General features: G+C 57.1%; 6 protein-coding genes across 8 annotated transcripts in view; all 6 read left to right on the top strand.

Moving 5' to 3' along the window:
• The window catches only part of BCAM (basal cell adhesion molecule (Lutheran blood group)), a 9,646-nt gene extending 8,835 nt beyond the window's left edge, over positions 1–811 (top strand). The window contains exons 14-15 of the mRNA XM_039250045.1: positions 162–279; positions 375–811. Of these exons, the coding sequence (XP_039105976.1) occupies positions 162–279; positions 375–380 (124 nt within the window). The 3' untranslated portion in view covers positions 381–811. The remainder of the gene's footprint in view (positions 1–161; positions 280–374) is intronic.
• Positions 812–7,526: 6,715 nt separating this feature from the next.
• Positions 7,527–37,200, top strand: NECTIN2 (nectin cell adhesion molecule 2). 2 transcript variants are annotated; one of them, XM_039245698.1, is made up of 9 exons: positions 7,527–7,906; positions 19,646–20,041; positions 23,187–23,483; positions 24,838–24,955; positions 25,317–25,465; positions 32,498–32,651; positions 35,432–35,495; positions 35,642–35,728; positions 36,259–37,200. In XM_039245698.1, the coding sequence occupies exons 1-9, from the start codon at positions 7,813–7,815 to the stop codon at positions 36,538–36,540; spliced, it is 1,641 nt and encodes a 546-aa protein (XP_039101629.1). In that variant the 5' UTR covers positions 7,527–7,812; the 3' UTR covers positions 36,541–37,200. The 2 variants fall into 2 exon arrangements, with proteins under 2 accessions (XP_039101629.1, XP_039101633.1); XM_039245702.1 differs by lacking the exons at positions 32,498–32,651; positions 35,432–35,495; positions 35,642–35,728; positions 36,259–37,200 and adding an exon at positions 29,725–30,438 and having other exon boundaries at positions 7,529–7,906.
• Positions 37,201–38,698: 1,498 nt separating this feature from the next.
• Positions 38,699–48,729, top strand: TOMM40 (translocase of outer mitochondrial membrane 40). Of its 2 annotated transcripts, none has more exons than XM_039245714.1 (10): positions 38,699–38,768; positions 38,864–39,137; positions 39,889–39,956; positions 40,427–40,519; positions 41,300–41,401; positions 41,482–41,587; positions 46,628–46,750; positions 46,875–46,951; positions 47,058–47,160; positions 48,195–48,729. In XM_039245714.1, exons 2-10 carry the CDS (start codon positions 38,870–38,872, stop codon positions 48,332–48,334), a joined length of 1,080 nt encoding a protein of 359 aa, XP_039101645.1. In that variant the 5' UTR covers positions 38,699–38,768; positions 38,864–38,869; the 3' UTR covers positions 48,335–48,729. The 2 variants fall into 2 exon arrangements, with proteins under 2 accessions (XP_039101645.1, XP_039101651.1); XM_039245720.1 differs by having other exon boundaries at positions 38,705–38,745.
• A 1,947-nt stretch (positions 48,730–50,676) lies between these two features.
• Positions 50,677–53,395, top strand: APOE (apolipoprotein E). The gene is made up of 4 exons (XM_039250657.1): positions 50,677–50,772; positions 51,530–51,580; positions 52,065–52,251; positions 52,579–53,395. Exons 2-4 carry the CDS (start codon positions 51,538–51,540, stop codon positions 53,267–53,269), a joined length of 921 nt encoding a protein of 306 aa, XP_039106588.1. The 5' UTR covers positions 50,677–50,772; positions 51,530–51,537; the 3' UTR covers positions 53,270–53,395.
• Positions 53,396–56,760: 3,365 nt separating this feature from the next.
• Positions 56,761–59,794, top strand: APOC1 (apolipoprotein C1). The gene is made up of 4 exons (XM_039245356.1): positions 56,761–56,839; positions 56,949–57,026; positions 57,551–57,671; positions 59,594–59,794. The coding sequence occupies exons 2-4, from the start codon at positions 56,969–56,971 to the stop codon at positions 59,661–59,663; spliced, it is 249 nt and encodes an 82-aa protein (XP_039101287.1). The 5' UTR covers positions 56,761–56,839; positions 56,949–56,968; the 3' UTR covers positions 59,664–59,794.
• Positions 59,795–64,633: 4,839 nt separating this feature from the next.
• Positions 64,634–66,921, top strand: part of APOC4 (apolipoprotein C4) — a 5,027-nt gene continuing 2,739 nt past the window's right edge. The window contains exon 1 of the mRNA XM_039249437.1: positions 64,634–64,753. Coding sequence (XP_039105368.1) covers positions 64,747–64,753 — 7 coding nt within the window. The 5' untranslated portion in view covers positions 64,634–64,746. The remainder of the gene's footprint in view (positions 64,754–66,921) is intronic.

Genomic DNA, 66,921 nt, shown 5'->3' with positions numbered 1-66,921 from the left:
ACGGCATCCCACCCATCCCTAACGCCAAAGTCTTTACCATCCCCCAGCATCCCCTCCCCACCCCACCCCTGGTCCATCCCGTCCCGAACGGCCGTCTTCAGTCCCTCCCCCAGGCATAACAGCCCCCAACATGGCCTCCAACATTCTGCCTCCTCTCCCAGGCCACCTGGGGAGCCCGAGCTGAGCCACTCGGGGTCTGAGCGGCCTGAGCAGACGGGTCTTCTCACAGGAGGTGCCTCCGGAGGACCCCGGCATGGCAGTGGGGGCTTCAGAGACGAGGTGGGTGAGGGCCTGGGCACCCTGATGCGGGGGGTATGAGGTGGAACGGCCTCCGTGGGCACAGGCGCGGGCTGACCTCGCTACCTTGTCCCCAGTGCTGAGCCCAAGGGCCTCTAAGAGGCTGCACCGGACCCGACATCAGAGAATCAGCATCAGAGAACCAGGCCTGCTTGCGTCTCCGCCTGCCCCCACCTTCCCACTTCGGCCTCAGCCCGCCCTTCCCTTCCTTCCTCTGCAGGGGTGGGAGGGAGGGTGGGGAGGAGGAGACCTTCCTCCAGGGAATGTGACTCTTAGGCCCCAGAATAGCTCCTGGACCCAAGCCCAGGGCCCGGCCCGGGACAGGACAAGGCTCCGAGGCTCCACGGCTCTGAGGGTCGGCTGGCGAGGGCGATTTTTACCTCCTGCCCCCATTGCTGGTCCCCCGCCCCACCTACTGCATAGTCTGACACTGGATCCGGGCCCCACCCCCACCCAACCTCATCATCTGTGGACACTGGAGTCTGGAATAAATGCTGTCTGTCACATCACACCATGCCGGGGCCAGAGCCTCCTGTGGGGATTGAGAAGGGAAGGGGGCGCAGGTGACACTCCCCGCCCCCCTCGGAAGAGGGTAGGGTGCTATTCCTGTAAGTAAAATTCTCAGATTCGCTCGCTCGCTCGCTCGCGGAGCCCAAGAGGGAATTGAAGCTGCTGGACGGGGGGAGAGCTTTCTCAGAGCTGTGGGGTGGATGGAATTAGGGAGAGAGCCGTGCCTTCTGGGAAAGGCATGGTGTCTCCAACGGAGGGTTCCCTAGGGAAGGAGGGGTGGCTTGGAGAGGGACCCACAGAAGGGTTTCCGGGGCAGAGGAGAGAGAGAGCAGAAACAGTGAGGCCAGTTAGAGACTTTCTGAGGCCAAGAGCTATTTCAGAGAGGGATGCAAAGACGGGAGAGTGGGGGAGGGAGTGGGCTGCAGAGCTCAGAGATAAGAGAGACGGAGATCTGGGGAGAGAGAGGCAGAGATGGACAAATAGGGACAAGGAGAGAAACAGAGCTGGGACTCAAAGACAAGCGCAGTCAGAAAGGGGAGGAAAGTAAGGCCAAAAGGAGCCGCCTAGAAGCAGTGGGAGGGCGGTGGGAGGCGGGTTTGTGTGACCTTGGCCTAGGGGCCACCTCCCCGGAGCCAGAGCCCAGCCCATCAAATGGAGATCAATTACAGCTGGGCAGTGTCACCTGGGCAATCACCTGCTTCTCCGTCCTCGGTTTGCTCTTCCACAAAATGGATGAGCTGCTAAGGGAGCCTCCTGGTAGGCGACGGATGCCAAGATCCCTCCGGAACAGAGGACCTCACCAGCCTAATTAAGATCCTCCAACCCCGCTGTTTACTGAAGCAGCTTAAAACAAATGAGAGAAGCTGGAGGAATGAGAGGGGGCCGGTTAACACCCTTAGATCAGGGCACAAGTGATCGAAGGACCTCACCACGTGAGTTCTGGGATACACCCACCTCCGGAGTCGTGTCTCCCCACCGTGTGGCTCTGATGCCCACGGTGGGGGGGTGGGGGGGGAGCCACAGATTCTGCACCTAAAAGGGTGTCAGGGCCACGTGGGGGCAAACACCCCCAACCACGACTGGAGCTATTTGAAAACCTGCTTGGCAGCCGTGGCTTTATTTTTTTTTTTTTTTAATGTTTATTTCTTTTTGAGAGAGAGAGAGAGACAGAGTGTGAGGGACAGAGAGAGAGGGAGACACAGAATCTGAAGCAGGCTCCAGGCTCTGAGCTGTCAGCACAGAGCAACACATGCGGCTCAAACTCACAAACAGCGAGATCATGACCTGAGCCGAAGTCGGAAGCTTAACCAACTGAGCCACCCCAGCGTCCCAGCCATGGCTTTTACCTCCATGGCTTTTACCCCAGGACGCAGAGACCAGCTGGAGTCACTGGCAGGAAGGACCTATGGACACCTGGATACTTAGGGCTTACTCAACCCTTCCATCCTTCCCACCTCTATTCAAATCATTCTTGTTCAGATTTTTTTTTCTTTAAGTAGGCTCCACGTCCAAGGTGGGGCTTGAACTCACCACCCTGAGATCAAGAGCTGCAAGTTCTACCAACTGAGCCAGCCAGACGCCCCCTATGTTCAAATTATTCTTAATTTGTGTACCAGGCCCAGTGAATTACTTTTTTTTTTAAGTTTATTTATTAATTTCGAGAGAGTGCACACAAGTGAGGGGGAGAGAGAGAGAGAGAGAGAGAGAGAGAGAGAATCCCAAGCAGGCTCCACACTGTCAGTGCAGAGCCTGATGCAGGGCTTGAACTCACCAACCATGAGATCATGACCTGAGCCAAAATCAAGAGTTGGACACTCAACTGACTGAGCCCCCCCGGCACCCCCGTGAGTTGCTTCTTGAAATCCGTTCTTTGTTTCATCATCTGTTTCCTTATTTGTGTGGCTTTCTTGTTTTCTTCTATATGGCAGAAGTGAATTTTTTTTTAATATTTACTCTTTTTTGAGAGACAAAGCACAAGCAGAGGAGTACCAGAGACAGAGGGAAACACAGAATCCAAAGCAGGCTCCAGGCTCTCGGCTGTCAGCACAGAGCTGGACGCGGGGCTCAAACCCACGAACTGTGAGATCATGACCTGAGCTGAAGTTGGCTACTTAACCCACTGAGCCACCCAGGCACCCCAAGAAGGGAATATGCTTTAAAAACACATACAGCAGGGCTGAAGCAGAATCTGAAGCAGATTCTGGATCTCCCTCTCTCTCTCTGACCCTCCCCTTCTCACTCTGTCTCTCTCTGTCTCAAAGATAAGAAAATAAAATAAAAAACAAAACACATACAGCAGAAACATACGGTGGACCACAGACTTGTTGGGAGAATCTGATAACCATGGAAAGTGTTTATACAAAGCCTGTCAGAGTACTTCTTCAGTACATGTTTATTATTAGTATCATCACACAAGGAAAATGAAGGGACAGAGAGAAAAGCAAAATAGGGTCTCTTGGTCCAGGGAAGGGACCGGGTGGAGAGAAATACCACTGTTAGAATAGACATTGGTCAGGGGGGATCTGGGGAGCTGGAGAAGGGGTGAGCAGATGGCTAGGGGAAGGGAAGAGAGGGGACCCCAAGGAGAAAGGGCCTCTCTATGCTCAGCACCTGGTCCTTGAGTTAATGAGAGGAGGGTCCGGCCCCTCCTCCCAGGAGGGCATACATTTGCATAAGATCCCTCATCTGCATGGCATCCTAGGAAATTTGCATATAGATGGCAGCCTGTGCCCTCAGCCTGACCCCTCCCAACTTGGCCAAGGGTCTGCCGGGAGAGGCAAGAGGAAGCTCCTGCAGGATCTAGGGCTCCAGGAAGTAAAAGCAAGTTTGCAATAAACTTCCCTTTTTGACAACCTTCTGTGGCTCCCTATTGCTCTCAAGTGCATGAGCCGCCCTTCGCTTGGCATTTAGGACCTAAGATGTTGCCCCTCACACATAGCCCACGGTTCCCTCTCTCACACATGCCCCCGCCTTGCGTCTTCATGACGTAAGTATTCCTGGAATGCCCTTCCCCATTTCCCCCATTGTCATAAAGCTTGCTTGTCCTTCAAGGCCTGGCATCTTGAAGTATTCTGCAAAGTCTTCACTCTCCGTTTCCTGACCTGGCAACTTTACAGGAATCTGTGCCTCTTTGGGACTCCTCTAGGTTTTATTTAGTAAGGATATGTTTGGTTGCAATTGACCAAAAAAAAACAAAAACAAAAAAGGAAGTAAAAAATGTGCATAAATGAAAAGGGAAATTATTCATTCGTATAACCAGGATGATCAAAGGCTGACTGTCTTCAGGCATAGCTGGATCCAGGGACTCAAATAGTCTCATCAGAAAGCCGTCCTGGGGCGCTTCGGTGGCTCAGTCCGTTAAGCATCTGACTTTTTTTTTTTTTTAGTTTATTTATTTATTTTGAGAAAGAGAGAGACAGAGAGTGGGGAGGAGCAGAGAGAAAGAGAGAATCCCAAGCTGGTTCTGAACTCTCAGCAAGGAGCCCAACTTGGGGCTTGATCTAATGAACTGAACCGTAAGATCATGACCTGAGCTGAAATCAAGAGTCAGTCACTTAGGGGCCCCTGGGTGGCTCAGTCGGTTGGGCATCCGACTTCAACTCAGGTCATGATCTCACAGTTCCTGAGTTCAAGCCCCACGTCGGGCTCTGTGCTGACAGCTCGGAGCCTGGAGCCTGCTTCGGATTCTGTGTCTCCCTCTCTCTGCCCCTCCCCCGCTAATGCTCTGTCTCTCTCCATCTTTCAAAAATGAACAAACATTTAAAAATTAAAAAAAATAAAAATAAAAAGTCACTTAACTGAGCCACCCAGGTGCTTTAAGCATCTGACTCTTGATCTCAGCTCAAGTCTTGATCTCAGGACCCTGAACTTAAACCTTGTGTTGGAGGGTGAAGCCTACTTAAAAAAATAAATAATAATGGGGCGCCTGGGTGGCTCAGTCGGTTAAGCGTCCGGCTTCGGCTCAGATCATGATCTCACGGTTCGTGGGTTCAAGCCCCACATCGGGCTCTGTTCTGACAGCTAGCTCTGAAACCTGGAGCCTGTTTCAGATTCTGTGTCTCCCTCTCTCTCTGACCCTCCCCTGCTCATGCTGTCTCTCTCTCTCAGAAATAACTAAAACATTAAAAGTAAATAAATAAAGGAATCTTCTTAAAAAATTAATAAGTAATAAAAAATAAGATAAAATAATAAAATAAAAATCTGATAAAAAATAGTGTGCTCCTTTACTATTCATTCAAGAGGAAGTCTCGGGGCTAATTTCCATTGGGTGGGAATGAGCCCCACCCCCACCCCTGAACCAATCCCAGTGGCCGAGGGATCAAATGCACTGATTGGCCAGGACAGGATCAGGCTCACTGATTGGCCAGGACAGGATCAGGCTCACTCGGACCGGAAGGACTGAGTGCAGGGGACGCCCTATAGGAAACCTTGGTGGTAGGGCAGTAGACTCTTGGAAGAAGAAAAAAAGGTTACAGGTTGCCAGGCAGGTAAATACTTGGCACCAACTCCAAAGCTCCCCAGGAAGCCTTTGGCCTTGTGCCTGTACCTCCCGGCAGCTGCGGCTCTTCAGGGAAGTGCCATGGGACCTCTCGACACTGAAAGCTGGCTTCTCAGGCATGAGCCCCACCCAGGCATTTGTCAACAAGCATGGCAGTGCTCAGCGTTAAGGCTGCCCACTTCTGAATGTTAGGGGAGTTAAAGTCCAGCTTACCTCCCTGGGGCTTCCCTCCTGGGCGCATTTGGCCAGGAGGGCTGAGCTCACTCACTGAAAGGCCCAGAAAAGAGCAGGTGCTACAGGGCCTTCCCGGAAGAAATCTCCCTGAGGACTGCGTATTTTGTTGAGGGGAGAAAGGGAAGTGGCGAGAGAGGCAAGGATATCACAAAGCAAATTAGTGGCAAAGGCCTCACTAAAAGCCAGAGATCCTGGCCCTCTAGTCTGGCCCCAGACTGGGGAGAGGACAAAGAGATCATATTTATTATTATCCACCTATTTGTCCAGCTGGGCTAATACCAGGCCCGTGCCAAGCCTGAGATACATGCCTTGTGGAGGGCACGTAGGGTAGAGAGGGTAAGAACGCAGACTGGCTGGGTTAAAATCCCTGCTTGTTCCTTTCTTGCTGGGTGGGCCCTGGATTTGCCATTTTGTAACTCTGTTCCAAGTGGCTTTCATCTCTCTGTGCCTCAGTTTCCTTATCCCCTAGGGTCAGATGTGGGTTATTTGAGATAAAGTGCACTGAGTGTGTACCCGGCACACGGTAAGGGCTAAATACAGTTATTAACAGTATTACCAAGCCTCGAAGGCAGGTCAGTAAGAGTCTCTCCTACTCTGAGACCTCGCCCTTTGGGGAGGAGAGCTCAGGCGTGTGGCGTCCGAAAGGAGGGTGAGTCTAGGGGCTCGTCTTTCTGGGGACAAGAAGGTTTCAAGCATCTGCCCCCAGCTGATCGGCACCCTCACCCGAGAGGAAACGGAAAGGAGGGGTTTCAGGCGCTCCCGCCCTCACCCCCCTCACCCCGACACACTGGGCGGCCTCACCAGCTCCCCCGGTCAGCCCCAGGAATGTGAAGAGGTAGGTGGGGGTGGGGAGGAGCGGGCGCCGCCGGAGAGAGACAAAGGGGCCGAGTCAGAGCGAGAGACACACAAAGACGCGAGGAGGCTGGGAAGATAGAAGTGGGACAAGGACAAGGGGAGGGACGGGCGGAATCCGGAGGCCCGACCCTCGCCCAGCCCCGCAGGGCCGGCGAGGCGCGGGGGGGCGGTCTGTGCTGCCCCCTGGCGGGAGGCCGCGGTCACGGGGAAGTACGGACCGAACAACGCAGGAGGAGAGGACAGGGGGAGGCCGGGAGCGAGAGCCACAGAGAACAGAGGCAGGAACAGAGAAGAGATCGAGAAGACACATAGAGATCGAGACACAGCGACAGAGTCAAAGGGATGGAAAGAGACGGTGATAGAAAGACAAAGAGAGCAGAAGTACGAGAGACACAAAGCGACACCGACACGTGCGGCCTCCAGAGACAGAGGAGATCCAAAGATAGTGAGGGACACAAAGCCCAGAGACACTGAGAGAGGCACAGAGGAATCTGGAAAGGAATGGCGCGGCGACGCCCAGAGTCCGAGGCAGAGATTAGAAAGACGTAGGATAAACCGAGACGCACCCAGTAGCGAGACAGACACTGGACGAGGGGCAAGAACTAGGAAAGTCTCGTCGCGGACCTGGGGGGGGGGGTGGGAGGGGCGGGTTTCGGTTTGGGGGCGGGGCTCCAGGGGGGCGGGCCTCTGAGAACCCACGTGCCTCACGCAGGTGTGACGACGCTTCAGCTAATACTGAAGAGGCGGGATAGAACTTCCTGCCGGGCTGAGACCAGGCGGGACTGAGCTCCTGGGAAGAGGCTGGACACCCACTGCCAGCCGACCTGGTGGGCGGGGCCTCATGGGGGCGTGGCTTCACGGGGGCGGAGACCGCCGTAAGCTCCGGAGAGGGCGTGACAGAATCTTAACGAGCCAGCCGGAGACGGGGGCGGGCGCGAGCGGCCTCCTGGAGGGCAAAAGGGGCGGGGCTTGAACGCCAAGGGAGGCGGAGATTAAATTCTGGGGGAGGGGCAACATCGAATCCCGGGGAGAGGCAGGTGTAAAATCCTGGGAGGGGGCGGGGGCAGAATACTGGGCGGGGCGGGAGTAAAATCCCGGGGAGGACCCGCGTGGAATCTCAGAGAGGGCGGGACAGCGTGAGCCTGTGGGGCCGGAGCCCAAGGTCGGCTCCGCGGGGGGGGGAGGGAAGGGGTGGATCCTGTGACGTCAGCGAGTCCGAGCTGCCAGAGAGAAGCCTGGGGCCGGGGGCGCGGAGCGGGGAGAGCCCGGCCCCGAGAGCAGAGCCGCGGGAGCAGAGCGGGCGGGAATCGGCCGGGAGCCGGAGCCCCTCAGGCACTTGCTCGACCGCCCAGCCGAGCGGCGCTCACGGAGTGGCCCGCAGGCCCCCGCCCGGGCCCAGTCCCACCCCGGGCCCCTCCATGGCCCGGGCCGCAGCCCTCTCGCCGTCGAGATCGTCGCCGACGCTGCCTCTCCTGCCGCTGCTGCTGCTGCTGCTGCTGCTCTGGGAAACCGGTGAGAAATCGCATACGCCCGCCCGCCGCGCGGACCCAACCCCTTCCCCACCTTCTGAGTGGGGAAAGACTGAGCACCTTCCCCGTTCTACTCCCAGTTCACCGAGCCCCGGCCCCACTGACTCCGACCCTATCTCTCTGCCCACCCCCCCCCACACACACACCTTTCTTAATCCCAACTCTCCATCCTACACTGGACTTCGCGGTTATCCCCTCCCCCTTCCTCGGACTCTTAACACCAAAAGGGTTAAATCTGAGTCTCCGCGCCCCCCACCCCACCCCTCACCGAGCTGTCAACCCGGATCTGAGGTTCGGTCTCCGCTTCCCCGCTCAGGCATGTGGGGAATTTCTCCCCCCACCCCGCTCCCCAGCGGGAGGGCCTCGGTGAGGAGACAAGACCACCCCCCCATTTCCCTTCTCCCAGGGTTGGGCGTTTGAGGCCTTGGGAGAGCTGAGCGCAGGGGGCCAGACGTCCAGGTTCTCCAGAGGGCGGGGGGCTGGGACTTCGGGTTCCTTGGAGGGCCAAGGAGGAGAGTTCCGGAGACCTGGGAAGGGCCTGAGGACTCCGACCTCGAGCCTCAGGGAGCCGAAGGCTCCGACTCTTGGGACCCAGAAAACAAGGGGCTGGAGCCTGGCTCCTGGGCCCCAGACAAATTAGAGCTCAGGGTCTGTCTCATGAGTCCCAAGTAGAATGAAGGCTAGGGGCTATGTGTACTGGGGTCCTGGTCGAACTGGGGGCAGGAAGGGCTCAAACTTGGGTTCCAGACTGTGAGCAGGGGCTCTGTCTCCTGGGTCCCAGGTAAAACGGGGTGTGTGTGGGGAGGCCGAAGAGGCCCTATCTTGTAGGCTTCGGGTTTAATTGTAGGCATTGGAATGTCTCTTGAGATACAGATAGAAATGCGGGCGGAGTACCCGGTTCTTGGCTTATAGATGTAATCAAGGTCTGGCGGCTCTATCTGGAAGCTGGAGCTCTGTCGGCCTCGTCCCCGGCAGAAAGAGGCCCAGGCCGGCAGGCTGGGACCCTTCCCTTTCCTTGTGAGCCGTCGGCTGGGACGTCCCTGGGGAAGTTTTACCGGTTTCACTTTAGCTGAACCCGGGCGGGGAGGGGCGGGGAGCTCTCCCCGGCTCCCGGTTCCGGACTCCCGGGTTTCGGGACCTTATCTTTTCTCGGGTCGCGCCCTTGGAGCCGCCCCGGGGGGGTGGGGGGTGGGAGGGGGGTGGACCCGAGGAGCCGCTGCCCTAATCCCCCGCCCCTCCCTCTGCTCTCCCCACCAACTCCCTCCCAGTCCCCTCTACCCCTCTGAGGGAGGGCGCAGCTCTCCGAGGCGGGAGAGGCTGGGATGAAACAGGTGAAGGTTCTGGCCCCGCCCCTCGCAGGTGACCGGGCTGTTTATTCCCAGCTAGAAACTCTGGATACTGGAGTTTCCCAAGGGTTTGCCCAGGAAGTGTAGGCAGGAGCGAGGGGAGGGGGGTGTCTTGGGGGAACCCTGAACCCTGGATACCCCTCTGACCTCATCTTTCCCAGCGTGTCTCTGACTTGGATCGCAAGCCTTTACTCCGAGTTGGGTACTGCCACTCCCTCGGCGGCAGAGATAGGGAGATGAGGTCAGGACCTGCCACTTCTCCTGAGGAGAAACGCTCCGAACCCACCTGACCTTGAGCCAGGCTTTGACCTGGCGCGTGATCTCATGGAGAATTCTAGATCCGCCCTAAAAGACAGGTCCTGTTCCTTTTTCCATTTTGCACATGGGGACACAGAGGCTTAGAAAGGGCAAGCCCCATTCCCAGGGTCCCCAGCCATTCCCCTGGAAGCCAGACTGGCTGACTTCAGAGCCTTTCTTGGCTCTGCTCCGCCAGGTGCCTCTGAGCCTCCATTTCCTCCTTTGTAAAACGGAGATAGTAACCCCTTCCCTCCAGGGCCATTGGGAGGTGGCAGAGGCCTCACTGAGCCAGTGTGAAAGTTCTTAGCGCCTGGGGGGGGGGGCCTTCCGCGTTCCTGACCTCTCAGCCTTATGCGTTAGCATCCCGCTTTCCTCTCTGCTTTTCTCCCCCCTTTCCTCTCTCCCTCGGTCTCTCCCTCCTTCCCTCACTTTCTCTCCGTCCCCTCCCCTCTTCATTTCTCACCTCTCTCTGCTTCTGTGGCTCTCCCATCTCTCACAGAGCTCTTTCTGTCTCTCCCTTCCATCCATTTCTCTTTACCTGTCTCTGGCTCCTCGGCCTCCTCCGGGGACTGGGGGCTCCTCACCTGGGCGTCCTGCTGGGCTGCCTCCTTTCCAGTTCTCCCTAACCTTCACCCCTCAACCCGGCAGCCAGGCAGCCCCACAGTAGCGGCGGGGGGATGGGAGGAGAGGGGGTGGAGGGCCTGCTGTCTCTTCTCCTTAGGGAAGGGGGACTGGGCAGCGAGGTGGGGGTGGGTCTGCTCACATGCTGGGGGAGGGGAGCAGGGAAGGGATACACAGAGAGGGATGGAGACACGCACAGAAGGCGACGCTAGGGACGGGATCAGGGATCAGAGACAAACGCTAGAATGGAACGGAGAGGTGGAGAGGATGAAATGCGGCCCCCACGGTGGGTGGGACAGAAAGAAGCTGAGGTGGGGCCAGAAAGATGGAGGAAGGGGAGGGAGCTGGACAGACACCAGGATAAAGGCAGGAACCGCCTAAGGAAAGAGACCTAGAGCCTTGGTGACTGACTGGGTGCCCAGAAGCGCCCAGCCAGCAGGGACAGCTGCCAGGACCCCGGCAGGCCAGGGCACAGGCCAGTCTCAGGGCCAGCAGTATGTGGGGGCACAGGGAGTGGTGGCCATAGAAAGGACAGGGAGTTAGGGACACTGGCCGGCTCCCCCGCCCCACCAGGGACGCTGTTACATTTTTAATGTCCCGGCCATGCGGAGAAATGGAGCAGGGGGAGGAGGAGGAGAGAGAGGCAGTGAGGTGGCCCCGGGCCTAGAGAAAGGGTGTCAGAGATGTGGAGAGACAGGCAGAGGTGGGGAGGCAGGGAGGCCCCAGGGTCAGAGACATAGAGAGACTGTGAGACATGGACACCAGAAACCCCGAGAGTTTAGAGACCTCAGGAGTCAGTGCAGGGAGCCGAATTCCAGAGACTGGGAGACCCACACCCAGAAAGACCCGGCTCTCAGATGCCAGGCACGGAGGAGAGAGAATACGAGAACAGCCTAGGACGCGGGCCATCTTGGGCCAGTGAAAATGTTGAGTGAGATGGCCTGCCGTGAGAGGGCCACTAATCTATGAATATTCTAACGCCACCGAGCTGTGCGCTCTGAATGGGCAGGTTGGATGGTATGGGGATTATATCTCAATGAAGCTGTTGGAGGGGCGCCTGGGTGGCTTGGTCGGTTAAGCATCCAACTCTTGATTTCGGCTCAGGTCATGATCTCACAGTTTGTGGGATCGAGCCCCGTGTCAGGCTCTGTGCTGACAGCGAGGAGCCTGCTTGGCATTCTCTCTCTCTCTCTCTCTCTCTCTCTCTCTCTCTCTGAAAATAAATAAATCAACTTTAAAAAAAAAATAAAGCTGTTAGAGAGAGAATATGACAGACACAGAAAGCAGAGACTCCGAGAGACAGAAGCAGAAACCAGACACTCTGTTCGTTGAAGACATAGGGACAGACTCAGGGCCCAGGAACTAGATGCAGACAGAGATCAAGGTGAAGGACCTGCCAGGGCGGGGGGTGAGGGTGGGGCTCAGAGTCTCCAGGATGGAACCATTTTGGGGTAAAGGTACACTGGACAGAGCTCTCACAGAGTGAGAGTTTCTGTGTGAGGGGCTCAACCAGGGAGGGCAGTTCCAGACCCCAGAGCGGGGGAACCTTCTGGGGTGGTCAGGCTGCTGCAGAAAGGCAGGGAAGTCTCCGCCTGGGGAGGGAGTGATAACCACCATCTGGGACATGATTGGGAGAGACAGGGAGGCAGGTGCAGAAAGCCAGGCACAGTCAGAGAGCCCCGTCTCCAGGCTGCGGCTGCTCTCGCCCCCCCCCCCTTCGGCCCAGCCCGGCTCCCGGATGTCCGCTGCGGGGCTGGGCACTGTGATTAATGCAATTAATTAATTAGCAAGGTGGCTGAGGCAGCAGCTGAGGCCAGCGCTCATAGCACGCTGGCCTTCAAGGGCCGGCTGGAGTCCTGCCGCACCCTACAGGGCAGGTCACAGCGTTTAAGTCTGGAGTCTGGAGGGGGTGAGCCAAGCCCTGAGGGTCCAGCAGGCAGGAGCCGGGAGTCAGAGCCCCCAGCCCCCTCCTCCTCCGGGGTGCCCTAAGTCACTATGCCTTGATCTTCCGTCCCCAGGCTGTGTGTCTCTGTCCCTCACAGTTTTCTCCCGGGGCTCATGCAATGCTCCAGGCACCACCCCCCCGGTGCCCCTCCCCACTGAAAACCTACAGGCCCAGGCCATGGGGACAGGAAGCATGTCTGCGGACCCAGGTGACACCTCAGGAAGCTGTCACCAGCCTGCCTTGCTGAGGGAAGCTCAGGGAGGCCCGTGTTCCCATGGCCAGACTCTCCTCCATTGTGGTGCCAGCCACATCCCAGCCAAGGTCAGGGCATAAGCACCTGCCCAACAGCGTGCTGGACCCCAGTGTCCTAAGTTCAGGCCGGCCACCCTCCTGGCTTCCGTTCTCTGGCTTCCATCTAAAATGCCAAGCCTCTGGGCACCAGCGCCCCCCCCCCATCCCCGTCCCTGACTCTCAGAGCCGCCTCACGTCCCTGGCCACTCCCTTCTGAACTTGCCACCAGTCTGGTTGATCCTTCTTCCTCACAGCCCCAACGCCCACATCCCTGCCCCATCCCATCCTGAGGGCTCTTCCAGAAGGCACAAACCTGGGGCACCTGGGTGGCTCAGTTGGTTAAGCATCTGACTTTGGCTCAGGTCATGATCTCACGGTGTGTGGGTTCGAGCCCCGCGTCGGGCTCTGTGCTGACAGCTCAGAGCGTGGAGCCTATCTTCGGACTCTGTGTCTCCCTCTGTCTCTGACCCTCCCCTGCTCATGTTCTCTCTCTCTCAAAAATAAATAAAACATATGAAAAAAAAAAAAAGAAGAAGAAGAAGAAGGAACAAACCTAACCCTGTTCTGCCACCTGGGTACAACTCTCTATGCCTTCCCAACACCCTTGGGCAAAAGCCCAAATTTTTTTTTTTTTAATTATTTTTGAGAGACAGAGACAGAGAATTGTGCAAGCAGGCTCTGTGTGGAGTCCCATGCAGGGCTTGAACCCACAAACTGTGAGATCACAACCAGAGCCAAATCCGAGTCAGATACTTAGCCAACTGAGCCACCCAGTTGCCCCAAAAGCCTAAGTTCTTTTTAAAAAAAATTTTTTTAAATGTTTATTTATTTTTGAGAAAAAGAGAGAGACAGAGCATGAGCAGAGGACAGGCAGAGAGAGAGGGAGACAGAATCCGAAGCTCTAGGCTCTGAGCTGTCAGCACAGAGACCGAGGCAGGGGCTCAAAGTCATGAACCATGAGATCGTGATGTGAGCTGAAGTCAGACGCTTAACCGACTGAGCCACCCAGGCGCCCCCCAAAAGCCCAAACTCTTCATGGAGCTCCGCCCGTGGGATCTGGTACACAGCTGATCTCCAGCTTCACCTCCATTCATTCATCATGTTTACGTAGCTCCTATAACGTGCCAGGCACCATTCCAGGCTCTAAAGAAAATGAAGCAGGGTCAAGGGAGTTTTTGTTATCAACATAGGGTGGTCAGAGCCTGCCTAGCTGAGCAAAGGCCTGAAGGCCATAATGGAGGGAACCATGGGGACAGGTGAGGTAGAAGCATTTCGGGATGAGGGAACCAGTGCAAAGGCCCTGAGGCCGTCTGAGAACAGTGGGGAGGCCAGTGTGGTCAGAGCAGGGTGAGCCAAGGAAAGAGAGTGAGAGATGAGGCCAGAAAGGGGCTGTGTGCAGATTATGCGGGGCCTTGCTGGAGTTTCTTTTCTGAGTGAGGAAAGCCTCCGGAGGGCTCTGAACCGGGAGGAGGGACATTTCTGCCACGCTTGGGAACAGACTGAGAGGGTAACTACAATCCACATGGGCAGGTACAGGTGGGTTAGACCAGATGAGGCACTGCAGAGCTCCGACGCGGTCTCCTGGTGGGTAGAGCTTGTAGGCGGAGCCGACAGGGTCTGCATGTGGGGGTAGAGGACCAGGGGCGACATTTAGGTAGAAATACGGAAAACATGGACCCTTAACCCCACAGGGGCTGAACCATCCCATTCGTTCCTTCAGAAGTAGAAACAGAATGGGGGAACTTCCGGGGCGCCTGGGGGGCCCCGTCAGTGAAGCGTCCAACTCTTGTTCTTGGCTCAGGTCGTGATCTCGAAGTTCGTGAGTTCGAGAACTCGCGCCGGGTTCTGTGCTGATAGCGCAGAGCCTGCTTGGGATTCTCTCTCTCCCTCTTTCTTCTCTCTCTTTCAAAATAAATAAACATTAAAAAAAATGGAGAACTTTAATCCATGGGATTTGAGAACCTCATTCATTCAGAGAATATTGAGTGGGAAATGGGGGGGGTAGGGGGAGGCGCGTGTGGCCCTCTGGGGCAGAGTGTTGGGGATCAAAGACCCACCTGGGGAACCTGCCCCACAGGAAGCTAAGAGTGGGGTTTTTTAAAACCTCTGAATCAGACAGTGCTGAGACACCGCCCTAGACAGAGGAGGGCGACTTCCTGACTCACAGAAGGGTCTAAGGGACCCAAAGATGGGGCGCGGGGCGGGAGGGTGGGGCTCCATGATCCTGAGATCAGCTTCCCTTGAAAAGGAATGCGGTCTCCTCCAGGAAGCCCTCCGGGCCTCCCTCAGATGGGTCAGGCCTCAGCTCTAGGTTCTTACCCTCACGCATCACCTCCTTCAGTCTCCCCGGCATCCTTGACAATGACAGTCTCCCCGCCACTCTCAGAGGACAAACGCCTGACTTGTTCCTGTTGCTTCTGAGGCACCCACACCCCACAAAGAGCCAGATGCTCACTCAGTTGTATTTATTGAGTACTTACTGCATGCCAGTCCTTGGTGTCGGCTCCCAGGATACAGCAGGGAACAAGGCAGGCATCGCATCTTCCGGGGCCAACCTTCTAGCACCCAGGACCCATCTGAGTCACTGTCGCATGGACTTGCATGGGATGGGAGCAGATTCCAGTCCCTCCCTGCCCCCACTGCCCAATCCCTTTAAGTTCTAAGTGCCCCTCAGGGAGCCAGCTTCCAGCCCTATACCCAGTCTCTAGCTGAACCTCTGGGTCTTCTATGACCCCTGCTCAGGACTTTGTGCTGTCTGGTGAGGCATTTCTGTACAGCTCCACTTGCCCCTCGGGTTCCCTCGGCTCAAGTCTAGTCATCCTCCAGCTGAGGAACCCTCAATAGCTCCCACTTGCCTCAAAGGGGAAAACCTAACTGCTTGGCCCCTCCCTACTCTGCTCTCTCCAGAGCTCACGAGGGCTGGATGACTTTTGCGGACAGAGGGCCCATCTGCCACCCCTCACCCCCCTCAGCTAGAAAGAGGCAGACCCTTGTCCCACATTCAGTGCCTTTGGAGACCGGGTGAGTGAAGAGTCCTGGCACGTGAAGGAAGGGGCAGCCTTTCCTCAGCTCCACCCAGTTGGTGACCCCTAGGAACCCCATATCCTGATTTTGGTCTGGATTTTTGAGATTTAATCTCCAGACCCTTCTGTGGGTCAGTAGATGGTTGAGTGCTGGTTCGTGGTTGAAACAAGGCTGTGTGGGCCAAGGCCAAATACAAGGGAAGCCGGATTTGGCCTGTGGCGGGCAGGCGGGCGGCTAATGGCCTCTGTTTGACTCACCCGTTCGCGGGGCCCTGCAAAGGCCTTACGGCACAAAGGCCTTTCATGGAACTGTCACAAGCGACCCTGCTTGAACATCCCCATTTTACAGATGGAGGGATTCAGGCTCAGAAATGAGGTCCCCTTCCCTAGAAAGGGACCGAGCCAGCAGGACGCCCGTGGCACCTGCTCAGGGGTCCCCATGCTCTTGACATTCTCTAGTGTGGCCCGTCTAAACGGGAGGAGGCCCCTTTCCCAAAATGTCGCTCTTAGGTTGTTTTGGTAAATGTGTAGGGATTCCATGAGATGATAAGGGTTTGTTGCTTTTTTTAAGTATTTAAAAAAAACCTTTTTTTCATGTTTATTTATTTTCAAGAGAAAGAGTGGGGCGGGGGCAGAGAGGGAGGGAGACACAGAATCCGAAGCAGGCTCCAGGCTCTGCGCTGTTAGCACGGAGCCCGACACGGGGCTCGAACCCATGAATCCATGAGGTCATGACCTGAGCCAAAGTTGGACGTTTAACGGACTGCACCACACAGGTGCCCCTTAAGTATTTTTTTAAAACTTATTTACTTATTCTGAGAGAGAGAGAGAGAGAGAGAGAGAAAGGCAGAGAGAGAGAATCTCAGAATCACTGACAGTGCAGAGCCTGATGCGGGGCTGAAACTCGCAAACTGCGAGATCATGACCTGAACCAAAGTTGGACACTTAACCAACTGAGCCACCCAGGTGCCCGAGATGATAGATCTGTTACACAGTGGTCTCGACTGGTGGCTTCTTTCCAAAAGTCTCTGGGACCGGCCCCCGCTGGTGCAACCCCCTTCCACGGGGACCCTCTCGTTACGGTCTCCTGTTAATGTCCCCTGGGTTCCTGTATGAGCCCAGTGGCCGCACATGCTCCCCACCCCCATCTCTCTCAAAGGCAGCTGGGCGGGCTTTGCCCCTTGAGACACGGCATGTGCCTTGTCTTAGCCTTACCTCAAGCTGGGCGTCAAGGGCCACGTGTAATTATACTTAACTGACTGTATTTATTTAACAAGCACTGATCTCCTGTTTCCTGTGCTAAGTGTTCCACAAATATTCTTTAATCTTTATAACACCCCCTAGAGGGCGGAGCCCTATGATTATCCTCACTTTGCAACTGAGGAAACCAAGGCAACAGAGATGTTAAATGACTTGCCCAAAGTCACACAGCCAGCACGTGGCAGCGGCAGGATGCGAACCCAGGCCGTCAGTGCCCCGAGGCACCGTGCTGTATTGCCTCGCACCACAGAGCAGCATCCTTTTCTATTCCACTGCTGATTAAAAGCGAGAAAACAAGAGAAAGGAAAATAGGCGTTCACGCAAAAACCCGTTTGCCAATATTCATGGCAGGTCTGTTCAAATCAACAAAACACGGAAACAAGCCGAGTGTCAATCAGCTGATGAGCAGATAAATGACACATGGTGTGGCCACACGATGGCATAGTATTCAGCCGTGAAAAAGGACGAGCTACATGGACAAAACTTGAAAACATGATCCTAAGTGAAGGAAAGCCAGTCACAGCGCCCCCTAGTGTATGGTTCTATTTATATGAAATGTCTCAAAGCAGCAGATCTGCGGAGACCCAGTAGATAGATGAGTGAGTGGTTACCAGATGCTGCGGGAAGGGGGGATGGGGAGTGACTGCCAGTGGGGATGGAGTTTCTTTGGGGAAATTATAAAAATGCCCTAAAAATTTTTTTAAATGTTTTTATTTATTTATTTATTTCTGAGAATGAGAGAGAGAGACAGCATGAGCAGGGGAGGGTCAGAGAGAGAGGGAGACACAGAATCTGAAACAAGCTCCAGGCTCTGAGCTAGCTGTCAGCACAGAGCCTGATGCGGGGCTCGAACCCACAAACTGTGAGATCATGACCTAAGCTGAAGTCTGACGCTTAACTGAGCTACCCAGGCACCCCAAAAATGCCCTAAAATTGATTGTAGTGATAGACACTGTATGTAATAGGTCTTATGAATATGCAATATATACTCACCCACTTTCTTTTTTTTTTTTTTAATGTTTTATTTATTCTTGAGAGAGAGAGAGACAGCGTGAGCAGGGGAGGGGCAGAGAGAGAGGGAGACACAGAATCCGAAGCAGGCTGCAGGCTCCAGGCTCCGAGCTGTCAGCACAGAGCCCGATGTGGGGCTCAAACTTATGAGAAAGATCCTGACCTGAGCTGAAGTCAGATCCTCAGCTGACTGAGCCACCCAGGCTCCCTGTCTCACAACATAAAATGAAAATGTGAGGGGGCGCCTGGGTGGCTCAGTTGGTTAAGCATCTGACTTCAGCTCAGGTCATGATCTCACAGTTCGTGAGTTCATGTCCCACCTCTGTGCCGACAGTTGGGAGCCTGGAGCCTGCTTCCGATTCTGTGTCTCCCTCTCTCTGCCTCTCCCCTGCTCACGCTTTGTCTCTTTTTATGTTGTGACAGACTTTTTTTTTTTAATTGATTTATCGGGTGGGGGTGTGTGTGAGGTGGAGGGGGTGTAGATTCTGGTTTTCTCCAAACTTTTTATACTGAAATTTTCAAACCTACAGGTGGGTAGAAGTTGCAAGAACAGGGGCGCCTGGGTGGCTCAGTCGGCTAAGTGGCCAACTTCAGCTCAGGTCATGATCTCACAGTTCGTGGGTTCAAGCCCTACATGGGGCTCTGTGCTGACAGCTCAGAGCCTGGAGCCTGCTTTGGATTCTGTGTCTCCCTCTCTCTCTGACCCTCCCCTGCTCACAACCTGTGTGTGTGTGTCTCTCTCTCAAAAATAAATAAACGTTTTTTAAAAATTAAAAAAAAAAGAAGTTGCAAGAACAGCTCAGTAGCCCCCTCCCCCTCTCTAGCCAGACCTGACAGTGGGTTATATTTTGCTACATTGTCTTCACTGCTTTCTGTACAGTTGTTTTCTTTTTTTTTTTAAATGTTTTATTTATTTCTAGGGGAGAGAGAGAGAGAGACAGCTTGAGCAGGGGAGGGTCAGAGAGAGAGGGAGTCACAGGCTGAAACAGGCTCCAGGCTCTGAGCTGACAGTCAGCACAGAGCCCGACGCGGGGCTCGAACCCACGAACCGCGAGATCATGACCTAAGCGAAAGTCGGACGCTTAACCGACTAAGCCACCCAGGCGCCCCTACAGTTGTTTTGTTTTCACGGAGCCATTTGAGAGTATACTCCAGACATGACATTTCATCCCTGTGTGTTATGAGACAAAGGAACCCTGATGGCCCCACAGTATAATCACCGTGCGGAAGAACATTAGCCGTGGGGGTGCCTGGGTGGCTCAGTCAGTTAAGCGTCTGACTTCGGCTCAGGTCATGATCTCACCATCCGTGAGTTCGAGCCCCGCGTCAGGCTCTGTGCTGGCAGCTCAGAGCCTGGAGCCTGCCTTGGATCTGTGTCTCCCTCTTTCTCTCTCTCTCTCTCTCTCTCTCCTTCCACTTATGCTCTGTCTCTGTCTCTCAAAAATGAATAAACGTTAAAAAAAAAAAAAGGAACATTAGCAGTAATTCTGGGGCGCTGGGTGGCTTGGTCCATTAAGCATCTGCCTCTTGAGTTCAGCTCGGGTCATGATCTCACCGTGTGTGAGTTGGAGCCCTTGTATTCTGGAAGGTCAGCCCAGAGCCTGCTGGGGATTCTCTCTCTCCCTCCCTCTCTGCCTCTCCCCTGCGCTCACGGGCGCTTTCTCTCAAAATAAACAGGTTTTAAAAGAATATGAACGATAATTCCACACTAGTACATCATCTAGTGCAGACTCCTATGTCCTCAGTTTTTCTTCGAAACGTGTTCTCTGGATGAATCGGGAATCGGGACCTCACAAAGGCTCCTGCGTTGCCTCTGGGGGCCTCATGCCCTAGTGGGGCCCCTCGGCGACAGCCCTGCCCGGCCTGGAGGGGTCTGGCTCCTTCCCCCCCCCCCCACCTCTCTTCCTTTCTCTTTCTTTTCTCTCCAGGAGCCCAGGATGTGCAAGTTCGAGTGCCGCCCAAGGTGCAGGGCCACCTGGGGGACACCGTGCAGCTCCCGTGTCACCTGCTGTCGTCAGGACCGGACGTCCGAGTCTCACAGGTGACGTGGCTGCACGTGGACGCCACCGGCGCCAGCAGAAGCGTGGCCGCCTTCCACCCTGCGTACGGACCCAGCTTCCGCGGCCCAAAGCCTGGCGAAGAGCGCCTGTCCTTCGTCACCGCCGGACAGAGCGCCGGGGCCAAGCAGGGCACTGAGACGGAGCTGCGCGACGCCACGCTGGCCCTCCGGGGGCTGACGGTGGAGGACGAGGGCAACTACACCTGCGAATTTGCCACCTTCCCCAGTGGCACCAGTCGGGGGGTGACCTGGCTCCAGGTCATAGGTGAGCAGGGTCGGTGGGGAGAGCCCTCGTGCAGATCTGTTTCCGCCCCTGCGTCAGCTGTGATCTGATTTCCTCCATGCTGTTCAGTCAGTTGGTAAATATCCACGAGGCGCCTGCCGCGGGCCAGGCTCTGTTCTAGAAGCCGAGGACACACCAGGCCACAAGGCGTTCGCCACATGTATACCGAGCGCCTCCTACGTGCCAGGCACTGTTCTAGGCTCTAGCAACAAAGCAGTAAGACAGAGCTCCCTGGCCTCCTGGGGCTTCTACTTCAATAAGGGGGTCTCAGACAGGAAACCACATTAGTAAGAAAAAGAGGAGCGAGTCAGGCGGTTATAGGTGCTTGCTATGGAGGCTGGAGGGGGGCATGTGACAATTTTGGCTGGAGAGTCCTGGTGCGATCTGAAGAAAAACTAGAAGGACATGAGGGAGCCCCGTAGGTTCGCCAAGGGAAGAGAATTGCAGGCAGAGGGAACGGCAGGTGCAAAGGTCCTGAGGCAGGGCCCACGTGGACTCTTTGGCGAAGAGCAAGGAGGTCAGCGGGGGCGGAGGCTTGTGACTAAAGGGAAAGGAGGAGGGGACAAGGTCAAGTGGATGGTGGGAGCCACACGGGATCACGGATAGCCCCATGAACCACATGAGGACTGTGATTTTTACCCTGAGGGAGCTACAACCAGGGGAAGGTGTGATCTGGCTTCGGTTTTCACAGGCCCCCTGGCTGCGCGCTGGGGGCGAGGGGGGAAACTCAGGAGCCACAGGGGAGCGGGTGACCGAATAAGTCCGGGCAGGAGGTAATGGCAACAAGGTGAAGCAGTTGAGGAAGCAAGAAGGGGTCAGATTTCGGAAGTAGGTGGGAGGCAACTCCAGGGAATGATCAAATTCACCAACACTGGGCTGTCACTGTCGTGACACTTGCTCAGAGTGAGCGACCCGGTGTTCCACCGAGGCAGACGCAGTGGGGGTGGGGAGGAGTGGGTGGGACAAAGCCTCCAGCCCCAGCCCGAGGGTGACCCTGGGGGAGGGGGAGACTTCAGGAAGGCATTTTTTTTTAATGTTTATTTATTATTGAGAGACAGAGGGACAGAGCGTGAGGGGGAAGGGGCAGAGAGAGAGGGAGACACAGAATCTGAAGCAGGCTCCAGGCTCCGAGCTGTCAGCACAGAGCCCGATGCCGGGCTTGAACTCACGAACTGTGAGATTATGACCTGAGCCGGAGTCCAACACTTAACTGACGGAGCCACCCAGGTGCCCGGGCATTTTTTTTTTTTTTTTTTTTTGAAGGACGCTATTTCTTGCTCGGCCTGAGCCACCCGCTTGGGATCCCCCTCCCCCAGCAATGTCCCCAAAGCCACCTCGCTCTGGACACTGTGACACTGTTTTCCCTCTCCTGGCCCCAGAGGGTTTGAGATGCCCACCCGGTACCGCCTCTGGGTAAAGGCTTTCACTTCAGAGGTGCCTGAAACCCCAGTTGTTTTGCATAATTCACAACACAGATCTCCACCGCACCACCCCTCACAGAGATCTCTTTCCCTGCCATCATTTGTTCCGTTCGAGACACAGACGCGAAGAAGCCCCAGTCTCTCACCAGGTAGCTCCCAGGGCAGGTGCACAAAACCGACCTCTGCTTTCGCGGAGGCTCAGGGGTTGTCAGTGACCCCTAAAGGAAGGCCAGATGTCAGGGAAGTTCCCCTGCGGAAGTGAGGCTGGGATCTGCAAGAGGAAGAGTGAGCCCAGGAGAAGGGAGGCCAGGTCATTGCGGGCACGTGGTCACCGTGACCCCGGCGCGGGTGGGAGCAGCGTCCGAGGGCGGCATGGGGCGGGTGCCCAGAGCAGTCAGGGGACAGATGGTGGGGTGACCAGAGAGGATGTGAGGAGGGCCCCTTGGAGGCCCTGGCAGCCCCGGGGAAAGGAGGAAAGGAGGGGGGAGCTGTACCCCATGGATGAGCTCAGGAGAATCTCAGAGATTTCCCCTCCCCATCGCCGTCCAGGAAGACAGGTGAGAAGGGCAGGCCATTTCCCGCTTTGGGAATCTCCGTGACCCTTAGCCCACTTCTGGCCCCACCACTGACGGGTGATTTCAGGAAAGAAGTTGGAGGCCTTTTGAGCTGGACCTTTGGACTACATTATTCTCCTTTGGCTTAAAAAAAAAAATCTCAGCCTCTTCCAGGCATTTGGACACTGTCTGCTTCTAGCAGAACAGGTCAGACAGAATAGTGTCACGGAACAGGGCGCAGTGAGGGCTTTATGCAGAAATGTATTTAATCTGCGTGACAATCCTACGGGTGGGCATTTTTTAATTAATTTTGGTTTTAAGCTTATTTGTTTTTTTTTCTTTAATGTTTATTCTTTGAGAGAGAGAGAGAGAGAGAGAGAGAACAAGCAGAGGAGGAGCAGGGAGAGGGAGACACAGAATCCGAAGCAGGTTCCAGGCTCCGAGCTGTCAGCACAGAGCCCAACACGGGGCTTGAACCCACAAACCGTGAGATCATGACCTGTGTTGAAGTGGGACGCTTAAACGACCCCCAGGCGCCCCCAGAGTTTATTTATTTTGAGAGAGAGAGAGTGAACAGGGGAGGGGCAGAGAGACAGGGAGAGTCCCAAGCAGGCTCTGTGCTGACAGCATGAAGCCCGAGGTGGGGCTCGGACTCGCGAACCGTGAGATTATGACCTGAGCCGAAATGCAGAGTTGAATGCTTAACTAACCAAGCTACACAGGTGCCCCGGGCATTTTTAAGCTTATTTATTTGTTTATTTTGAGAGAAAGGGAGAGTGGGGGAGGGACACAGAGAGAGAGAGAAGTCCAAGCAGGTTCTGCACTGTCAGCCCAGAGCCCAACGTGGGGCTCGATCCCACACACATAAGATCATGACCGGAGCCAAACTCCAGAATTGGACATTCAACCAACTGAGCCACCCAGGCAGGTCCCCTGGAATGGGAATGTTTATTATCCCTACTTTACAAAAGAGGAAACTGAGGCACGGAGCTGGGAAATGACCCCAAAGCTACACGGCTGCCAACCGGCAGAACTGGGATTGGGGATTGGAGCCCAGACAGTTGGGGCTTAAGCGGCTCAGCTCCACCGCCGGGGTGTTTGTTGAATGACTGGCCGTGAAGAGTGACGTAACCCCTCTGTTTCTCTCCCCAGCACAGCCCCGGAACCACGCCGAGACGCAGGAGGTCACCCTCAGCCTGGAACCTGTGCCCGTGGCCCGCTGTGTCTCCGAGGGTGGCCGGCCACCCGCCCGGATCTCCTGGTTCTCGCCCCTGGATGGGGAGGCCAAAGAGAGCCAGACGCCGGGGTCCGTGCCCGGCACAGTCACCGTCACCAGCCGCTTCACCTTAGTGCCCCTGAGCCGAGTAGATGGTATCAAGGTCACCTGCAAAGTGGAGCATGAGAGCTTTGAGGAGCCCAGCTTGCTGCCCGTTACCCTTTCTGTGCGCTGTGAGTGTGTCAGGATGTGACCAAGCCCCTTATATCGTCTATACCGGCTTCTCTAGGGCACTGTCTACACTATCGCTGAGTGCTGTCTGCATTAGCTCTCAGGGCCAGATTCTGCGCTGCCTTCCTGCCCATTATATACCGGCTCCCCTGGGCAATGTCTACACCCAGCCTCTTCATTGTCTACACTGGCTCACTGGCTTCTCTAGGCTTCCTCTTTGCTACCGCCATCAGCGGTGGCCAAGAGTTACAGGGGCCAGTTTTTTTTTTTTTATGTTTATATTTTATTTTTGAGAAAGAGAGACAGAGCGCAATGGGGGAGGGGCAGAGAGAGAGGGAGACAGAATCGGAAGCAGGCTCCAGGCCCCAAGCTGTCTGCACAGAGCCCGACGCAGGGCTTGAACCCACGAACCACGAGATCGTGACCTGAGCTGAAGTCGGAGGCTTTACCGACTGAGCCCCCCCAGGCGCCCCTGCAGGGGCCAATTTTACACATATCTTCCCAGTCCCACATCCAGTCACACCAATAGCTTGACATAGACCGCTGGGGGATATTTACACCAAGGAAATTGGCAAACACTGCAGATCAGGCCCATTCTTTTTTTTTTTTTTACATTCCCCTTTTCAGAAAGCCAGTTCACCAGCTCCCCACCTGCCCCCAAGAGCATCTTTTTTGGCTCTCGTGGGCCCCACTTGACATTCTTCCTTTACTGTTTATATCAACTACTGTGGGTCTATACCAACCAACCCAACGTTGTCTATGCACACACCACCACCACTCCCGTTCACACCATCTAAACCGACTCTCCTGGGCTCTATACCCCCCTCCCCCACCAGCATGACTCACATTGGCCCTCTGGGCCCCATCCATACTGATCCCTTCCAGTATGTTCTGTGCTAGCTCTTCCCAAAACCACCTATGCTGACACCCCAATATTACCCAGAGCAGCTTCCCCGACTCTTCCCGTGGGTGCTGCTGAAGAGTCACTTAAGCGGCTCTTCTAGGCTCTGTCCAAACACAGCCCATCCCCCAAGTCAGCATTTTCTACATGAGCTCCCCCTGCAGTGCCTGTGGTTAAGCCAGTTCCCATACCTGTTCCAGGTGTGGTGGACAGAACACAGCCCTCCGACACTGCCTGCACGGAACCACACCTTCCTCAGAATGAGCCACGTGGCATCCCGGGACACTGGGGGTGCTGGCCTGGGCAGACGTACCCCAAACTGCTCTGCCCCAGTTTCTATGGACCCACTTCTTGCCAACCCGCCTCATTTCTTTCGGATCCCCGTCTGTCTGCTCACCTATCAGCTCTTTTGGGACTCTGCCCGTCTCTGAGCCAAGTCCCCCCATTTCCTCCAGACCCACCCGAGGTCTCCATCTCCGGCTATGATGACAACTGGTATCTCGGCCGCAGCGAGGCCACCCTGACCTGTGACGTCCGCAGCAAACCAGAGCCCACGGGCTACGACTGGAGCACGTGAGTCCTGGGTGGACCTGGACCCGAGTCTGGGGGGGGGGCACTGGGGGCCTGGTTCCCTGGGTCTGAGGGAGGAGGGTCTAGAGGGAGCCTGGACCCCTGGGTCTGAGGGGGGAGGGGCTGGGGGCCTGGACCCCTGGGTCTGAGGGAGGAGGGGCTGGAGTCTGACCCCTGGGGAGGGAAGAGCACCAGGGATCTGAACCCGTGAGTCCCCCAGGAGAGAGCTGGCAGTGTAGGGTCTTAAGCATTAAATTTCATGTCCCTGGAGCTTCACTTTTGAAGGCTACGTCATCAGGCACCAGGCCTGTGCCCCCTATGGGCCCTGATGCCCTCCTCTGGTGACACCCCCCCTACCTTCCAGGACCGCAGGCGTCTTCCCAGCTTCCGCAGTAGCCCAGGGCCCCCAGCTGATCATCCACTCGGTGGACAAACTGGTCAACACCACGTTCATCTGCACCGTCACCAACGCCGTGGGCACAGGTCGTGCTGAGCAGGTGGTCCTCGTTCGAGGTGAGTGGGCCTCGGAGGTGGCTCGCGATGACCCCATCGCCTCCCCAGGTGTCTCCCCCCTCTCCCCCCGCCCGCCCCTGGGTTCCGGGACTGCGCTGCGGGAGGCTGTGCCGCCGGCCTGGGGAGGGATGCAGACCCGCCTTGCTGATGAGAAAGGAGGACAGGGTGGCTCTTCTCTCTCACCCCCAGGTGGGATCTGGATCAGGATGATAGGGTAGGCACTGGCGGAAGAATCCAGAGGGCAAGACCTCTGCTAGGGGCTTTCCCAAAACTAGAGGCCTGGAAAGTGTCTCCAGGAAGAGACCCAGGGACATTGCCCTGATGCCAGTTAGAGAGACACATGTCAGACGGCTAGACAAACAGAAACAGACTCAGACACTGATTTCTTGCAGTGAGTGCTGGTCGAGGAACTCGGGTTTGTTTTTATTCATTTATTATTATTTTTTTAATGTAAACATTTCTTTTTGAGGAAGAGAGAGACAGAGCGTGAGTAGTGGAGGGGCAGGGAGAGGGAGACACAGAATCCGAAACAGGCTCCAGGCCTGTCAGCTCAGAGCCCGATGTTGGACTAGAACTCACAAACTGAGACCATGACCTGAGCCGAAGTCAGACGCTTAACCGACTGAGCCACCCAGGCGCCCCAGGAAATCAGCTTTTGTGTGTGTTGGAACATTTGTGTTTCTAGCGGGCGGATTTTGGAAATGGCAGCCTATGTGTCTGTGGGTCCAATGTCCTCTGAGTCTCCTGATAATGAACTCAAACTCAGATGGGCCCGAGACCGGCGAGGAAAAGAAGGAAGCCAGGCTCGGCCTATGGCACAGCGTGGCGGGTGTGGGGTTGAAGTGGCAGCTCAGATGCGCACACCTTAGCAGGAGGCGGGGAACATGCCTCGAGACCCAGCTGCGTCGGCCCCAGGGCTGAGGACAGAGCCGCAGCTATCTGTGCTTGGAGATGGCATTGTAATCAGAACAGAAACTCGCCCAGAGCACCCACACACTCAGCCTCACCGTCACCTAGCCACCCTCCCCCGTCCCATCCCCCCCCCCGCCCCAGAGAACAGGCTGCACAATGAACAAAGACATATGACATGTGACACCGGACCAGACCCACCGAGACACCATGTGTACCTGGAAAAAAAAGAAAGTTCTAGAAAACACCCTCCAAGCTCAACTGTCTCCACAGCACACCTGTGCAAACACACAACACTGCGCGTGGTGGGGAGGAGGAGAGACCCCCTCAGAAACGTGACTAAAGACTAACACGCTGAGGCGGGAGGGCAGACACACCCACACCTAGAGACAGACAGGCAGACAGGCGCCACCGCCGGAGATGGATCCCCTAAGACATAATCTCACCACACACGCGCACAGGCACACACGCATGCACACACCTAGAGAAACCACCGGAAACAGACCCCTCTCAGGAATTCCCTCGCCCTGGAGATGCGGCATGTCTGTCTGGTCAGGGTCAGGGTCACGGCCAACACACCCATGAGATAGGTGGCCTGCCCTCTGCAAGGCTGATGCACTCAGGTGCACAAACACACACCCCTGGAGGGAGGCCCAATCACGCACACGTGCCCGCAGCGGGGAGGACCCTGGACAGCCACAGTCTCCACACACAGACTATCACTCATGCACAGATGCGGGCGGGGGGGGGGGGGGGGGGGGAAGGGAGAGGACATTCAAAGATGTTCTCAGAGGCGCACGCCCTCAGGAACTCTCCAGAAACCCCGTTTCTCGCAACGGAGCATCATCTGACAAATATTTGTGGAGGGCTCCTCTCTGCCAAGCCTCCTCCTTGATGTTGGGACTGCGGTGGTGAGCAGGGACACCCAGTCAAAGGCACACCCAGGGGAGGGGCAGCTCCATGCACCCAGCAAGGTGCCCAGCCCAACTGGAAATACAGCCCCCGAGACACACCCTCTTGGGTGGTGTCTGGTCTCTCCTCCTCATCAGTAGGCGCCCGAGGGGGGTGGAGCCCACAAAACACAGGTGCGGACCCCCTGAGGGGGTGAAAGGAATCCACAACCACGAAAACACGGACACCCCCTAAAACTCCTGAAACACACACAGAAAACCCAGGGATGCCCACCCCCCTTCCAAACAGAACACGCCCGTCGCTTTCCAAGCTAAGCCCTTCGTCCATGCTCACCCTGTGAAACACGTAGTCAGCCCTGTCTGGAACTGGGGTGTGTTGGGGTGGTGGTGGGGGAGCACATAGCACAGAATCTGCCCCCCTCCCCAGAGAGAGACTCAGCATTACAGAGAGACACCCCTGCTCCCCAGCTCCTCCAGAGGCAGCCACAGACCCACACGTAGTCAAAACCATACGGCAAGGACACACACCGACAGACGGACACGGACAGACGGACACCAACAGAAACGGCACAGGTCCCGAGGACCCTAGATCTCCAGAGAGAGCAGCGAGCGAGCCGCCAGAGCCTCGCCCAGAGAGAAGGCTCGCTCACAGCCTTAGCTAGAGTCACACTCGGAGAATCTCAGACACATGACTTTCCCCAGCGCCTCCAGACCCAGACATGCGGTCATAGACATGTGGCTTGGGGTTCACATCAGCGCAGCCGTGGGCCCACGGGCCGTGCCACAGGCTAGACGTGGCCTCAGGGAGACTGGGGAACTTTTGACCCGTGCACTTCAGGAACACACCCACCGTCTCCAAAATACCACCTCCAGAAACCCAGATAAACATCCCGACATGCCTGAAACAGGCTCCCAGATGTCACCGACAGAAAGCTGCCTCACGCCTGTCACCCGTGCACAGGTACAGACATACTTTCCAGGGAAACTGTTTCACAAAATAGCGCTTACCCTTCATACTGGAGATACACCTTTTCTATTCTTTTTCTTTTTTTTCATTATTATTATCGCCCCTCATGAGTCACTAAAGTGAGGTGACAGCCCACTGGGTCATGGCTCTGTTCGAAAATACCACTCCTTTTTTTTTTTAATTTTTAAAAAATTTTTGTTTTTGAGAGAGACAGAGCATGGGTGGGGGAGGGGCAGAGAGAGAGGGAGACATAGAATCCGAAGCAGGCTCCAGGCTCCGAGCTGTCAGCACAGAGCAGGACACGGGGCTTGAACTCATGAACCGCGAGATCATGACCTGAGCTGAAGTCAGACGCTCAACCGACTGAGTCACCTAGGCGCCCCTGAAAATACCACTCTTAAAAGAAACACCCAGAGAAACAGGTGTCTGCAGGAGCTGGGGATCCCAACCCCTCCTGTGTGCAGGGTGTAGGGAGGAGGGGCTTAGGTGTAAGTAGATTCCCCCCCCCACCACCGTTTTTCACTATGAGGCCTGGCATGCAGGGGAGGGGGAAGGGATGTGTATAAAATCGTTTCTGGTTCCAGCTGCATCAATACCTGCCCCTTATGTGGGGCCCCGTGCGCCCTCCCTCACCTCTCCTGCCCCCGCCCTTAGCACTCGCTGGCTTCCCTCTCCACCTCCCTCAGACCCCTCCCCTCCCCGCTGCTGGGCCACTGAGGGGGGGCGAGCAGAAGTCAGTCGGAACAGGGGGCTTCATGGCTCCAGCTTCCACACTGGGGACACATGGCCAGACAGGAGGCCGGTCATACTGCCTGGACCAGGTGCTCCCGGCCACTTCCAAGGGGAGGGAGCTATCAGGAGAACCTTCTTTCCCCTTCTCTCCAGTGTCGCCACCCACCTGGTTTTCTTTCTCCCTAAAAGAAATCAGACTTTGTGGTGAGATAGCCTGGTTTTGAAATGGTAGCAAGTTTAACTTTTTTTAAGTTTATATATTTATTTGGGGGGTGGCGCCGAAGGGGCAGAGAGAGAGAGAGAGAGAGACGGAGAGACAGAATCCCAAGCAGACTCCGCACTATCAGTGCAGAGCCCTGCGTGGGGCTCGAACCCACAAACTGTGAGACCACGACGTGAGCGAAATCGAGAGTCGGAAACTCAACCGACTGAGCCACGCAGGCGCCCCCAGCAAGTGTAATTTTTGAAAAAGCCCTGTGCAGGCATAAGGAGCCGCATCTGAGGGCCACCAGTTGGCCTCCCCCACCCCCACTCTGTAAAAGTGCCCACTGTGCAGCAGGGTCTCCCTTCCCTCCACCTCCTGCATCTTCTGCCCAGAGTCGCATCGAGAATGTTCCCACCACTGCCCCCGTTGTGTCCTACACGCCCCCCCACCCGCCACCCCCCACCCCGGATGTGTCCTCTTGACGTCTTGTCTCCCTTTCTCTCTCTCTCTCTCACCCCTCCTTCTCTCTCCTCAGACACACCCCGGGCCTCGCCCCGAGACGTGGGTCCGGTGGTGTGGGGGGCCGTGGGGGGGACAGTGCTGGTGCTGCTGCTTCTGGCTGGGGGGTCCTTGGCCTTCATCTTGCTGAGGGTGAGGAGGAGGAGGAAGAGCCCAGGAGGAGGAGGAGGAGCAGACCACAATGGAGGAGGATCCTACGATCCAAAAACTCAGGTGTTTGGGAATGGGGGCCCCGTCTTCTGGACGCCAGCCGCCCCGGGTCCCCTGAAGCCAGATGGCAAGGAGGAGGAGGACGAGGAGGAGGAGGAGAAGGCAGAGGAAGGTCTGATGTTGCCTCCACCCAAGGCTCTCGAGGACGACATGGAGTCCCAGCTGGACGGCTCCCTCATTTCACGGCGGGCGATTTACGTGTGACCCTGACACAGACAGAGAGACAGAGACAGAGGCGGCCGCGCCAGCCAAGGGCTCCGGACTGGTTGGACTCGTTTTTCTGGACGACACTGGAGCTCGAGTGTTCCCTCCAGCTTCGCTGGGATTGGGAGGCAGCAGGAGTCACACACTGGACTTCTGTCTCCAGGGCTGCATGGGGAAGGGGAGGGCCCCTGCGAAGCGCAGCAGTGGGGACCCACAGAGGACCCCCCCCTAAGAGACTTCTGTTTGGCTCAGGCCCACCCCGCCCCCGGCCCCCCGGTGACACTCAGGAGTTAATAAACGCCTTGGAGGAAAACAATGGGGCTGTCTTGTAATACATCAGACCCCCTCACTGGGGGGTGGGACAGAGACTGCTAGGTCCCAGGGGGTGGGAGCCTGAGGGAGGCTAGAGTTGGGGGGGGCGCGGGATGGGGGAGGTGCAGTGTTCTGACCGCTTGGATCCATCAGTGAATGACCCCCAGGATGCCCGAGAGGAGCAGGTCGCTGGCTTCTGAGCTTAGAGGCTGCGAAGGCTGGACTTGGGGGAGGGGCGGTCCCAGGACCTGCCGGTGCCTTTCCCCTGGATTAGCCAGACTGGTGAGAGCCCTGAGCTCCCCCGGACGGGACTGGAAACCTGGACTCCTGGGCCCTCGGGTGGGACGGGGAGGGGCGAAGCTCAAACCTGACCATCCTGAGGTTTTGCTGAGGATCTGGGGAGGGACCTTGCCCGCTGTGTTCTGGGCCCTGAGGATCCCCGGCAGGTCTCGGGTATTAAGGAACCAGGAAAGCCCTGGTGACACTGGGCAGTGGCCTTTTTCCGCCTTTTTCCTTGCCCTGGGCCCAAGGGGCTTTTCAGTGATGGGGGGGGGGTGCTAGGAGTGTCTGCAGGTCTGTATCGCTCTCCCCTCCTCCCACCCCCAGCTAGACAACCTCCCAAACCCAGGCCGGGGGCGGAGGGCGGGAATGAGGCGGGGGGAGTTGGGGGGCCAGGGTCCTGTCCCAGTCACCTCTGCTTTCCCCGAGGTCCCTGGCCTCCCGTGTGAGACACAGGTAGAGGTTGTGCCGGCTCCCGCAGGGCAAGGCTGTGCCCAGAACAGCCAGGTGGGGCTCGGGGAGTTCATTTCTCACCAGTATTGACTTCCCCTTATTCTGCCAGGGACACAGAGGTGACTCAGACAGCCCCCTCCCCCTGGGCGTGCAGTCAAAAACAACCACCACCAGGAATCACAGTACCCTTAGGATGGCTATATGTGGACTGAGCGAACGGTGATTACTGTTGTCCCCTGCCCCCAACCCTGCCGCCCTCCAGAAGATACCCGGCTGTGGAACAGGAAGTGGCGGAAACCAGGGACCCCAGGCATTATTCCTGTGGGCAACTTTATCTCCTCTTCGGAGCAATGGGGTTCACAGCGGGTGGGGCCTGTGGGTGGGGCTTTGGCGCACGCGTGGTTTCCTCTAGTTGTTTATGATCTTGTCACCCACTCTGGTCCCCGCCCCCTCCTCCCCTAAATGCGAGGGGAGCGCCAGCAGGCGGGGGCGGGGATTTTGCCAGTCTGGCATATGGGCCCCTCCTCCCACATCTGGCAAACACCAGCTGTGTGCCAGACCCTGCCCCTTGGAGCTCCCAGCGCGGTGTGGAAATTGGCACGGAAACAGGTGACATCAGGGAGTGAGAAGTGCTACAATCGAGAAGCCCAGGGCGCCACGGCTCCTCTCAATTCCCTTTCCTGTTAGGTTGGTGGAGCTACATCCTCTGCCCGCGATGACTCCGTTCCCTGTAATGAGTGAAGGGTTCCGATCCCGGCCCCTGGGCTCTGTGCCTCTTAGCTCTGCCCGGTCACCTCCCTTCCCTCATCTCCCCTGGCTCCCCCTCTTTTCTGGCCCCACGGTCTCCTTGCTGTGCTTCCCGAGCTTCCTCCTCGGGGCTTCCGCACTGGCCGCTTCCTCTGCCTGGAATGCTCCCATTTCCTCCCGGCTCACCCCCTATAGCTCTTTCAGGTCTTTGCTCAAATATCACCTCGAAGCCAATCTCTCTGGCGACCCCTGGGATCCCCCCCCCGTTACTTCCTTGTCCCTTTCCCCTGTGTTTTCGCCCTGTATCACCTACTGCCACTCGGCATAGTAGCTATTGTATTTGTTTCTGTGCTGTTGGACCCTCTGCCGAGCCAGAACATGTGTCGCATGGGAACAGGGACTTCCATATGTGTTGTCCTCCACTGTGGCCCAACAAAATGGTCAGTGAGGACTAAGCCAAGGAAAGAATGACCTCTGCCCTTGGGAGAAGAGGTGGGTGATGACTCAGGGGGCAGGGCGCCTGGGAGTCAGGAGCTGTGGCTTCCTCTCCCGGAGACCCTCTTACACTGTCCCTCTTCTTGCAGAGACCCCCAACACAGCAGGCGCAGGGGCCACGGGTGGCATCATTGGGGGCATCATTGCTGCCATCATTGCCACCGCTGTGGCCGCCACAGGCATCCTCATCTGCCGGCAGCAGCGGAAAGAGCAGAGGCTGCAGGGGGGAGAGGAGGAGGATGAGTGAGTGATGGGCCCTGAGAAGTGGGCGGAGGAGGGCGTCCCAGAATTGGGGAGACCAAGGGGGTGGGGGTGGAGGGGAGAAAAACCATCTGCGATGGTTGTGTGAAACAGAGCGACCCAAAATAACTGTGACTTACGTGGGATGGAGGGTTTATTTCTGACTCCCATAAAGGGTGGGTGTGACAGCCATGCCCCATGAAGCCTTCAGAGCCCAGGCTCTTGCTACCTTGTTGCTCAGCCTTTCCCTTCACTCCCATTCCGCATGGTTCCCCACTCTTCTCTCACTGTCTACATACTTGACAACTGGATACAACCATCCTGGCCTCCAAGCCAGCATTCCTGCCGGGCGGAAAGATAACTAGAAGACAGTGAGCTGCCCTATAAAGGAACCCATCACTTCTCCTCACTTCCCATTGGCCAGAACCTAGTCACATGATGCACCAACTGCAAGGGAAGCTGGGAAATGTAGTCTTTATTCTGGGTGATCATGTGTCCAGTGAAAACCTCTCTCTCTCTCTCTTTTTAATGTTTATTTATTTTGAGAGAGAGAGAGAGAGAGCATGCGAGAGAGGGGCAGAGAGAGAGAGAGAAAGAGAGAGAGAGACAGAATCCCAAGCAGGCTCCACACCATCAGCACAGAGCCTGATATGGGGCTCGAACTCAAAAACCATGAGACCATGACCTGAGCTGAAATCAAGAGTCCCATGGTTAACCAGCTGAGCCACCCAGGTGCCCCCAGCTAAAATCTCTTAATATGAGAAAGAAGGGGCCTGGATATTGGGAGCAGGGGGGAGCCAGCCACACTTCTCTGTATAGAGCACTTACGTGCCAGACTTGGCAAGATGTATTTTTATATGTGTGACCTCAATGAAGCCTCACATCTGTTCATTGATTCAACAAGTATTCAGAAAGTACCCACTAGGGCCAGACCCTGGAGGTTAGTAATGCAATGATGAGACAGACATCAGACATTACATTACGTTCACACACGTAAATACATCTTGGAAACATAAATTCTCACAGGGAGCCAATAAGACCCATTTTATCAAAGAGGTAACAGGTTCAGAGAGCTGAAGTCACTTGCTGAAATTCGTCCAGCAAGTAGGCATTTCGGGGGCAAGATCGTTCTGAAGTAACACTACCCAGTGCACACGCGTACATGGGTGCATGTGTGCGTGCGTGGGCGGGGGGGCAGGGGTGAGGACACTTGTTAAAAATGTAGATTCCTGGGGCGCCTGGGTAGCTCAGTAGGTTAAGCATCTGACTTCGGCTCAGGTCATGATCTTGGGGTTCGTGGGTTCGAGCCCCGCGTCGGCCTCTGTGCTGACAGGTCAGAGCCTGGAGCCTATTTCGGATTCTGTGTCTCCCTGTCTCTCTCTGCCCCTCCCCTGCTCACACGGTCTCTCTCTCTCTCAGAAATAAATTTTTAAAAAAATGTAGATTCCTGAGCTTACACCAAACCTACTGCATCAGAGCTTTTACAGGAAGAGCGTGGAATCTGTATTTATAACAAGCTCCCCGAGTCCTTCTGACGCAATAGGAAGTTTCTGAACCACTGACTTAATCATCTAGTTGATTCAAACCAACAACTTGCTCTCAATCTACTCTCCCCTCCTCTGAGACCCAGTGGTGCCTGACATGGCCCTGTCCCTGCCCTCCTGGGGCTCACAGTCTGGGCGAGCCAGACCCATCCCTAGAGACTGGCAGTCCAGCATGGCCAGCGTTGGGCTAGAAAAGCTGAGGGAGCTGTGAGAAGCCAGAGGGGGCCCCTGACCCAGCCTGGAGGATCAGGGAGGGCTTCCTGGGGGAGGCAACCCCTGAGCTGGGGATTGAAGGCATAGTAGGCACTCATGATTATGTATGTAGGATGAGGGGATTGTAACACTGTTTCTTTTTTAATTTTTTAGCATTTTTATTTATTTTGAGGGAGAGAGAGAGAGTGTGTGTGAGCAGGGGAGGAGCAGAGAGAGAGGGAGACACAGAATCCAAAGCAGGCTCCAGGCTCTGAGGTGTCGGCACAGAGCCTGAGGCGGGGCTCGAACTCAGGAACCGTGAGATCATGACCTAAGCCAAAGTCAGATGCTTAACCGACTGAGCCACCCAGGTGCCCCACTTCATCCATTCTTTTAACAAATACTTGTTGGGGCGCCTGGGTGGCTTAGTCGGTTAAGCGTCCGACTTTCGCTTAGGTCATGATCTCGCGGTTCGTGGGTTCGAGCCCCGCGTCGGGCTCTGTGCTGACTGCCAGCTCAGAGCCTGGAGCCTGTTTCAGTCTGTGACTTCCTCTCTCTCTGACCCTCCCCTGCTCACGCTGTCTCTCTCTCTCTCCTAGAAATAAATAAAAAAACATTAAACAAAAATTAAAAAAAAAAAAAAACTTAAAAAAAAAAAACAACAAATACTTGTGGACCTACTCATGGTGAGTTCGGGGAACACTGTTGAGGACACAGATCTCATTTCCTTCACATTGCTTACAGCGGGACCCAGTTATTGAATGATATCAGAGATAATATTTCAAACACCAGCTCAGTAAATGCTCTGAGAGGGAAGAAAAGCTAGACATAGATATAACCATACATCTGGAATTCCTGATCCTCCTGGAGAATCAGGGAGGCTTTCTGGAGGAATGAACTTGATGGGACGAATAGGAGTTAGCAGGGCAAGGGGGCACGTGGGCAGTGGAACGGGAGATCAGGCAGAGGGGAGGGCGGGTGCGGTGACCTGGGACAGGAGGCCTCTTCCCGCCTGAGCCTCCACTTGACCTATGTCCTACCCCACAGTCTGGAGGGGCCTCCCTCGTACAAGCCACCGACCCCAAAGGCAAAGCTGGAGGAACCAGAGATGGTAAGTCCTTCTTCTGGTGCCCAGGCTGCACCCACATCCACACCCATGCTTCCCCACTGAGGCTGGGGCTAGGAGGGGGGACTGGTGGGGAGAGGCCAGCTGTGGTGGGGGGAGGGTCCTGACCTGCCCCTTTTCCCTCCCCGCAGCCCTCCCAGCTCTTCACTCTTGGGGCCTCAGAGCACAGCCCACTCAAGACCCCCTACTTCGATGCTGGCGTCTCATGTGCTGAGCAGGTAGGAGCTCAGGGCAGGTCAGGGGTGGGTTTAGGGTTTGGGCTTAAGGGCCAGGGTTTAGCTCCTGACATAAAAGGTCAAAGACTCTAGGTCACGATTCAAGGTCAGGGCCGAGTGTCTCTATTTGCCAGATACCGTTCCTAAAGCTGAAACAAGACAGACTGTCATTCCCCTAAGTGATCTGCTGGATGTCAAGGGTCAGATATTGAAGCTGAGACAAATCAAGGTTCTCGGAGCTATTTGGCCTTAAGGTTAAGTAGCTGAGGATAAGATTGAAGTCAGAGGTTCCTGGAGAAAGACTTGAGGCCAGGGATCAAAAGACAAAGGAGAAGCCCAGGAATGACAGGCTCTGGGCTTTGTGTTATGGATAAGCCAGATGATGGCCCCAGAGCAGTTGCAGCCCAGGCCCCACAAGGGGTAGGCCGGGTCTGGTTGGCTTAGGAGATGGTCACGATTTGGGGGTCACGGGGCAGACTGGGATTCTGTATGCTCAGGAGATGACCTTGGGCTTTTTCCCTCCCTGCCTCCAGGATATGCCTCGGTATCATGAGCTGCCCACGTTGGAAGAGAGGTCGGGGCCCCTGCTCCTGGGGGCTACCAGCCTGGGGTCACCCATCCTCGTTCCTCCAGGGCCACCTGCTATGGAGAGAGTTTCCCTGGACTTGGAGGAGGAGGAGGAGGAGGAGGGGGAAGAGGAGGAGGAAGACTATTTGGACAAGATCAACCCCATCTATGATGCCCTGTCCTACTCCAGCCCCTCTGATTCCTACCAGAGCAAAGGCTTTGTCATGTCCCGAGCCATGTATGTGTAAGCCGCCGTCCACCTTCGGCCAGGCCAGGCTGCTGTCAGTTAACACACAAAAATGCATCTGACTTCCGTGGCTCCACTCTGACCTCTAATCCGAGATCTCTGACCCAGAGAAACCAGCCACGACAACAGAAACCTGGCAACCTTATCTCGTGTGGGGGTGGGGAAGCACGTTAGCACATTTCGCACAGCCTCTGACCCCCGAGGCTGTGATTGTAGATCATACCTCTCCCGTCCCATCATCTCCGGACTCCCTCCACATCCCAAAGAAGAACCCCAGGCCTCTGATGTGTCCTCAGGCAGAAAACTCGCAATAGCTCTTCCGGGGTGGGGGGTGGGGGGGACACCCTGCTGCTCAGACCTGAGCCCTCCAGGCAGCAGAGCCCCACTGTCCCCCTCCCCACCCTGTCTGTTCCCCATCTCCTCCCTCCTGCAGGCAGGAGTCTCAGGGGTCCAGACCCTTCCCTGAGCCCCCACTACCCCAATTCCTGTCTGAGGGAATTAAGCCCCAGCCCAGGGCTAGGACGAGGTAAGCCTCATGCAGCGTGCCTTTCCCGGCCCCAACCTTAGGAGAAGAGTTTGCTGTTACTTTGAAGACTACTGAGTCCTTTCACTCCCGCCCAGTGGGATGGGACCCAAACGTCTCCTGGCAGGGAGTGGGGGTCCGAGGGGGTGGGGGGTGGGGGTATAATACAGTTTTGTAATACAGCATTTCCTACAAAATCTGAGTTTATACTTTGACCGGGTGTCAATTTGTGTTTTCTGGGGGATGCAAAGGGGATGGGGGTGGGACATGATGGGAAATGAATAGGGCGCCCAGAGCTTGAAGGAATCAGTAGGCTAGAAGTCAAGATGGGTTACAGGCAAAATAAATAAAAGAGCCAAAGATATATATATTTTTTAAAAAATTAAGTGAGCGGATAATGAGCAGAAATGCGGAATAGTGAGTAATGTAAGGGGGGGGGAGGAACCCAGGGAACGGTGGTTAATGACAAGGAACGGCATTGGGAACCAATGGGTAATGGACAGGAATAAACGGAACAAAGAAATGGCAGTAATTCAGTTTGAGGGACTCTGGTTTAAAGGATAAATGGCAAGTAAGAATAGGCCAAAGGCAAAATCACGAACAATGCAATAGGAGCTCAGGGATTATGGGTAATAGAACTGAATGAATGAGCCAGAGGCAGAAGAATAATAGAGAAATAGGGCCGGCAGGCATGATGGGTAATGGACCCAAAACATGATGGCTAATTAAAGAAGCGCTAGGATGATGGAAGTGAACAGGCAGAAACGAGCTATAGGTAGTTCAGGAGATGCCACTGAAATGAATGGGACAGAGGCATGCTGGGTAATGGGACGGGAATGAATGGGCCAAAGATAGAAGCCGCAGTGACGCAAGTGGGGGCGGGGAACGGAAGGTACGATGGGTAACAAAAGGGGTGGGTCTACGGCAACTGTCTTTCGCGTTAAATAGGTAAGGGGCATTGTGGGTAAGAAAAAGCAGGACAGGGTTCACATAAACCGGTTAGGACTCTCCCGAGGCACTGTGGGAAGGGTCAGCACTTCCGGTTTTTGGTCGCCGATTCTGGACTAGGGGGCTGCCCATGGGCCGCGGTGCCTGGTGGGACGAGAGGCCTGACCTTGCTGCCTAGCAGCCTCTGCCGCGCAACCCACCTTTATCTGCGTCCCTTGACCCCGGCACGTTAGCCAATGAACGTACCAGACCGATGACGCCACCAGGGTCGGCCTCCTGTACCCGCAGAGCCAATCAGAATGCTACAAGGGCAAAAGCCGACCAGTTACAATGGCAACTTCGCCGCGGGGCGGAGTCGAAAGAGGGACGCCCCCTGGAGAGGGGCGGAGGCGACGACTCAGTGGGCGTTTCAAAGTGCGCCGCTCAGACCAATGACGGACGAACACCGGAACCCGCGGCGTTGCGAGCCAATAGATGTGGGGACCGCGAACCAATAGGAAAGGCGGGGAGGTGTGCCTTGCCCTGCCTGTGAGTGGAAACCAATAGAAAAGGGCGTCTCAAAGAGGTGGGTGGGACTCCCAACCATGACTCCAATTGCAGGGCCAGGCCTTGAAGCTAGTAGGCGGATGCCAGGGCATGCTGAACCAATGGGCTAGGCGGGGCGGGGCGACAGTGGTGGCGGCGGCGGCAGCGGGTTCGGTTGCGCGTGGCGCACGGGGTGGGAGCGGAGCCCAGGTCGGGTGCAGGCGCTGCCGCCAGTGAGAACCGGGGCCTGGGGCAGAGAGGGTTTGGCTGGGACTGGACCCGGAGTGTGCGGGCCCTGACCTTCGCCCTCTGACCTCTCCCCTTGCAGGCGACCATGGGGAACGTCTTGGCCGCTAGCTCGCCTCCCGCAGGGCCGCCGCCGCCTCCTGCGCCCGCCCTCGTGGGACTGCCGCCGCCTCCGCCCTCTCCTCCGGGCTTCACGCTGCCGCCACTCGGGGGCGGTCTGGGCGCTGGTGCGGGTCGAGGTTCGGAAAGGACCCCCGGTGCCGCGGCCGGCAGCGCCGCAGGGACTGCGGACGATGGGGCCTGCGGCTGCCTGCCCAACCCGGGCACGTTCGAGGAGTGCCACCGGAAGTGCAAGGGTGAGGGGCGAGAGACCCGGCGGGGGTGTGAAGGCCCGGATCTCGTGGGGGAAGGGAGAGCCCTCTGAGGACCTTGGGAATTGGCATGGACCATTGGAAACATTGAACAGAGCGTTAGGAGTTGACGTTAGGATCGAGTGGTGGAACGTTGGACCTGGAGCATAGAACGATGGGATCAAATGGAACCTCAGGATGGAATGCCAGAGCAATAAAGTAAAGCCTTAGGGACCTCAGGAGCCCCAGGGATCAGCCAAGCCGGCCTTCTTGTGTGATCGGGAAGGAAACTGAGGCCCAAGGTCACTGTGTCAGCAAGGGTCCCGTGGGGGTGGAATTCAAGGCTTCTGGATCTTGGCTTGGAAGAAGTCTGACAGCAAAGGCAGTGAAGGTTCATTGAGCGTCGTTTTGGCATTCGGTGTATGCCGGTTCGTTAAATTCTTGCAGTGTCTCCGCGTGGTGAGCTTACAAACGACACAGGTGACAAGATTGACATAGAGAGTTAAAGTGACCTGCCTTGAGTCAAAGGTGGCATTGGGACTTGGATGCGGGCAGAGGCTCTGGTCCTGGCCCCATCCACTAAGTTAGACGGTCTCTGTCCTGGTTGGGGTACTCAGTGCTCCGCTCCGCTTGTGGGTCGCTGGAGAAGGGAGAGCGGGGATGGCAAGGCAGGAAGGGATGAGATGTGGAGTTTGCGTGCAGGGATGTGGCGGGGCGGTGATGGAGAGTGGAGGGTGACAGCATCTCTCCTCTTCAGAGCTGTTCCCCATTCAGATGGAAGGTGTCAAGCTCACAGTCAACAAAGGGTTGAGTAACCATTTCCAGGTGAGCTTTCATGGCGCCCTTAACCTTCCAGAGGTCATCCTAGCCATCCCTCTGCGCCGGCACCTGCACCCCCCGTACCCCCCCCTCAAGGGCTAGGCTCCTTGGCACCCGAAAAGACTCAGACACAGTGCCAGGCTGACTGCTTGCTGGGTCCAGTGGAAGTGTTTAGGGACCCAGAATCCAGAGATACCCCTCCCCCCTTAACATCCAGGCAGGAGTGAAGTACCGGGTACGTAGCCACCTCTCCAACTTACCTTTTCCTTGACTATCTGCTCTAGTCGGGCTGAACCTCCCAGTCTTCATCCCCAAACCAACCCTGAGCCACCTGTCTTTTCCTCGCTGGTGGGGAAGCCCGACTGGCAAACATCCCCATCCTGGCCTGGAAGGGAGTTTTGCCGGGGGTAGGGTCAGCTGGGTGTATCGGGGGTTGGCCCACAGGCTCAGACCCTCGGGCCTCCGTCTTCTCCCAGGTGAACCACACAGTAGCCCTCAGCACAATCGGGGAGTCCAACTACCACTTCGGGGTCACGTACGTCGGAACCAAGCAGCTGAGTCCCACAGAGGTGAGCTTCCTTTTATCTCTAGCTCATTGTATCTTTCTTCTAACCAATATGTAGCCAAACGCCAGGCCAAGAGGATGTTGGGAGGTGAGGGTTGTCTTCCCAAGGTGCTTTGGAATATGATCGCTCCTTCGTCCTGGAGCCCTGTCATCTGCCCAGCCCTGTGCCGGGTCAGGGCCGTGGTCACTGGGCGGCGATGACCCAGAGCCGCCAGGGCTGGCTTTGAATGCCTAGCAAGGCATTCGGACTTTCTCTAGGGGGCAGTGGAGAGCCACGGACAGATCTGAACGGGGGGAAAATGGTCATATCTGTGCTTTTAGAAGTACCCTTGAGGCTGCCGTGCAGAAGCTAAGTTAAGAGAATGGGGGCAAAACGGGGGGCCGGGAAGGAGGCTGGGCCAGACACAGCTGAGGCTGGGGGATTGAATTAGGTCTCTGCTTATATCGACTTATAAATTCATTTACTTGCCAAACCATCATTGTACCCCATTCTGTGCCCAACTCTGCGCTGGGCAGTTTTGGAGACAGTGCAGTGACTGAAACAGCCATGGGGTTCACAGTGTAGTTGACAAAGGGAACAAACTTGTACCCAGACAGCCCAGGGTAGGCAGGACTGAAATGAGGGAGGGGAGCCTAACTCAGCCTAGGTGGTCAGGGAGGGCTTCCTGGAGGAGGGGACCGCAATCCGGGTTTTTGTGACACTGGGCTTCTCACCGAGGCTCATCACTCGTGTGTTTCTACGATGTTAGGCCTCCGACCTCTTACCTTGCCCTCTGTGCCATAGGCATTCCCTGTGCTGGTGGGTGACATGGACAATAGTGGCAGCCTCAATGCTCAGGTCATTCACCAGCTGGGCCCTGGCCTACGCTCCAAGATGGCCATCCAGGTAAGCGAGAGCACGGTCGGCTGCTCCCCCGGCCACCCCGAGCACCGGGCTGCCCGCTCCACTGTCCCTTCCCCCTGCAGACCCAGCAGTCCAAGTTCGTGAACTGGCAGGTGGATGGAGAGTATCGGGGCTCTGATTTCACGGCTGCTGTCACTCTGGGGAACCCAGACGTCCTGGTGGGTTCAGGTAAGAGGCACAGGTGGCCTGGCAAATCCAGTGCCTTCTCCGGGCCTCCTTTCCCAGCGTCTAGAAACGGCCAGGGGCAGGTGTGAGCTTGAAACCTCCCGCAATCTAGCATTTGGGCGCAAGCAAGTAGGTTTGAACCTCACCTCTGCCACTGGCTTCACCGCAGTCGGAGGCGAGCCCCATCACCCCTCTGGGCTTCGGTTTCCTTGTCCGTAGAATCGGGCTGCCCCACAGGGTTGTTAAGTTCATGTTAAGTTCATCCGTGTGAAAAAACCCTCCCAAGGGGTGGGGGAGACCCAGCGGGTCCCAGGGAGACGTGAGCCGCTCTTACTACTTACGGGCTCGGGTTGCTGGGTGCGTGGATGGCTGGGAGGGTGGGCCCCTGTGCAGTTGTGGGGGGGCCGGTAGTCTTGAGACAGAAGCCGACCAGGAAAGTTCCCGTTTGGGTTGGTGTGGGCAGGGACCTTCCCTGCTTGTGTCTGTGTGGTCCCGCCTCTCCTTGGTTCCCCTTTTCTCTGGCTCCGCGGGTCTGATTTCTCAACATTCCTGGCGGGTGTTGGCTGGGCGTGTTCCATGCGCATCCCAGGGGCTGAGGATAAGGGGCAATGGAAGGAGGATTAAGTCTGCCCTCTGGGAGCTTCTATTCCCGAGGAGTAGAGCATCCCACCAAAGAAAAGGTGTCCAGAGGTGTCTGCTGTCAGGCCATAGGGGCTCGGAGGGCTGGGTGGGGCCCTCAAGAGAAAGCCTGCTTGCAGAAGTGATACTTGAACAAGACTAAGGCCTAGAGGGAAGGTACCCAGCAGATAATAGGGGAAAGAGCTCTTCAGCCTGAGGGAGCCGCTAGAGCAAAGGCCCTGGGGCAGGAGGGGAGTGGCTGTAATGGTGGGGTAGGAGAGAGAGGCGAGGAGCCAAATCACAGGAGGCTCTGTGGGACTTGAGCCTTCCCTCTGAGTCAGGGGCACCCCCTGGAGCACCCAGAGCATGAGAGGGGACGGATGGGAGCTGGCGTAGCTTCTAACGGGCCCCGGGCTGCAGACTACAGACTCCGAGGGGCTCCTCTGCGGGGGCAGGGGAGGGGTGAGCGGAGCCCGTGGGGCTGGCCTGTGGGTTGGGGGCCGGAGCCGAACGAGAGGGTGATTCCAAAGGTCTGGGCCACCCCAGCCAGTGCGGGCCCCAGGCGCCTCCTTGGGGAGGCTGCCCCCGCAGGTCCCAAGGGAGGATGTGAGGGGCCTTGGGAGAGGAAACCTCTCGTGTCCCCTGCTGGCCCCCGATGCCGCCGCCCCTTCACGTGCTGCCTGCGGTTGGGCCCACGTGAGCTTCTCTGAGACTTTCTGGAACTGCGGCGTCTTTTCTACTCGGCAGCTCGGGGCTCTTCTCTGTCCAGACAGGGCTGAGAGAGTAGTTTAGGACACACCTGCCCTGAGGTCGCCCCGCACCCCACACCCCCAGCCCCGGGACCTCCTTGTCCTGCTCCCCTGCCTCCCACACGAGGACGGCAGCCCTTTCGGGGCAGGAACTTGCTCCTCGTGCTCGCCCCCGTGTGCCAGGAATGGAACAGAAGCTCAGAAAGTACTGGACGGAGGAGTAGGTGGTGGTGGTGGCACGTCCCTGGTGTCCCTTCTCGCCCCGGTCAGGGTCCGGCCCTAGGGGTACAGCCGTGGGGAGAGCGGCTAGTAGGGTCCCCGCCACAGCCCCGGGCCCCAGCCAGTACGCTCCTCTCACTGAGCCCCAGAGAGGGCCAGCGCTTTTCCAAGGGCACACAGCGGTCAGACTCCTGGGTCTGTGCTTTATCTCTGGCGCCGGGTACGCCGCCCCCGCAACGCTCCCTGGCACTGTCCTATGCTTCCCAACACTGGCCTCCGTCCAGGTCCCTCTTCCCTGGAGCCCAGGGCCACCGGTGACCCTTTTGCCTCTTAGTCCTTAAAGCAGTCCTTTCTTTCCCGGAGACGCTGACGGTGCTGGCCCAGATGGGTACTGAGCACACCGGCAGCTAGGCCCCAGCCTCCCGCCCCAGCACCCCCCTCGGCGGCCTCTCCTGTCACAAGGGCACCTCTTCCTGAAGGATCTGGAGCGGGAGCGCCCGTCTTCGGGGCCCAGTGCACCGTGAGGCTGCTGTCTGGGCGGGATCTCCACACTGTCCCGCCTCGGCCAGGGGGTGGCCCTGTTTGTATGGCCCCGTTTCACAGGTGAGGGAAGTGAGGCCCCGGGTGAAGTCGGAGGCCCAGGATCCCATGAGAAGCTGGAATGTGTGTGAAGCGCGATCAGACTCGAGGGCGTGTGTTCTTTCCTGGTTCCTCTCCGTGGCCTCAGCTTGTTCTCCAAGCCTCTGCGTCCTCCCGACGGCTCAGGCAGGGCGGTGTCGGGACACAGCAGAGCCCGACACAGCCCCTTCCTGCCCTCGGGGCTCCCGGGGCTCCGGGCAGGGACGTTTGCTTTTAATTTTAATGTTTGCTTTTGAAAAGAGAGAGCGTGCGCAGGGGAGGGTCAGAGAGTGAGGGAGACACAGAATCGGAAGCTGGCTCCAGGCTCTGAGCTGTCAGCACAGAGCCTGATGCGGGGCTTGAACCCACGAACTGTGAGATCGGAACCTGTGCCAGAGTCAGGTGCTTAACCAACCGAGCCTCCTGGGCTCCCCAACGTTTGCTTTTAAAACAAATAATCACACAGCGACTTCGTTGTGAAAATCTCAGAAGTTCAGGTTGCCACGAGAGCTTGTAACTACCGCTCCCCCCCATCTCACCTAAAGTGACAGGGACAGCTCCTCTAAGTGGTGGTGTCTAGCCAAAGGAGGGCGCTGTCCCTGAGGCCCATGGAGCACGGAGCATGGGGGCCAGAAAGACTGGCTGGGGCAGAGAACTGCCTTCCCTCTGGGAGCCGCCCTTCCCTGAGCATCTGTCCTGGGCGGGTGTGCCCTTGCAGGGGGCAGGGGAGGGGGGGACACTTCAGCAAGGACTCCTGGGGCAGGTCCCAGGCAAGCAGGGGGAAGGCGGGGGGAGGGCGGCGGCCCCAGCTTCCCTCCTGCCCCATCCACATCCCCAGCCCCCTGCTCAGCAGGTGTGGGAGGCAGAACTGGAGACCTGACTTTCCCCGGTTGGCCTGGCTCTGCCTGTAGCCCAAGGCCAACCCCTTTGCTCGCACGGCTAACTCGATTTCTTTGTGGGGTTTTGGACTCCCAGGGCCCTTCCTGGCCAGGCCGGACACTGCAGAATGGGCCCCCGGTTGAGGACCGCCCGTCTCTAGGAAGCCCGTGTGCCCTGGGGGAGCTGGGTCCGGAGGCACGCAGACGGCACAGGCCGGGTTCCAGGGACAGATGGGGGGAGGGGCGAGGCATAGAGACTAGCCAGGATCCGTGGGGGCAGGTGTATGTACACCTGCCGACTGCAGGTACGAGAGGGAGGGTCCCGCGGCTCTGATCGGGGGCGTGCTGGGGAGGAGTAGCCTGTTCCGGGAACAAGCATGTAGTTGGCCAGACCAGCCAGGGCAGCGTGCAGGCGGGACAGCGTGCGCACCGTCCTGGGGGAGGAGCGAGCCCCGCGGGTTCATGCTGCCAGGGCGGCGTGGCTGGCTGTGTTACAGGAAGAGGAAGGGGCCCTGGGCGGCCAGCTCTCCTGGGCACTGGGGCGCCATGGCAGGTTCCGAGCAGCGGGGAAAACGGGGTTTGGTATGTGCATGAACGAGGTTCCCCAGTGCTGCACGTGAGGTTGCTTGGAGAGAGCGAGGTGGGCCAGGAGATCTGAGGGATGTTGGGGGCCCCCACCCTCGAGACTCAGCAGGTGCCAGGGCTGAGAGGCCGGAGACTCTAGAGTTTAAGTGCTGATCTCTCTGTGACCTCAGACCGCGACTTTTCCCTCTGGACCACGGTTTTAGTCCGTGAACAAGGGGAGAGGATTGGCCAGAGGTGCGCTGGCCGTAGGTTCGTGGCTGGCCGGAGGGGCACCCCAAGTCTCCTACTCTGGGGGGAAGGAATGCTCACTGAGGCTTGCGAAAGCCCATCGGGGCCAGTGCAGCCCACCCTTGACCCCAGAAGACACAGCCCCAGAGCCGGGGCCACGAGCACCGTGAACGTCAGCCTCACCAGCCCCAGTGGTTTTCTTGGTCTGGGGCCCCTGGCTCCCTGATCTCCCCACGTCCCCCTGGGTCCCTGCCTCACCCTTTCCTCCATCCCTTCCTCACGGGGTCATCCTCTCAGCCTGTCTGTATCTGCTCGTTCTCGCCCAGGGAATCTTCCATCTCCCTCTCCCTCCCTTTCTGATCCTGTTTTCACATCTCTGACTCCGTGTAGGTTTTCTGTCACCTGCCCTCCTTCTGCGTCTCTGACTCTTCCTGCCCCCATGGTTCTCCCGTTTACCTGGTTTGCTGTGTCTGCTCCCCTAGGCTTCAGTCCTCCGGAGCCTGGCAGGGGGCAGTCACCTGCTGGCCAGCACTCCCTGCGGGGTTCAGGGCGTCCCTACTGCCAGGTGGCAGAGGAAGCCCAACGTAGACCTCACCGTGGCCAGGCCGAGCGATCACCAAGCGCTGGGCCCGCTACCCTCTGCCTCATTCGCTACTTTAGGCACAGCATAACCCTGAGAGGTAGTCCAGCAGCCCGCCATTAACTCTGCCGGGAGGAGGAGGGGCTGGGATTTGAACCCAGGCCGTCTGGCCCCCAGAGGTGTGCTCTTCACACCCAGCCTCTGCCAGCAGCAAGAGTGGTTCAGGATGCACGCCTGGGAGGCAGAGAGGCCCAGATTCTGCTCCTCACACATTTTGTGACCAGGGATCAGTGACTTACCCCCTTAGCCTCCGTGGACTCCTCTGTACATGGAGTGGCGAGTGACCGCCAGCATCGTGGGGTTGTGCCGACCCGAAGAGATCCCACAGGGCCTGGGCGTCTGACCTCTATCCCCTGGGAACTGTTGAGCAAGGAGCCAGCATGGGAGACCTCAGGGCAGGCCCTGCACCCTCCAGCAGGAGTGAACCTGGAAGGCTGCTTGGAGCGGGAGTCTGGCCTGGCACCTTGGCCACCCAGCCGAGGTGACCGCCCCCCCATCTCACCCGCAGGCATCCTCGTGGCCCACTACCTGCAGAGCATCACCCCGTGTCTGGCCCTGGGCGGAGAGCTGGTCTACCACCGGCGGCCCGGGGAGGAAGGCACCGTCATGTCCCTAGCGGGGAAATACACACGTGAGCCTGGGGCCTGAGGGCAGGGCTCAGGGCTGGGGGCATGGCTCCTGGGTCTGAGGGAGGAGAGGGACCTCCCTCCCAGGCGCCCGGAGCCCCCTCGGCGACCCGCCCTGCTGTCTTACAGTGAACAACTGGTTGGCAACGGTGACACTGGGCCAGGCGGGCATGCATGCGACATACTACCACAAGGCCAGCGACCAGGTGAGCCGGGCCGGGGCCGGAGGCGAGGGCGTGCTCTGCAGGCAGGGGGGCCCATGTGCCGGAGGGAGGGGGGGGCTGACTCTGCGCGTGGCCCCGGCCTCTCCAGCTGCAGGTGGGCGTGGAGTTCGAGGCCAGCACGAGAATGCAGGACACCAGTGTCTCCTTCGGGTACCAGCTGGACCTGCCCAAGGCCAACCTCCTCTTCAAAGGTACAGGCCTCGGTTTCCGTACTTGGAAAACAGGCCACAGGGGACTTGGCCCCGAGTGGGCGTGTAGACTAAAAGAGTTGATGGAGGGCAGCTTGCTGGCACTTGGGGGGGCGGGGGGGGGGGCGGCGAGGGGAGGCGCCAGATTCCCTGGAAGCTCCTGTTAAGGTGGTGGCAGCGGCCCCCTTCCGCTTCGCACCTGCTCCTCCTTTTTTTTCTCTCACTAGCGGGAGGCAACTAACCATGCATCCGGGCCGCCCTGCTCCTCTGACGAGAGTGGGGACTGGCTCCCTCAGGGGCACAGTCACAGCCCAATGCAGAGCCTCCTCCCAGGCTGACTCTAGTCCCGATGTTAAGGCTTTATTAAGTCTTTCCCCCCTAGACCTCTGTGGTTCTCAGGACGACGGTGTGTGCAGACCACCCCGGAGAACCACTTCCTTCAGCCTCGGGCAGCGCTTCTCGGGCCCGTGACGAGGCCCAGGGCATGATTTGCCTGAGGCCCCTCTCTCTGTGGTCAGCCTGGTGTCCAAGGCTGGGCTTGGGCTCCCACTGTGCTGCCCCTCGGCTCCTGTGCAATGAGCAATCGGGCCGATCGGTGTGGGAATGGCCCTGTGCGCTTGCACGCCCGTAGGCCTCAGGCTTTTGCTGGGCAGATACTGAGCACCTGCTCTGTGTGTGGCCAGCCTTCGTGCCAGGGTGCTGGGGACGGAGCGGTGGCCGGACAGGGCTCACACTTGGGGGTGTGACAGATCCACCCCCAGAGAGTGAAGACCCAGTGTGGACAGGATCAGGATCGGGGAGCCCATGGTGTGGCAGAGGGGTATGGGGGGGATAGGGGTAGCGGGAGAGGACCACTAAGCCAGTTGCTCCCAGAGCTTGGAGAACTTGGGGTTCGGGAAGAGGTCTCTGGGTGGTGGGAACAGTGCGGTCAGAGATCTAGAAGCCGTCAGTGTGGCTGCTGGTGGCTGAGGTGGCCGGGAGCGCGACTCTGGGGACAGGTTGGGAAGTCGGCTCTCAACCCGGCCATCCACCCGCAGGCTCCGTGGACAGCAACTGGATTGTGGGGGCCACACTGGAGAAGAAGCTGCCGCCCCTGCCCCTGACGTTGGCCCTCGGGGCCTTCCTGAATCACCGGAAGAACAAGTTCCAGTGTGGCTTTGGCCTCACCATCGGCTGAGCCCCTGCTGGCCCCCCGCCTTCCGCCCTTCCTCCTTCAGATCCCACCTCCCTCTCCCCCTGCCACGGAGGGGAGACCTGAGCCCTCCTCCCCCTCCCTTCCCTCCCTCCTCGGGGGTCAGGGGGGGCAGCGGAAAGGAGGGAACCCATCACCCCAGCAGCTGAGGGGGGGTCTGGAATCACAGGCGCCTCAGGATTCAGAGTGCTACGGGCAGGGTGTCCGTGGGCCTGGGGTCCCGGAGGGGAGTCCAGAATCGAGGGGCACGCCAGGTTCTGAGCACCAGGGACAGAGGTGGCCAGACAACCTCAGGGAGGTGTTGGGGCATCCCAGTCCCCAGAGGGCCCTGGGCCCGGCCCTGAGGGGACAGCAGGAAGAGGAGCTTCCCCATCCCCGGTCAGCCTGTCCCTGCCCTCTCCCCCACCCATCCCTCAGTATAAATCATGTTTATAAGTTATGGAAGAACCGGGACATTTTACAGAAAAAAAAAAAACAACAAAAAATATACATGAAAAAAAGTGAAACAGGAGGGCTTTGCTTTCCTTCACGTCACCCCTCTTGCCTGGGGCCACCCTGACAGATATGACAGTGGCCAGCAGGGGGCGCTGCAGGGCGGAGGCCTGGAGCCGGCCGATGGCGAGGGACCCGGCCTGGCCTGAGATCACACATCCTCCCCGTGACTTGGGTGGCTTCTGCTGCCACTTCACAGTCCTGCCCTCACCAGGAGGGCTCGCTCTTGCGGTCATTCACCCCGGCTTGGCCTGGCCGGGAGTGGCCATGGGAGACTATCCCCGCCGGCTGACGCCACAGGGACAGAGCTTTGGTGCAGGGATTGGGGAACGAGCTGGGACGCCATCAGCCCTTCAGCTTCCAGAAGGGGCAGAGGACACTCGCAAGGTCAAACCTCTCAGAAGCTACGCCAGGATTCCAGCATCTTCAGAGACTTGAGAAGCAATGGACCGTGCCTGAGGGGGCGAAGGGCTTCTGGGCCTCGGGAGAGAGGCTGGAGTCCGACCCCAGCCTGGTTAGAGACGCCTCTTCGTCTCCAGGGGAGGCAGGGAGGTGTCTGTTTTGATCGCCCAGGTCTTCAGTGAGTTCCCACCCCTGACCCCTCTCCAGATGGGAACTGAAACCCGACACGTGACTGGAGTTCAGCGGGGGGGGGGGGGACTGTTAGGCAGAGATGCCCCCTCATTGCCCAGAGAAGCCACCTGCTCATCCTCTGCTGGCGCCTTCCAAGGCCAAAGCAAACAGGCCTGGGCCCGGCTGGCACTGGGGTCGCCTTCCTGGGACCAGAGTTTGGCCTCCCCGGACCCCTCAGAACCCGATGTTCCTGCACCCTCTGGGGACCGGGAATGAAGCCCAGCCCCCTCACAGTGCACCTTCATCTGCCTCAACTCCACCCGGAGCTCTCCGAGAAAGGGCCGGGATCCACAAGCAGGCCTCTGGGAAGGTGGCTGTGCCAGCTGTGGGTCACCGTGGTGTGCCAGGAACTCCGCGTTTCATATGTGCCCTAGCTCGTTGCATCGCCAAAGGATGCTGTAGGTGCAACTGTTTGCCTGGTTCTGTGGACCCAGAAGAGTGTTCAGACAGGTTAAGTTATGGGGCCAAGGTCAGGGGTCTGGCAGCTGGCAGAGCGCTGACTTAGGCCCAGACCTCCTAGTTCCAGAGTCCGCGGTCCTGGCCGGCAGCACGAATGCCCCCCGGACCGCGAAGAGAAGGTGCAAGCGCTCCTGACAGCTACAGTGTTCGTGCCAGGCAGAAGAGCTGGATTTTCATTCTGCAAATGGGGAAAGGGGCCAGAGAGGTGCTCACCCTGTGTCCAAGGTCACAAAGCGGGAGCTAGGATCAAACCCTAGATTTCCTTCTAAGAGCTTAGGCTTTTAGCAGGGGCATTACCCTGCCCCCACCCTTCCCATCTCATCTCTGTCCCGCTGTCCAGCCCCCCCCCCAACGTCCCCTTCTAAGTCCCAGGAGTCTGGGCCCCCAGCCCCCTCCCCCTCAACCCAGACATCCAAAAGCCCCCCCGCATCTTTTCCCTGACTCAGGATTCCCGCCCCCAGCCCCCTCCCCAAATGTGAATCGTCTGTCCACAGGAAGAGAGAAGGGCAAGGGGGGGTGCTCCCGCAGCTGCTGCCCCTTCCCCTTTCACACCTAGCCCCCCCCCGAATGGAGGAAGGGGCCTGAGTTGCTGGGTAAGATGTCACCCTCCTTCGTGGGGGCTTGGGGGCTGGGTATCCAGAGCCTCCAACCCCCACCTCCTTCCCGGTGCCTGCTGTGTGAAGCGGGGAGCAGACCACCTCGTGACTGGGGGCTGGCCCAGCCGCCCTGGCCCCGGAGGAGTGGGCGGGGCAGGGGGAGCCTTATAATTGGACGAGTCTGGCATCCCTGAGTCCTACTCAGCCCCAGCGGAGGCGAAGGAGGAGGTTCCCCAGGAGCCGGTGAGAAACGGTTGAGGCCACAGAGACCAGCTCAAGGCTTCTGTGAGGGATGGGCGGGGGCTAGGGGACTGTCCTACGCCAGGGTCTGGGCAGAAGCAGGGGACGGGCCGACGGGAGGGGTGGGGAGGAGTGGGCCCCAAGGGCGTCCAGTCTAGGCTGGAAGGTGGGATGGGGGGGGAGGACCCGCGCCTGTAGGAAGAGCCCACGAATTGTCACTGTCATCTGTTGAGCACCCACTCGGTGCCCCCTCAGATCTCCATTAGTTGGGGGCGCAGGAGTGGGAGCCGGGCGGGAGGCAGGGGTGGCGGCCAGGTAGCTAGAGCGCTCATTCCTCATTGAAAGAGGACTTTCAAATGAGCATTAAATTAGCTAATAGGTGAGAAATGGTGTCTAGATGTGAAGTGGGGGCTTAGAATGTGAAGGCAGGAGAGGAATGCCAAGTTGGAACTTGCAAACCGGAGTTGGGGCTCACATGGAACTCGGGGCAGGGTGATTGGAATTTGAACCCCGGGAGAGAGGGATGGAATTTGGGCGGCAGAGGCCGATCTGGGGACGGGGAGATAGGAGGAGACAATGAGGGAGCTAAATAGACAATGGAGGGGCCGCTTGGTAAATATTTGCGGTCGGATTAGGCTGATGCAGATACGGGGCGAGGGCGAGACTTGGAAGGCCCGGAACGGGTGGGGCGGGGCTCCGAGTGGGAGGGGTCCCCACCGGCTGCTGATTGACATTTCTCACCCACACTGACCAATCGCAGGCTGGAAGATGAAGGTTCTGTGGGCGGCGCTCCTGGTCGCGTTCCTGGCAGGTATGGGGGCGGGGCTTGCTCAGGGTTCCCCGCCCCTTCCCCTCCCATCCTGACATGTACTCCACCCTTACCCTCCTTCCATCCCTGGGTCCCCTTCCTTCTGCTGGTCTGTCTTCCCCTTGAGGGGAGAACTCTCACATCCCACCGGCTCTGAGCAGCTGTTTTACTCTCTCTGGGCCTCGGTTTCCCCGTCCTTAAAATGGGAGTTATAACAGTTCCTAACACGTTGCTGTCAGGCAGGTAGCAAGCACCAGATTAGTGTCAGCCGTGACTAGTTTTACTCTCCATCACCACCACACGGCCCTGCGCGGAGCATCGACACATATATGCTTGCCAAGCTGCTTACACACGCCGGGCAACCTTCCACGGGCCCCCAGCGCTCCATAAAGCAGCACAGCATTCGTGAAGCACCTACTGGGTACCAGGTACCGCGTCCCTGGAGAGGGGCCGAGCACCCTGGCTGCCCGTCACTTGCTTTGCGCAGGATGCTGGGCCGATGTGGAGCCGGAGCCGCAGCTGGAGCGGGGGCTGGAGCCGGAGGCCCCGTGGCAGGCTAGCCAGCCCTGGGAGCAGGCGCTGGGCCGCTTCCGGGATTACCTGCGCTGGGTGCAGACGATGTCTGACCAGGTGCAGGAGGAGGTGCTCAACACCCAGGTCACCCAGGAACTGACGTGAGTGCCCCCGACACAACCGGGGGGCAGTTCCCTCTGGACCCCCAAGCCTCCACCGGTCCAGGTTTCCTTGGGTCCCTGTCACCAACTCTTCCGCGTCTCCGTTCACGTCGTGCTCCCTCTTTCCGCTCGGCGCTCCTGGGGTTCCCTACCTCTCGGTCTATCTCAGCGCTCCCCGCCCCTGGCCGCCCGTCCATCCCGCCAGCTCAGTCCCGCGCACCGCTTCCCTCTCCATCTCTGCTTCTGCCTGTCCCTGTCCCCATCGTGCCCTCCCCGACCTCGGTCTCCCCCCACGCACACGCTCCCGCCCTCCCTCTCGGTCCCCAGCGTGCTGATGGAGGAGACCATGAAGGAGGTGAAGGCCTACAGGGAGGAGCTGGAGGAGCAGCTGGGCCCCATGGCCTCGGAGACGCAGGCCCGCGTGGCCAAGGAGCTGCAGGCGGCGCAGGCCCGGCTGGGCTCGGACATGGAGGACGTGCGCAACCGCCTGGCGCAGTACCGCGGCGAGCTGCAGGCCATGCTGGGCCAGAGCACCGAGGAGCTGCGGGGCCGCCTCGCCTCCCACCTGCGCAAGCTGCGCAAGCGGCTGCTCCGCGACGCCGACGACCTGCAGAAGCGCCTGGCCGTGTACCGCGCAGGGGTGCGCGAGGGCGCGGAGCGCAGCGTCTCCACCTTGCGTGAGCGCCTCTGGCCGCTGGTGGAGCAGGCGCGTGTGCGCAACGCCAACGTCGCCGCCCTGGCCACGCAGCCGCTGCGGGAGCGCGCCGAGGCCCTGGGCCAGCAGCTGCGCGAGCGGCTGGACGAGGTGCGCGAGCAGGTGGAGGAGATGCGGGTCAAGATGGAGGAGCAGGCCAACCAGATGCGCCAGCAGGCCGAGGCCTTCCAGGCGCGCCTCAAGAGCTGGTTCGAGCCCTTGGTGCAAGACATGCAGCGCCAGTGGGCGGGGCTGGTGGAGAAGGTGCAGGCGGCCGTGGGCACCGCCCCCACCACGGCGCCAGTGCCAGTGGAGAACCAGTGAGGGCCCCACCCCCCTCGCGCGCCCTTGCCTCCTCCCTCCTCCCCCCCCAGACTACAGGAGGCCCTGTCCCTGCTGTCCTTCTGGAAGGTCCCGTAGCTTAATAAAGATTCACCGAGCGCCACAGCAGCCGCTGGACCTCCGTGTGTGATTTCTCCCGGCCCCTGCCTCCGCGCCCCCCTCTGCTTGGGTGTCCGCGTCTTTGTCTCTTCTGATCTCAGCGTTTGCTTCCTTCTGTCCCTTGCAGAGCCTCCCCTTTGGCTCTGCCTCTGCTCAGCGGCGCTCGCCGTCTCTTCTGTGCCTCTCTTTCCCTTCTGTCTCTGAGACACGGTTCTGGAACAGATCCACCCCTGGGTTAAATCCTGGAGTCCCCTCTGACAAAGGGGGGGGGGGCACGAAGTAGGGCAAGGAAGGGGGAAGAAAGAAAAGCAGCCTCTCTGAGGTTTGCCTTGCTCGGCTTCATAGTACCTGCCTCCTGGAGTTGTGACCTCAAGGACCCGAGACCACGGCCATTCTGAATGAGCCTTTATTATTGTCAGTCTCCTGTCTCTTTCTTTTTGCACTGTTTATTTATTTATTTAGTTTTGAGAAAGAGAGAGAGAGCACACAAGCAGGGGAGGGGCAGAGAGGGAGAGACAGAACTGCAAGCCAATTCCACACCATGGGTGCAGAGCCCGGCGTGGGGCTGGAACTCACAAACCGTGAAATCATGACCTGAGCCGAGATCAAGAGTCAGACTCAACCAACTGTGCCACCCAGGCACCCCTTAACTTTATCTTTTTAAGTTTATCTATTTTGAGAGGGAGGGAGAGAGAGAACAGACGGGAGAGGGGCAGAGAGAGAGGGAAAGAGAGAATCCTAAGCGGGCTCCATGCTGACAGTGCAGACCCCAATGAGGGGGCTCGATCTCACGAAGGTGAGACCATGACCTAGCTGAAATCAAGAGTCTGACGCTCAACTGATGGAGCCCCCCCCTCCCCTGGCACCCCTGTGGCTCCCCTCTTTTACCGAATTCTGCCTCCCGGCCTGTCCTGGCTGAGAGGCCTCATTCTTCTGGCATCCGGTTTACTCCACCTCTTTTATCTTTTCCTCCTCCAGCTTCTCCCCCCCCCCCAGCCCTGCCTGTTTCTTGTTTCCCTCCTCCCGCCATCTGGGGTGCGTCATCTCCGCCGTTCTGTCTCCCAGTGGGGCTGCTGACTTGTCTATCTCAACAAGCCTACTGGGTGCCGGGTCCTGTCCGGAGAGCAGGAAGCTGCCCCGTCCTGCCCACCCCCTCCGGGCTCCGCACCGCCCTGTGAAGTCCTGGAGTCCCAGAGCAGTGAGGACCTGAGCCGGGAGCCCCTCCGCTGGCACCCTCTACCCACCCCCTCAATTCTCAGACGAGGGGAGCGGGGTTCCCGGCCCAGGGGAGAGGCCAGGACTTGAGCGTGGTAATTCCCAGGCCCAGCCTGCCTCCTCCGTGTGGCTGGTGCACACTCCACTCTGCCTGTGCCAGGTGCGCCCAGCGCCCTTGTGGAGGCAGCCCCTCCTCCCCACCCCCACCCCCAGATGACTCACCCCAGGAATGGTGAGGAGGAGACGGGTCAGGGGGCTCAGAGGCAGGTGGCCTACTCCCAGCCAAGCCTGCTGATGATTCACTGTGTGCCTGGGAGCTGGGGCCGAGCCCTCAGAGCCGCAGAGGTCAATGCGGGGGCCTGGCATCAGCCATGTGCTTCCCCTTGAAGGGCTGAATCTTGAATTCTCATGGGTGAAGGGAGCAGGCAGGTCTAGAAGTGGCACAAAGGCTAAGAAAGAGTTTGGGGGAGCAGAGGCTGATCCCCCAGAGAGATCCAGAGAGACAGCCTGGAGTCCCAGAAAGGGGAGGGACAAGGAACCCCCCTCCCCCCTGGCCACCGCCCCTTAGCCCCTTGCCGAGCCATTGAATGTGCTTGGCCATTGAATGTGCTTGGCCGTGCCTCAGTTTCCCCATCTGTAGAGGGAAGCCCCTGTAGCCGGGATGAGGATGAGACGCGGAGAAGCAAAGTTGTCGTTCTATTGCGGTGGGGCGGGGAAGGAAGGGAAGCAGACGGTTGGGTGGATGTGGGGAGAACGCTGGGCTCACAGGGGCAGCCGGTGTCTGGGAAGACAGCTGGGGGCTGACAAGGACGGGAGGCACTGAGCCGGCCAGGCGGGTTGTCGCAATCCTGCCAGGGTCATGTCTGTGCATCCCTTTCACAACCGTCCCCCCACCACCCCCAGGCTGACACGTGGTTGTGGGGGCGCAAGGCCAGCCAACCTCGAGTCTGAGGCCAGGGCCGCCCTCCCCACAGCTGCCAGGGATCACTGGCGGTCAAAGGCAGCCAGGGGAAGGGGAGGAGGGAAACCTTGGACTCCAGCCCTGAGGGACGGATGTGGTGGGAGGGGGGCCGGAAGGGGGGGTGCTTGGTGCCAGGAGGGGCCCGAGGGGCTGAGTCGGAGTTTACCAGGGGGCCTGGAGGCCCGGGGAGCAGGAGGGCAGAGGGGGGGGGGGGGTGCTTGGTGCCAGGAGGGGCCCGAGGGGCTGAGTCGGAGTTTACCAGGGGGCCTGGAGGCCCGGGGAGCAGGAGGGCAGAGGGAAAGGAGGGGTCTGGGGGGAATGGATGGAAGCGCACACGCTGGGATCCTCGAAGCTGAGGTTTTGCAGTCTAGACTGGCTGGAAAGACCCCCTCCCAAAAGTGATTGGATGGTGTGGAACCAAGACCTCAGGGCGCAGCTATGGAAGTCCAGATGCAGGCAGATGGGGGGAAGGGTGGGGTTGAGGGCTCGGCTGGAAAAAAGACTGCAGGTGGCCTGGGGGTAGGAATGTGGGGGCCAGACTGGATGACCCTAAAGTAAGAATAAGAGCGGCGGGCGGTGAAGAGGCTTGCTGAGAAAGGAGAGGGTGTGGAAGAGGAGGCCTGGGGAGCTACAGCAAAGTGAGTTACAGTTACTGAGTGACAGAGACACCCCCTGAAGCCTATAGAAAGGTGGTTAGCAGGGGCGCCTGGGTGGCTCAGTCGGTTAAGCGTCCAACTTCAGCTCAGGGCATGATCTCAGGGTTCGTGGGTGGGTTCGAGCCCCACGTCGGGCTCTGTGCTGACAGCTCAGAGCCTGGAGCCTGTTTCAGATTCTGTGTCTCCCTCTCTCTCTGACCCTCCCCCACTCACGCTGTCTCTCTCTCTCTCTCTCTCTCTCTCAGAAAAAATAAAAGGTGGTTGGCAGGAGAAACCCCTGAGGGAAGATGGCTGGGGGAGGGGGCGACAGAATATAGGCAGTCCCCGGATGTGGGGAAGGGACTACGACGGGCTGAGATCCACCAACGGTGAGGGAGATCTGGGGGTGCAGGTGCTGAACAGCAAGAGGCTTTAGGCCTAAGGGGTGTGCCAGGCCCCACCTGAACCTCCCGCCCCCACCAGCCAGGGGCAGAAGAGGAAAAGGTAGGTGGGCACAGGACTGGATAGGAGGCTGAGGGGGAGGGACTAACCTTCCCCGCCCCCTCCTCCTCCCCAGCGCGATAAAGGCCTGGGCCGGGCCAGGACCTCCCGCCCCACGTTGCTGTGGCTGGACAGATCCAGGTTGGTGCTCCTTTCGGGAGGGACGCCCTTCCAAGAGCAAAGGGGGTGGAAGGGACTTCGGGGAGCGAGGGGTGTCACCGATCGCTCCCACCCCTGCTTCTGCTTGCAGAGTGCCCCTTCGGCCCAGCCATGAGGCTCATCCTGTGGCTCCCCGTTTTGGTGGTGGTTCTGTTGATGCTCTTGGAAGGTAAACGTGGGAGAGGAGAATATGGGAATTTGAGATTTGGAAGCTTGAAGTTGGACACGGGCCTGGGGCCCAAACTTAGAGGCCCCTTGAGAGCTCAGCGGCCCCTTCGGCGCCCTGGTTTTCCTATGTCTCACCGACACCCCATCCCCGACCCCGGCAAAGTTGGGTGAGGGCTCTCGGAGGGGCGGTCCAGCGAGTGGCAAATCTGTCCGGGAGGCCCTAGCAACCGATGATGTACAAGCGACTCGCGCCGCTCTACCATTGGTTGTCCTGCTTTTACAGTCTGGAAAGGGGCGGGGGAGGAGGCCGAGCTGAGAGTAAGTTAATACCCAGCTGCTGGAGCTGCATCTGGTCGCTTGAGTACCCGCTCCCTGCACCCCTGCACCCCGATCTGTCCGTCCGATTCTAACACCATGACCTCCAAGAATCACTTTCAAGTACAGTATCTCCTCTGCCGTCCCCGGAATCTCATCCTAAGGGCTCCCAATACTGAAAGTTTTGTACCCCTGCCTATCTCTGGACAGGCCCAGCCCCGGCCCAAGGGGCCCCAGATATTGCCAGCACCTTCAAGAACATCCCGAATTCGCTGAAGGAGTTTGGTAACACCCTGAGGGACGCCTTCAAGAGCATTCCTGAGAAGACCGGGTTAGCAATCTTCCCAGGGCTGTCTTGGGAGGTCGGGGTCGGTCGATTAACAGAGCGGGGAAACTGAGGCTCAGAGCAGCTGACAACTTCCCCGCGGTCACAGCTGGCTCACAGGGTGCACAGATATGGGGGACAGGTTCCCGATTCCCGTCTAGACCACACTGTAGAGATGGTCCTGCGTGGTGGTGACAGATCAAGCTTGGGAATCAGTCAGACCTGGGTCCACGAGCCAGCAAAGATTCACGACTCTCTGTGATCTCGGGAGTAGATCTCAATGGCCTTTTTCCGGGACTGTGAAATAGATGGTTCTGAGAAGTAAACGAGGGATTTGTATAGTGCCTGGTGCATTGTGAATGCTCAATGAGCGGTTTAACCAACACTGACTCCATCTGGTGTGTTAGAGAATCATTCATTCATGAACATATATTTACGGGGCCAGGTGTCTGGGACTCTTCCAATGTGGAGAATAGTAGTGGTGAGTAAGATAAAGTCTCAGCCCACAGGGAGCAGACTGTGAAACCTGTGAACTTTTTTTTTTTTTTTTTTCTGAGAGAGAGACAGCATGAGCAGGGGAGGGTCAGAGGGAGGGAGACACAGAATCAGAAGCAGGCTCCAGGCTCTGAGCTGTCAGTACAGAGCCCGATGCGGGGCTTGAACCCACGAACTGTGAGATCATGACCTGAGCTGAAGTCGGACGCTTAACCAACTGAGCCACCCAGGCGCCCCGAACTTTTTTTTTTTAAGGTTTATTTTTGAGAGAGACAGACAGACAGACAGACAGCGTGAACAGGGGAGGGACAGAGAGAGAAGGAGACACAGAATCCAAAGCAGGTTCCAGGCTCCAAGCTGTCAGCACACAGCCTGACATGGGGTTCGAACTCACAAACTGAGATCATGACCTGAGCCAAAGTCGGCTGCTTAACTGACTGAGCCACCCAGGCGCCCCTGAAACCTGTGAACTTCCAGAAGATTAGCCCAAACAGAGCGAAGCACCGAGATGACATTAAGCAGGGTAGCCTTACAGACATCCAAGGACTGGGGACGGGCTTTTGCAGATTTCGTGACTGGCTCCTCTCTGAAGTGGAGACCCTTTTTTAAGTAAGCGCTATGCTCAACATGGGGCTTGAACTCACGATGCGGAGAAGCATGCAGTGCATGCTTCACTGACTGAGCCAGCCAGGCGCTCCTTTTCAGATCTCAATTTAAAGTGTTCTTGCTGGGGCGCCTGGGTGTCTCAGCCGGTTAAGGTTAAGCGTCCGACATCGGCTCAGGTCATGATCTCCTGGTTCATGAGTTCGAGCCCCGTGGCGGGCTCTGTGCAGATTCTGTGTCTCCTTCTCTCTCTGCCCCTCCCTGCACTCACGCGCACGCGCTCTCTCTCTCTCTCTCTCGCAAAAATAAATAAACATAAAAAAAATTAAAGTCTTACTGCTTCCTGGGGTACTTGGCTGTCTTACTTTAAAAAAAGAACAAGAGATCTGAATGATTAGGAAAATCCAGCCAGGCCTAGAAGCATGGGAAGAATGTCCCCTGCGACTACAAAGGCCCTGAGTCAAGAAGCTTTGTACATAATCAAGGAGAGATCCGCATTCCAAGCAAGGGGAGCATTCTGGGCCCAGATAAGGAGGCTCTGAAGAGTGCCCTTGAATAAATAAGGAGGGGAAAGCTAGCAAAGAGTGGGTTTCAGTAGACAGCAAGCCTTGACAGCTAAGCCCGGGTGAAATGGTCTGACTTCAAAGGGCTCTAAAACTGAAACCCCAAAGTTGGGCCACCCACCCCGGGGCCCCACCCAATCTCACAGATGTGGGAGTCAGGCTCCTTCTCTGGGGGGAGGGGGAGACGGGGAGTCAGGTAAGGGGCAGGAGGTGGGCTTCCTGAGGGGAGTCACAACACAGTGACAGCTCTTCCTCTCTCCCCTACAGGAAAATGATGACCACCATTGTTGGCCAATTGCAGGAGGGGCTCAAAGGTTTCAGAAAACTCCAGGACTGAATACCAAGGGAGCTGCCTCTCTCCTCTGGGCTGTGCCCCTGGAGGAGACTCCGAAATTTCCCATACTCCTGCTCCCTTGCGGATGCCCGTATGAATCCACCCCCACCCTCCAATAAAAATACCGTAGAGAATTCTGAGTGCTTCTTTGCTGTGAGGCAGAAGGCTATGGGACAGGATGGGGGGGTGCGCCTTTGGGGAAGACAGGCAAGGTCTTGTCTTCAAATGAATGGGGCCATAGGTATTCATTACACTTAAAATGGGTAATAAAGGGGGCTCTGTGGAAGGCAGCAAGGGGAGGACACGGGCTAGAGCCCCGAAAAAGATTGACACAATCCCCACCGTCCAAGGCAACTTTGATGCCCCCTCCTCCAGGAAGCCCTCCTTAACCCCCAGGTTGGGTCAAGCTTCTCCATCCCAGCGCTGCCCACTCTGGGTCATCGTTGTCTGGCGATGGGTCTGTCTCTCCTGTCGGACTGTCTGCCCCGTCACTGCTGTCCCCAGGCATAGTCCAAGCACAGGACTGGAGCATGGTACAGGGGTTCGGTGATACTTGGTGGCATAATTCTCCTCCCTCTGAAAAGAAAAAAAACCCCTAAATGATACATTTTTACCAAATGCCTCTGAGGCAGACGCTGTCACCGCCCCTATTTTACAGACGAAGAAACCGAGGCGCAGAAGGATAAAGCCGCTGATGTGATGTGACCCAGCCACCAGTGGGGAGAGGTGGGATTCGAATGAGGCTGGGTGGTGGGGGGCGGCCAGGAACGCATTCTTACTTCACTTTCCCTGTGCCTGAGTCACGGTCCCAGACTCACCCGCTACAACCACACACACGCACACACACACACCTGTCCATGGGCCTTATTTGCTCATCTGCAGCATATTAAAGCACGCCCACGTCCCTCACTAGGTACAACTCACATGAGCATCTCGCGGTAGTTGGCAAAAGGCTATATTCTGCGCCGAGTGAATCAATCACCACCCTTTACTTGGCCATGTTTCCAGCATTTTGGAGCCAACTTATTTTTCACGCATTTTCCTAACCACCCTGCCACCCCCCCAACCCCAACCCCTGCCCTCCCTCTGCCCCCCGGAAAGCTCTCAGGTTAGAAAAGCACAGGGACAGAGAAGACGGACAGCAAGCAGTTCACGGAGTGAGTGCACCCTCCACTTTTGAAGAGAGGCTCAGACTCAGGGGCAATTAGATGAAAACCACCAAAGACACCAGTCAGCTTCTGGAGACCTGGCCGAAAGTAAGAGATTGGAAAAATGCCAGATGCTGGTGAAGACATGTGTACCTGAGAAGCAGTACATTCTTGGGGCACCTGGGTGGCTCAGTGGGTTAAGGGTCCGACTTCAGCTCAGATCATGATCTCGTGGTTCGTGAGTTCGAGCCCCGCGTTGGGCTCTGTGCTGACAGCTCAGAGCCTGGAATCTGCTTCAGATTCTGTGTCTCCCTCTCTCTCTCCCCCTCACCGGCTCGTGCTCTGTCTCTATCAAAATAAATAGACATTAAAAAAATTTTTTTATGGTGGGAAATAAATATAACCCTCTGTACTTAATGCCCCATTTCCCCCACCCAAATCAGCCCTTCAAGCTCCTATACCCTCTTCCCACTCGGCAGCCGGGGGGATCCTGTTACAATACAAGTCACATCACAATCTTCCTCTGCTCAGAACCCTCCTTCCACCCTCAGAGGAAAACTCGAAGATCTTATGAGAGAGGCTGTTGGCTCTGCACTAACTGGCCAGGTCACCCCTCTGCCTCTCCCCCTTCCTCCCTCGTGTGTAACTCCTCAGCTTCCTCCAACGCACTGAGCTAGCTCTTACCCCAGGGCCTTTGCATTTGCTGTTCCCCTTGCCTGGAATGTTCTCTCTGGAGATGTCCAGCTATCTGCCTGGCTCACATCTCATCTCCTTCAGGTCTCTGTTCAACAGCCACCTCCCCATCGGGGTCCCCCCCATACTTCTCTCCCAATCGCCCTACTTGTTTACTGCCTGTGTCTCCCACTGCTGGGATGTCAAGTTCACGGAGGTTGTCTTGTCTTCTTCAGTGCCTCTCCCTCCCAAGTGCCCATCACAGTGCCTGGCACACAGGGAGAGCTCGAGCAATACTTCTTTTTCTTTTTTTCTTTTTTTAGTTTATTTATTTTGAGAGAGAGAGAGCAGGGGGTGGGCAGAGAGAGAGAGAGAGAGAGAGAGAGAGAGAGAGACAGAATCCCAAGTGCGGAATCTGACAGCATAGAGCCTGAGATCATGAGATCATGACCTGGGCTGAAGTCTGACTGACGCTCAGTGGACTGAGCCACTCAGGTGCCCCTCGAGCAATTCATCTTAAATCCCTGAATGAACATGTGTGTTCCAAAGACCAGCTAACATGTAGATGCTTGATTACCATTTGTTAACCATTCGTGAACTCATTCATTCTAATTTTTTTTAAATTTTTTAATGTTCATTTATTTATTTTTGAGAGAGGTAGAGGGAAGGGCAGAGAGAGAGAAGGAGCCCCACATGGTGCTTGAACCCACGAACCACAGGATCAGGACCTGAGCCAAAACCAAAAGTCAGACGCTTAACAGACTGGGCCACCCAGGCGCCCTTCATTCATTCTAATTTTAAGATTTTGTTTTAATGTTTTGAGAGAGAGAGAGAGCCAGCAGGGGAGGTGCAGTGCAGCAGGGGTGGGGGGCGGGGGGTAGACAATGGACCCGAAGCAGGCTCTGCGCTGACAGCAGAGCGCCCGATGTGGGGCTTGAACTCACCAACCACAAGATCACGACCCGAGCTGAAGTGGGACTCTCAATTGATTGAGCCACTCAGGTGCCCCTCTTTTTACACTTTATATTTAGAGCTGATACATTTGTTCTCAGGTTTACAAACTTACCATCAGGACCTCAGAGAGGAAACAGCCCTGATCACATCAAAACAAAAAACAACAAAAACCACCCAGAGAGTCCCAAGCATGTTTGTAGAAGCATTCAGACTCTGGGGCAGAGGCAGCCCATTCAGACAGCCCCACCCATGGCCCCTACTCCACACAGCTGACAGGGCAGGGATGGGGGGCTCCTGTGAGCACCTGGTTCTGGGTAGCTGGTCCGGGAGGGCTCCCTGGAGGGGGGCGACACAGCACCTGAAACCCAAAAGACAATCCAGAAGTGGTCAGCGAGAACGGGGGAAGAGCGTGAGAAGCCACACGATTTTCATCCCCATGAAGGTTCACCAACAAATACATGAAGGAAAAACCGGATACAAAAGCGAATGAACGGAGCCATTTTGGAACAGTTTAGCGCGGTTCCTCAAAGCGTTCAACTGACCCACCGGCAGCCCCATTACTAGGTCACTATCCACCCAGAACTGCACACAGGTTCACGCAAAAACGTATGCAGGGCTGTTCGTAGCAGTATTGTTCATGACAGCCAAAAGGTGGAAAGAACCCAAATGCCGATCAACTGAGGAACGATAAGCAAATCCCCATGGCGTGTGTAGACGTGAATCCATACAGTGAATACCATTCTGCCCGAAAAAGGAAGGAAGTGCCCTCACACGCCACACACCAAAGACCACGGAGTGTAGGCTTGCATTCCCATGATGCCCAGGATAGGGAAGCCACAAACACGGAAAGTCCATCATCAGCCATTGCCCTGCTGGCCCAGGGGAAGAAGACAATGGAAATGACCCTGATGGGCTCATGGGAGTTGTCTTTCAGGGTGATGACAATGTCCTGGAATCGGAGGCTGGTGATGGCTGCACAACTCTGCAAACCTACTAAACAACGTCGAATTGCACACTTGAAGAGGGCGAGTTTTTCGGTTTGCGAATATCTCCGTTTTTAAAAATTAACAAAAGAAGGGGCACTTGGGTGGCTCCATCGGTTAAGCGTCCGACTTCGGCTCACGGTTCATGGGTTCGAGCCCCGCGTCGGGTTCTGTGCTGACAGCCAGCTCAGAGCCTGGAGCCTGTTTCAGATTCTGTGCCTTCCTCTCTCTCTCTGACCCTCCCCTGTTCACGCTGTCTCTCTCTCTCAGAAATAAATAAAACATTAAAAAAAAAAACCAACGAAAGGAGAATTTCCCGGACAGGAAGAAGAAAGAAGAGATAATAAAGGAGGGCATGTTTCAACCATCTCGTCTGCCCCAGACTTCCCTCCCAGAACCCAGAGGTGCAGAGGTGCAGAGGAAGGAGGTGAGTGCTTAGAAAGTGCTGGAAGGGAGGCGAGTTCTGGGATTCAGGAGGGAGGTCTGGACTGGGGGAGTGGGGGGACTGATCTGGGGTCTGGTGGCCTCTTGGACACATTGCTGCAGGCTCGGAGGTGCTCTCTGCCATCCCCCAAACACATGCACTGGGGTCTCGGGGCCTGCCATGCCCAAACCCACTCCCTCTTGGGACCTCTGTCTCTGCCCCCCATCGCCCCACTCCCAGTTGTTATTGAGCTGACTCTGAGGTCCACCCTGAACGGCCTTCAGCCTGTTCCTGTCCCCGGGATGGACAAACATTGCAACCAGCAAACAGCCCACACTGACCTTGGACCTGGGGCAGGGGTCAGAGACCTCCCCCAGGCCCACCCTGCTGCCAGCCCTGATCCAACCACCCTCCTGGCCTCTGGGCCTCAGGTAGGAGACGTGTGTCAGGGGGTGTCTTGGCTTGGCTAGATCTGAGAGAGTAGGGTTCAAATGCACCCCTCGAAATGCTGTTTGAGGAGCCATTGGTAAGTGGCCTCCCTTCCCATCCCCGAGGCTCAGTTTCCTCATCTGTAAAATGGGAATGATAGAGGAGCCCACCTCAGAGCTCTGTTGTGTTAAATCAATGAGTTCAGGCACCAAAGCCCCACTTTTGGCACCTGCTCACAAAACGCAAGGTTAATCAACAGTCACTGACCTTGACCGAGCACCTCCCTGGTGTATCTGGTGCTGCTCTCGGCAATTTACATAAACGATCTCCTTTGCTCTCTGGGGTAGGTAGTCCATGACTCTCAGTCATGGATGAAGCAGCCAGTCCAGAGACGTTAAGCAACTTGCACCAAGTCACACAGCAGGGAAGATGTGAAGCAAACCTCTGAACCCCGACCTTGTGCTTCTCCTAATGCAATGCATGGTGGGTTTTTCTTTTTCTTTTTTCATCTTAAAAAAATTTTTTTAATGTTTATTTATTTTTGAGACAGAAACAGAGCATGAGCGGGGGAGGGGCAGAGAGAGAAAGAGACACAGTATCTGAAGCAAGCTCCAGGCTCCAAGCTGTCAGCACAGAGCCTGACGCGGGGCTTGAAACCACGAACCGTGAGATCATGACCTGAGTTGAACTCGGATGCTCAACCGACTGAGCCACCCAGTCACCCCTCTTTTTCTTTTTTCTTAAAATACATAACAAATGTATGTATTCTTTCTTCAAATACATGACATAAAATTTACCATTTTAGCCATTTTAAGGGTACAGTTGAGTGACATCAACCCCACTCACAAGTTGTGCCGCCATCAGCACCCTCCATGCCTGGAACTTTCTCAACATCCCAAATAGAAATTCTAGGAGGTGTTCAGTTGTTGTTGTTTTTAATGTTTATTTATTTTGAGTGAAAGAGAGAGCATAAGTTGGGAAGGAGCAGAGAGAGAAGGAGAGAGAGAGAGAATCCCAAACAGGATCTGCATTGTCAGTGCAGAGCCCAACACGGGGCTCGAACCCACGAACTGGGAGATCACGACTTGAGCCAAAGTCAGGAGTCGGACAGAACCGCCCACGCGCCCCTCTAGGAGGTTTTATTTTGCTGATTTTGTTAGTGAAGAACGCTGGGCACATTCACTGAGTACCTACTGTGTGCCCGAGCCCATGTCGGGGCCCCTGGAAAGGGGTGCGTTCTCTGGCAGCGGACGGGTCAGGACCAAACTGTACAGTGAGTGCCCCTTATCTGTGGCGAAGGGACCCCAATCTCCAGTGGACACTGGAAACCACAGATAGTGAGTGCCAAACCCCAGATACACTGTCTTCTCCTCCCCGCACACACCTATGATAAAGTTCAACGTATACAATCAGACACAGTAAGAGATGAACAGCTATGACTAATAGTAAAGTAGAGCAATTACAATAATACATTGTAATAAAAGTTATGTGAGCGTGATTCCCCCCCAAACATCTTATTGTACGACGCTCACCCCTCTTCTTGTGATGATATGAGATGATAAGATGTCCCCGTGATGAGATGAAGGGCAATGACATGGACACCGTGACACAGTATTAGGTGATTATTGACCTGCTGGCATATTGTCAGGTCATCTGCCTCCAAACCTTAGTTGACCTTGGGTCACTGACACTGTGCATAAAGGGAGGGCTACTGTCTAGTTGTTCAGGTTGTGGCCAAAGTGCGGTTGTCAGAGTCTCCACATAAAAATACAGCCCCCCCACCCCCGCCCTGGGGGCACCTGGGTGCTCAGTCGGTTGCTTGACCGACTCTTGGTTTCGGCTCAGGCCATGAGCTTGCAGTTCGTGAGATGGGACCCTGCTGATAGAGCGGAGCATGCTGGGGATTCCCTCGCTCCTCTTCTCGCGGCCTCTCCCCTGCACGCATGCTCTCTCCCTCTCCCTCTCAACATAAATAAACTTTAAAAAAATGTTTTAAAAAAAGAACAGCCTCCCGGTGAGATTTGAATTTCAGATAAATAACAAATAATTTCTAGTATAATTCCCAAATATTGCATGGGACAGACTTATACTAAAATAAGAACTTATAATTATTCTAAATTCACATAGACATCCTGTATTTTACCTGATAAATCAGGACCAAGGAATCCAGTCCATGGTCCCCTGGCCAAGCTGTGTGCCCTGGCTTATGGCTGGGTCCTCCGAGAGAAAAAGTCTCATTTATTTCCTTCCTTCCTTCCTTTCATTTTCTTTCTGCCTAATATTGGGCCTGAGCCTGATACTGACAACCTCCTCCTACATGCACCTGGAACTTTCTCTCAGAGAGCCTCACCCAGCCTACACACGGACTCTAGGAGACAGGCACTTATTACCACCCCCACTTTACAGATGAAAACACTGAGGCCTAGAGAAGGAATTGGAGTTGCCCAGGTCACACGGTGAGAGTGTGTCTGGCCTATAGCCCAGTGCCCAAGGGGTCTTCGATATGAAAGAAATAATCATTGGGGTGCCTGGGGGCTCAGTTGTTTTGAGTGTCTGACTTCGGATCAGGTCATGATCTCTCAGTCCATGAGTTTGAGCCACGCGTCGGGTTCTGTGCAGACAGCTCGGAGACTGGAGCCTGCTTCGGACTC

Source organism: Hyaena hyaena, unplaced genomic scaffold, assembly GCF_003009895.1.
Source record: "Hyaena hyaena isolate Hyena2069 unplaced genomic scaffold, ASM300989v1 scaffold_9, whole genome shotgun sequence".
Taxonomy (NCBI): Eukaryota; Metazoa; Chordata; class Mammalia; order Carnivora; family Hyaenidae; genus Hyaena; species Hyaena hyaena.
Note: the sequence above shows the minus strand (reverse complement) of the source record. Positions and strands in the feature narration are given on the sequence as shown.

Coding starts and splice junctions, on each gene's coding strand:
- NECTIN2 (XM_039245698.1), top strand. CDS start 7,813: ATGGCCCGGGCCGCAGCCCTCTCGCCGTCGAGATCGTCGCCGACGCTG. Junction 7,907..19,645: donor GCTGCTGCTCTGGGAAACCG/GTGAGAAATCGC, acceptor TTTTCTCTCCAG/GAGCCCAGGATGTGCAAGTT. Junction 25,466..32,497: donor GCAGGTGGTCCTCGTTCGAG/GTGAGTGGGCCT, acceptor CTCTTCTTGCAG/AGACCCCCAACACAGCAGGC.
- APOE (XM_039250657.1), top strand. CDS start 51,538: ATGAAGGTTCTGTGGGCGGCGCTCCTGGTCGCGTTCCTGGCAG. Junction 51,581..52,064: donor CCTGGTCGCGTTCCTGGCAG/GTATGGGGGCGG, acceptor TGCTTTGCGCAG/GATGCTGGGCCGATGTGGAG. Junction 52,252..52,578: donor CAGGTCACCCAGGAACTGAC/GTGAGTGCCCCC, acceptor CTCGGTCCCCAG/CGTGCTGATGGAGGAGACCA.
- TOMM40 (XM_039245714.1), top strand. CDS start 38,870: ATGGGGAACGTCTTGGCCGCTAGCTCGCCTCCCGCAGGGCCGCCGCCG. Junction 41,588..46,627: donor AGACGTCCTGGTGGGTTCAG/GTAAGAGGCACA, acceptor TCTCACCCGCAG/GCATCCTCGTGGCCCACTAC. Junction 46,952..47,057: donor ACCACAAGGCCAGCGACCAG/GTGAGCCGGGCC, acceptor CGGCCTCTCCAG/CTGCAGGTGGGCGTGGAGTT.
- APOC1 (XM_039245356.1), top strand. CDS start 56,969: ATGAGGCTCATCCTGTGGCTCCCCGTTTTGGTGGTGGTTCTGTTGATG. Junction 57,027..57,550: donor TCTGTTGATGCTCTTGGAAG/GTAAACGTGGGA, acceptor ATCTCTGGACAG/GCCCAGCCCCGGCCCAAGGG. Junction 57,672..59,593: donor AGCATTCCTGAGAAGACCGG/GTTAGCAATCTT, acceptor TCTCCCCTACAG/GAAAATGATGACCACCATTG.